This window comes from Trichomycterus rosablanca, chromosome 1 (genome assembly GCF_030014385.1).
Source record: "Trichomycterus rosablanca isolate fTriRos1 chromosome 1, fTriRos1.hap1, whole genome shotgun sequence".
NCBI lineage: Eukaryota > Metazoa > Chordata > Actinopteri > Siluriformes > Trichomycteridae > Trichomycterus > Trichomycterus rosablanca.
In genome coordinates, this window is record NC_085988.1 from 20,263,163 (window position 1) to 20,335,251 (window position 72,089).

The window sequence follows — 72,089 nt, forward strand, 5'->3', positions numbered from 1 at the left end:
GCTTTGGTGAATTCCCTCATCAGGATGTGTGCAGGTGAGGCCCGTTCATCACACATTGCTCATGTGAAGAGTTGCTCAACAAGGTCAAGAACAAGTTTAGTCAAAGCAACCACTTCCCCCTTGTGGTGTGTTGCTATGGTAAGACTTCCCTTCGGAACAGGAAGTGACATGCCGTGTAAGTAACGGGGTGTGAAGCAACATTGTAGAAGGGTGTGCTTGGTTTCTGTTAAGGCATCCTTACTCATAGGTTGAACCATGGCGAACAAAATGCAGACTCTAGCGGTGTCAGCCTGTCATCTGGTAAGAATGCTTTTCCTGTCTGTTCACATGAATGCATTGTTTAAAAACTGCTATATTTATAGTTTAAATGCTGCAGATAAGTTGAAATTAAACACTAATGTGGTTGCCAGTTTAACATTTGAGAATATTTTAAAAGATCTGGTTGGCTTGGTACATTAAGCTATTAAAAATAGAAAGCTCTGATTCTTTGAGACCTGTATTAAATAAAATGCTGCTTTGTTATGATGTTACCATTTATACAGATCATTCCAAAATTAGCTGGGGTTAGTGCTTGGACTAAAGTAGATTATTGTGTAGATAATCGCAGCTGTATTCATTATTATAATTATTGGAATAATGATTATTGTGTCGCTGTGGCTGTACTCGTTATTATAGTTATTGGAATAATAATTGTGTAGCTGCAGCTGTATTCATATCATTATTGAAATAATGATTAGGTTTGCGTACTGTAAAAATGTAATTCTTTACTTTAGAAAAGATTGTAATGTTTTGAAATGTTAATACTCAAGGTAATTTGACTAGATCCTTTTTTTATTATAAATCTTGATGTTTGTGTTATGACCACTGACAGGTAAAGTGAATAACACTGATTATCTCATCACGTAGTTAGTGATGTATCCCACCTGTTAGTGTGTGGGATATGTTAGACAGCAAGTGAACATTTTATCCTCAAAGTTGATGTGTTTGAAGCAGGAAAAATGGGTAAGCGTAAGAATTTGAGTGAGTTTGACGAGGGCCAAATTGTAGGCTCATTGATGCACGTGGGGAACGAAGGCTGGCCCGTGTGGTCCGATCCAACAGACGAGCTACTGTAGCTCAAATTGCCGAAGAAGTTCATGCTGATTCTGATAGAAAGGTGTCAGAATACACAGTGCATCACAGTTTGTTGTGTATGGGGCTGCATATCCGCAGACCATTCAGGGTGCCCATGCTGACTCCTGTCCACCGCCGAAAGCGCCAACAGTGGGCACGTGAGCATCGGAACTGGACCACAGAGCAATGGAAGAGGGTCGTCTGGTCTAAAGAATCATGTTTTCTTTTACATCACGTGGATGGCCGGGTGTGTGTGCGCGTCGCTTACCTGGGGAACACATGGCACCAGGATGCACTATGGGAAGAAGGCAAGCCGGCAGAGGCAGTGTGATGCTTTGGGCAATGTTCTGCTGGGAAACCTTGGGTCGTGCCATCCATGTGGATGTTACTTTAACACGTACCACCTACCTAAGCATTGTAGCAGACCATGTACACCCTTTCATGGAAACGGTATTCCCTGATGGCTGTGGCCTCTTTCAGCAAGATAATGCACCCTGCCACAAAGCAAAAATGGTTCAGGAATGGTTTGGGAAGCACAAGAAGAAGTTTGAGGTGTTGACTTGGCCTCCAAATTCCCCAGCTCTCAATCCAATTGAGCATCTGTGGGATGTGCTGGACAAACTAGTCCGATCCATGGAGGCCCCATCTCGCAACTTACAGGAGTTAAAGGATCTGCTGCTGACATCTTGGTGCCAGATACCACAGCACACCTTCAGGGGTTTAGTGGAGTCCATGCCTCGACAGGGCAGGGCTGTTTTGGCAGCAAAAAGCGGACCAACGCAATATTAGGAAGGTGGTCATAATGTTATGTCTTATTGGTGTGTGTACATACGGTATAATTATAATTGATATTTGAATTATTATATAATGTACCATTTACCAGTTCAGTCTTTTAGAAAGAAAATGTGTTGTTGTGATTTAAAATATGATTTAGTTGTATGTAGTGTAAATGATGATTGATGTTGGCTGTAAGATAGTTAAACTGAAACTGATTGGTGTTGACAGCGGTGTATTCTTGTGGTGCACAACAGGAAACAGACAAACCTAGTTACTCTGGCCACATTTTATGAATGTGAAAATGTAAATTGAGTCTCTAGTGACAGGAAATTGGATGGTTGTAATCAGGGGTTGTGCCTGACATTACTAGAAGTGTGAACATATTGTAAATGTGATGCCTGCAACACACTCAGAACACAGTGCAAACATGGTTTTGTCCCAGCTTTATCACCTTTCTCAATAATAAGAGACATTAATTGTTGCAGATTTGCAAGTAAAAATTGTGTCCATTCTTGCTTGTTATGAGACTTCAGCTGCTCAACAGTCTGTGGTGTCAGTTATCTGATTCTCCTCTTCATGATGCTCCATACATTTTCAATAGGAGACAGATTTGGAATGCAGAGAGCCGAGTCAGTCACACTCTGGCATGACGACATCCTGCTGAAATAATCATGAACTGGGGAAAACATAGCCATGATGGTGTCATGTCTCTTCAAAATCCCAATAAATGCCTCTGTGTCAGTAGTACCATAACGCATAAACAAGTCATCAATGCAGTGGCTACTGATTAACCCACATACAATAAAAGAAGTTGGCTTTTGCTACTTTTACTGATAACAGTCTGGATGGTCCTTTTCGTTTTTGGCACGGAGAACTCTGTACATCAATTTATCCCTGAAAATAAGCTGAAACATAGACAGACTGAAAGACAGTACAAATGGGTGCTGAGGTCAGATGAGTCCGAGTTATGCTTGGGCCCAGAAACGTAACAGCATTTCTGCAAAATGTAAGACTTTCTCTTTGTGTAATAGTTTTAGGTTGCATTTCTTGGTGCAGCGTTGAACTGTGTTAAATAACAATGATTTTCTAAAGTACTCACCAGCTCACAGGGCTATATTTATCACAGTAGCATGATGGTTTCCCATGCGATGGTTTCTGACTTTGTCCTACATGGACTGAGATTTCTTTACATTCCCAAAATCTTTTACGATATTATACCACCTCTTTGTTTGTACACTCACTGTTCATTTTATCAGCTCCACTTACCATATAGAAGCACTTTGTAGTTCTACAATTACTGACTGTAGTCCATCTGTTTCTCTGCATACTTTTTTAACCTGCTTTCATCCTGTTCTTCAATGGTCAGGACCCCCACAGAGCAGGTATTATTTAGGTGGTGGATCATCCTCCACCACCTAAAAACTCCAGCAGCGCTGCTGTGTCTGATCCACTCATACCAGCACAACACACACTAACACACCACCACCATGTCAGTGTTACTGCAGTGCTGAGAATAACCCACCACCTAAATAATACCTGCTCTGTAGTGGTCCTGTGGGGATCCTGACCATTGAAGAACAGGGTGAAAACAGGTTAAAAAAAAGTATGTAAAGTAATAGATGCACTACAGTCAGTAATTGTAGAACTACAAATTGCTTCTATATGGTAAATGGAGCTGATAAAATGGCCAGTGAGTGTAGAAACAGAGGTGGTTTTAATGTTATGGCTGATCGATGTACAGTATATGGTGGATGAAAAATGAAATACTGTGAGATGTTCTTTTTAAACTAATAGATGATTTTCTTATCACACAAAGTGGTGAACCACAACTCATCATTGCTTGCACAGATTGAGCCTTTGGTGAATCCTCCTTTAATACCCAACCATGACTCCCTCATCTGTTACCAATTTCTGACCAAAGAATCAATGTTTTGCAAGGATCATTCAAGTCCTCTGACCTAAACTCCATGAAAAAACCTGTGGGATAATCTGAAGAGTAGTCAACATACATGGATTATGAAATCTAAAGAGATTCTTTACATTTACATTTGTGGCATTTGGTAACAGTGGCAAACTGCCATTAGTGGGTCATAAACTGGCCACCTTCAGTTTTTTTTAGCTACCTCTGCAACTTGCAGGAGATAACTAATGCTTTATGGAGAAAAGATCTTAGTCTTTAGTCTCATTAAGCATTTAGTACACTCTGAAATGTAATCTTTGTAAGAGAGGCAACACAAAATACTAAATAAAGTGCCAAATTGATGCCAAATTTTTTAAATGTTCTAATAAAGGGAAGCTTTTTGTTAATATTTTTTAAATAAAATATTAACATTATTTGTTTAGGACCAGCTGTCAAACTGGCTTGTTATAGAAAGAGTACAACAGCAGGAGACCCAATTAGTCAGCATATATTGATTGACATAAGTAAAACCCAATTTAAGTGTTAACATCATCTTATCTGACAGGAATTAAACCCACTATGCTTTCTGTTGTACATCATTCTCATCCTGAGATCCTTCTCTTCTGTCTATAATTGTAAAATCTATTTGTGTTACTGTTGCTTTCCTGTCTGGCCATGCTCCTTTGACCTCTACATCAATAAGGTACTTCTGCCAGCAGACCTGCAGCTTACTATTTTTTTTCCCTTTTTTGATTTTAAGTTAACTATAAAAACTTCTATTTCAGACCTACTTCAGCCTGTCAATCTGGAACCACTGGCAAAGTCGTTTTGGATTGCAGTTGCTCCTCAAATCTGATGCTCTTGACTGTGTTTGATTTAATGCACAGTGCTGCTGCCAGTTCTGGCTGATTGGATATTTACATGAGTGAGCAGGTGTATTGACATTTCTAATAAAGCGTTTGGTCTGTACATTAATTAACTACACGTACCATACTGGTGCACTTTGTGGATTTACAATTACTGAATGTTACCCATCTGGTGTTCTACCCAATGCTGAACTTGCCCCCCCTTATTTAGTTGAGCTTATATACTCATACTGCCGTGCCTGTACACTCAGGTCCACTGATGCTGGCCTCCTTGCCATCCCTACTTTTAGACTCGTCTCGGCAGGGGGCAGATCTTTCAGTGTCCTGGCCCCTAAACTTTGGAAATCACAATCTCTCCGTTTCTGTTCATGTCAAGTTAAAACATACCCGTTTTCTAAATATTTTCATTAATTCCCTTCTGTAAACAGCTAATAATGTTCTCTTGTAAAGTGACCTTTAGTATGAAAAAGGCGCTATATAAATCTAACATTATTATAATTATTATTGTTATTATTACATTGGAGATTTGTATACAAACTCCCCCATGCCATTTATTAGTGGCAAAGAACTCCATGTAGCTTACTGCATATTTAGCTGCATGGTGGACAATTTTTTTTTTTTTAATTTTTTTTTTTTATATAAAGTAAGTCTTTATTGTTACTGGCCACTTTAGATGTTTTCAGTGGATCTATGACTGATCACTGGGTGCTGTTTTTTGGTTGGACCACTATTCTTTCATTATTGACTGACCATGTTTTTTTGCAAAGATCTTCCAAGTCCTCTGACCTAAACTCCATAAATAAACCTGTGAAATCTGAAGAGTTGAGTCTACAAGCATGGATTTTGAAATCTGAAGAGATGCTTTACATTTACATTTGTGGCATTTAGCAGATGCTTTTATCCAAAGCGTCTTAAAATTATGATTTAAAATTAAGGTCCCTGCTTACGGGCCCTACAGTGGCAATCTGATATTTGTGGGGCTGATTTAGCTGCAGTCTTTTTAAAAAAATGTTTATGCATTTTTCTCCCCATTTAACGCCTCCAAATTGTCTTCAGTTGCTGACAGACTCCAGATTTGCATCCAGGGAGAGCACGCCGCTGCCCACACCTTCTTTACACGTGTACAGCCCTCGTGCTTCCTGCATCGGCGTTTCTTCTGCCAATCAGGGTCCTTACACAGCGTATGAAGACCCACCCACCCGCATATAGGGTGTGTTCGAAAACCTAGTGCGCTCTCTACATAGACAGCATTTTATGTCATCCTATGTGTGCTCCCGAGAAGGAGGCTGTTCGAAATCCTAGATGCCTTAATAAGCTGTCTAGTTAGGCATCTTAACGAGTGAGCATCTTCAGGAACGAGTGAGCATCGGTCCTTAGTGATCAAGGCAATCCCAGCATTCAGTGCGGTAGCTCTTCTCTTACAGAAAAATAAAAAAAACATGGCGGACTGTGCGGAGAAACGAACTGAGTTATTTTCAAATGTAAATAAATAATTATTGATTTTTAATTTGTATAAACTTGTATTTATTTGCAAGTTTGGGCGTGTCAGCGAATTTAACCGTTAGTTAGTTGACATGCTAGCGTGCTGTGCCACCCCATCCCATTGGTTTGAATGGCAAGATGCTAACTGTGTTAGCTTAGTAAGCGAAACTTGATCTTATTGCTGTCTAAGTAGTGCGTTTGAATAACCTGCCTTATAAGTCAATGACTTATTAGAATCCTCTCTACTGAGGCAGCTGCCTATGTAGGCAGTAAGACAGTAAAGCAGCTTACTAGTTTTTGAACACACCCATTGTCCCACCCTGCAGATACGGTGGCCAATTAGTATCTGCTGCAGGCACTGCCAATTATGCCCGCCAGATGCTGCCCAGTCGACCGGTGGCAACACTGAGCCTCGAACCCGGGAGTTCAGAAACTCGGTGCTGGTGCTTCAGCGGAATATCCCACTGCGCCACCTAGGCGCCTTAGCTGCAGTCTTTATCCTTACTGGCCACTTTAGACGTTTTCAGTGGATCTATGTCTGTCAATGATGAGAGAATAGTGGTCCAACCAAAAAACAGCACCCAGTGATCAATGACCATGTTTGTTTTTTCTTTTTTTTTTTTTTTTTTTTTTTTTTAAACCCGGTAAAGCCTAAACCACCAAATTGAATGCTTAAACCAGTCCTATGAGTGCTAAATGGTTCATAACCCAAATAATATTTGGTGATTGGGTGTCTTGGATTAGCTTTTCTTGGATGAATAGGTGGAAAGCAGTGACAATATCCAGACAGCTGTTTGGTAAAACTTGATGAAAAGATTAATGAAGCCACGTAGATGAACAATCTTCAAGAAAATCTTCCAGTCTCCTTGTCCCTAATATAAAGAAGCATTTCTACAGCATGATCCTGCCACCGTCATGATTTACAGGGATGCTGGCTATTTTTCACCACACAGTACATTTTCCCTCTTGTTGCCTTTACATGCTTCTTGACAAACTCTAGGTTGGCTGTCTCATGCCTTTTACTCAACAATGGCTTCCGTCTTGCCACTCTGCAGTACTCCATCAATCAGCACTTTCTGACTTTATTGCAGAGATGGTTATCGAACAGCTTTTCTCATTTTTGCTCAGGGCTTTTAAAGCTTTTAGCCTTTTGGGTTCTTTTAACTTCCTGAGCGAAGCAGTTTTTGCCCGGATGCCCAATTTGACTAGGCAGCCAATTCTGGTAGGGTTTAATGTTGTTGACCTTCTTTCATTTCAAAATAATTGAGGCCACTGTGGTCCTGTGAACATTCGCAGCCTTTTATATTGTTTTATATCCTTGCCTTGATTTATGTCTTGCCACAATTAGATTGTGGGGATCCACAAACAGTTTCTTGGACATCTTGGCTTAGTTTTTGTCCTAAGAATGTAATGTAAATTGTGGGCACTTGTCTTTGCAAACTATTTAAATTCAATATTCAATATACACTGCATAACATTAAAACCACCTCCTTGTTTCTACACTCACTGTCCATTTTTATCAGCTCCACTTACCATATAGAAGCACTTTGTAGTTCTACAATTACTGACTGTAGTCCATCTGTTTCTCTGCATGCTTTGTTGTCCCCATTTCATGCTGTTCTTCAATGGTCAGGACTCTCCCAGGACCACTACAGAGTAGGTATTATTTGGGTGGTGAATCATTCTCAGCACTGCAGTGACACTGACATGGTTGTGGTGTGTTAGTGTGTGTTGTGCTGGTATGAGTGGATCAGACACAAATCAAATGATGATTTTATGCTTGAGTGAGAGAATGGTTGTAAGAAGATGTACAAATATGCAATGTTCAAGTTCACAGTCTATGAGGTGTTGGGAGGGGTGATGGAGGCCACAGCTCTTGGGAAGAAGCTGTTTCTCAGTCTGTTCGTGTGTGCACGAATTGCTCTGTACCGCTTCCCAGATGGTAACAGGGAAAAGATAGTTCCCAGGGTGTGTTGCATCCTTACTGATTCTGTCGGCCTTGTTCTGTAAACGGCTGTTGTAAACACTGTCCAAGTTGGGGAGTTCGGTCCCGATTATACGTTCCGCCGCTCTGACCACCCGACGTAGGTCCTTCCTCTCTGAGGCTGTGCAGCTGGAGTACCACACAGTCATGCAGTTGGAGAGGATGCTCTCGATGGTGCTGCGGTAGAAGTTCACCAGGAGTTTTTGAGGAAGCTGAGAAGAGCTCTTCTGTTATGCTGTGAAGAGCATAACATTGACTAATCATTAAGCCTCTATCATCCTTTCGGTGTGTGCCACATGTGCCATTGCCCATGTAGTGAGAATAAGGTGAAGAAAAACTTATTTGACCATCACCCCCTCCTAATTTTATTTATTTTTTCCAAACCAAAGTCTGTGATTTCTGCTTCACTAATTTCGATTAAATGCCTGGAGAATAGTTCTGAATTATTTCAGAAGTCTGAGTCAGCATTTTATACACTGCACAGAGCATGGTAGGATGTTTATTGCTGACTGATGCAGAAACCTGTCTTAAATCTTTCCTCTCATTTTTATAAGTTTACTTATCTCTGCAATATAGTGTTTGTAAAATAATTAAGCTAAATAATGAGAATTCTTACACTGCACCAGTCAGCTGGCCTTTAAATCAACTCCTAATTGCTGCAGTATCAAAATACACCGATCAGCCATAACATTAAAACCACCTCTTTGTTTCTACATTCACTGTCCATTTTATCAGCTCCACTTACCACATAGAAGCACTTTGTAGTTCTAAAATTACTGACTGTAGTCCATCTGTTTCTCTGCATGCTTTGTTAGCCCCCTTTCATGCTGTTCTTCAATGGTCAGGACCCTCCCAGCACCACCACAGAGCAGGTATTATTTGGGTGGTGGATCATTCTCAGCACTGCAGTGACACTGACATGGTTGTGGTGTGTTAGTGTGTGTTGTGCTGGTATGAGTGGATCAGACACGGCAGCGGTCTAGAAGATGACCAACTCAAACAGCAACAATAGATGAGCGATCATCTCTGACTTTACATCTACAAGGTGGACCAACTATGTAGGAGTGTAATGGAGTGGACAGTGAGTGGACACAGTATTTAAAACCCCCAGCAGTGCTGCTGTGTCTGATCCAGCATACCAGCACAACACACACTAACACACCACCACCATGTCATTGTCACTGCAGGGCTGAAAATGATCCACCACCCGAATAATACCTGCTCTGTGGTGGTCATGTGGGGGTCCTGACCATTTGAAGAACAGGGTGATAGCAGGTTAAAAAAAAATATGTAGAGAAACAGATGGACTACATTCAGTAATTGTAGAACTACAAAGTGCTTCTATATGGTGTTATAAGTGGAGCTGATAAAACTGAAATGCTTGAAATGTTATGATGTCTGACAGGAGATTAAATTAATCGTAACTAAACAGCAAATATTATTTATGCTGAATAGAAGCAAGAATACAGTTGGATTAATGAACACAGACATGAGAATACATCAGTCAGACAAGAACTGAAAGCAAAAATGATACTTTTCTCTATTGGCGTCTTTCTTTTTTTCACCTCACCATAGATCTACCCAGTAAATCATATTTTAATCATGGTAACAGTGCCTGTCTACCTAAATTTCTTATTTATTTAAGTAATTGTTTATTGATTAGTGATATTTATGCAGTCAATAAAATCATTGTTTTAATGGTCTCAGACTGCATCATGTGCAATAGCTATAATTAGTCTATTTATTAAGCATGTTTTTACTGTAAAATGATCTGAATTGCTTACAAAAAAAGAACATTTCAATGCACTAAAAATGTTTCCATAAAATCGCAGAAGTTTAAGTGGCAACCATTCTGACATAGTGTTTTCCATAATTATTGGTATAATTCTTGGTAATAATGGGCTTAAAAATAAGTAAAGACAATACCTGGTACCTTGTAGCTCGACGTCCCCTTAACTCGAAATCTTTAAAATGACACCTTCGTGGAGAAATTTGTCCCCTTAAACTCGATGTTTCTTTAAAGAAAAAAAAAAGTATTTACTTAATTTCAAATTAACAATGAACAGTCGCTTTGTTCAGTGCTCAGCTTGCGGGAATACGTCATTCAAGTGCGTATATGAGACTAATCTGCATTATATCTGGGGGTTCTGACAAATTGTGAGAATCACGTTTTCCGAGTTTAAGACGCTTGCCATTAAAAAAAAATAAAAATAATAATAAATAAATAAAGCGTAACGTGGATTAATGTACTAAACGAACGACACAGAAACACTAAACTTCTCTTAATTATTACTGCTCCTAAGTTCTCTTCACTAATGAAATTCCTCCCTCGTTGTTTTAGTACAAGAAGTCTATTTAAAAACACTGAAATACACATGAAAAATCAGTATAAAAGTACAATAAAACCTGCACTTTACTTTTACTTCTTTATTGTTTCCTTATGCTTCTTAATCGTGGAGATGCTTGATCTTGGAATACTGTATTCCATTTAGTAAACGCGAATTCACAAACGGTGAAAACAGCAGAAAAGCTCAAAAGCTATTTTGTCACTACTCATGTGAATGCGCCTTTACTGAACGGAGTGCGGTATTCAAGATCAAGCATTTCTGTCTTTTAATTGTATTTTTTTTTTTTTGTATTGTATTTGTGTTGTTTTTAGTGTTGAAGTGTCAAACAACCCCATTATTTTACATTAGCCTAAAGTACATGTAGTTCCACAGGACCATAGAATGCATTAACAGGTTTCCCATACATCTTTATGGTAAATAAAACCTTGAAACTCGATGCTTTTAAACCCAGAACCAATTGACGTCAAGTTTTGGGTTGCCACTGTAATCCATTAGCATAATCGAAAATATAGTTGCAGTAACTAAAACCTTCAACCTTAAAAGTTACCCGGACAGTACGAACACCGCTTAACGTGAAAAATAAAGCATAACATGGCTTGTTGTACTAAAACAATGACTGATGAATTTGGCAGCACAGAGCACTTCTAATCAGTACAGAGCACTTATAACCAGTAATAACGAAGAGAAGTTGAGTGTTTCTGTGTCGTACTTTTAGTACATTAAGCCACGTTACGCTTTATTTAGGTGAAGCTTTTTGCGGATTCAGAACCCTGAGCTGCAAAACCACCACACGTGAAGTTAATACAGCTAAACACAGATACATGTGGAGCTTTTAGACTGGATTTGATGGTTATTTCACACAGATGGATGTTCGTGTCGTGGAACTTCAGTGATGTTTTATGCCTTAAGCCGAGCGCTGAGCAAATCAGCTATTTACACCAAGAGTCGCGGTGAGAGCAAAGCACAAAACACTTCTCAACTGTGACAAACACGTCTGTCTTCTTATCACCAATAGTTGAGCGATGCTTTTTGTATAAAAACGAACATCTGTAACAACAGCACAAATGCTCGCAGGTAATCTACATGAACCGCCATCATGTTACTACTCTTTACTTTCGTTGTGTAACGCCTACCGTTGATGACGCAGGCTTGGTTCCCAAAAATTGGTGTAAACGCGGGTCAGTTCTCTACAAACATCAAGGTTCGAAGAGACCCGAACAGAGTTCTTTTAGTGGAAAAGTGCTATAAGTGTATATTGTGATCATTTTTAACCACATATTGCAGAATAAGAAGATTGGAATAATGCTTTTTTGCCCCACAGACAATACAAAAGTTATTCCTGGCCAAAAATGTACCACTCAAGTCACAAAAATACACTGTATTTTCAATGGGGTATGAACTTAAAAAAAAAAAAATAGTATATACTAAAAGCAAAACTCGCTAACAGCACTGTTTTGTTTGCTATTGAGAGTTGTATGTTACAGCAAGAGAGGGAGATCAGATGTGTCACTTGTGAGAAGTAAGTCGAAAAAACACTCATTTCCTGTTTGACAGCTGCCACTCCACTGAGAACTCCAGTGCACAAAGTGGAATTCAAAAACAAAACTGTTCAGCTGTGTAAAAAGTTCTATCCTGTACTCATCTTTGCCCTTTCACTTCCTCGATTCAAACACTCCTTCGTACAATTTTTTTTTTCACTGGCTGTATTCTCGTTTTTTGCAGACTCAGGCGGTTTCGGATGGGGGTAAGTACATTTCAAGTGTACTGCTGTTATTTTGTTTTCCCTGATGATTGATGTATTTAATCTTTCACGTCTGGTAGATTTGAAAGTGGAAATTAGACATTGCTGGACACATGATGGATTTAGGTTAAGCTTGAATAAGACAATTGGCAAGATTAAACCCCACAATTTTGCAAATGTATTAAAAAAAGAGAATGTGATAGATGGTTTAAATAATAAGTATAACTTATCACAGCAGCAAATTGGGGATGGCAACATTGGTAAGGATAAATGTAAAAAGTTTTGAACCAATGTTTTGGTGTTTCTTAATCTTGCACTACAATTTAAGTGAGTCTCACTTACTTACTCACTCACTTTCTTAACCGCTTGTCCAATTAGGGATGGGGGGGGTTGCTTGGTGCTGGAGCTTATCACAGCTTTTCAATGGGCACAAGGCACACAGTAACACCCTGGACTGGGCGCCAGTCCATTGCAGGGCAGACACACACACACATCCACACACCCATTCACCTATAGGGCAATTCAGTGTCTCCAATTCACCTGACTGCATGTTTTTGGACTGTGGGAGGAAACCGGAGCTGCCGGAGGAAACCCGGGACAACATGCAAACTCCGCACAAAACAAAAACAGTGCTACCCACTGAGCCACCGTGCCACCCGGAAATACAATTGGAGATAAAAAAAAATGTGTTTATTTAAGGGCCACCAAGCCTCTAAATGTACAATTGAACACCACCTCAACGGTTCAATTGTTTGAAAAGGCATGCTAGAATAAAGGTAGTTTGAAACAATCAGGGTGTGAACTGAGTAAATATACAGATGGTGAAAAATTATCAAATACCCAAACAACCCAATATCCTTTACCTTTGGTACAGGTTTTATCGTTTAGGCTTTTTTTCTTGTTGGGATAAAGTTATTCTTGTTAGGATGTATACCATAAAGTACAAGAATAAAAGGTTGGTTGCTGCTGCTTTATGTATGCATGTATTTATTTATTAATTTATTATTAATTCATTCATTTATTATAAAGGTTGGCGGCACGGTGGCTAAGTGGGTAGCACTGTTGCCTCACAGCAAGAAGGTCCTGGGTTCGATCCCCAGGTGGGGCGGTCCAGGTCCATTCTGTGTGGAGTTTGCATGTTCTCCCCTGTCTGTGTGGGTTTCCTCTGGATGCTCTGGTTTTCTCCCACAGTCCAAAGACATGCAAGTGAGATGAATTGGAGATACTAAATTGTCCATGACTGTTTGATATAACCTTGTGAACTGATTAATCTTGTGTAACGAGTAACTACTAACTAGTGTTCTAGAGCACTCGAGTGTGTGTCTACATCATGCCAAGAAGAAAGGTCATTAGTTATTACCTCAGCTACTCGTCAGTCTGAGACAGGTTATAAGGTCATCTCTGAAATAATTATATATTCACCGTCTTAAAGCAACTGTCTTAAAAGCTTTTCATGTTCGTCAATCATAGAATTGTGGAAGAGCGCTTTATTTTCCCCTCAGAATCTAGACGTTGCCGTTTTTAGCATAAAATTAACATATGAACACATTTGTATCCCTTTACCCATCTTTAGCAAGTGTGCCAGTAATTCCCTAGCTGCATGTGATTACTGAACTTGCATGGTACCTAACCCGAATAATGTTGGCGATACATAAAACTGGGATAGTAAAGATATATTTTTACTGTAAGTTGCTGAATGTGTGTGTATATATACTGTATATATACAGTGTATCACAAAAGTGAGTACACCCCTCACATTTCTGCAGATATTTAAGTATATCTTTTCATGGGACAACACTGACAAAATGACACTTTGACACAATGAAAAGTAGTCTGTGTGCAGCTTATATAACAGTGTAAATTTATTCTTCCCTCAAAATAACTCAATATACAGCCATTAATGTCTAAACCACCGGCAACAAAAGTGAGTACACCCCTAAGAGACTACACCCCTAAATGTCCAAATTGAGCACTGCTTGTCATTTTCCCTCCAAAATGTCATGTGATTTGTTAGTGTTACTAGGTCTCAGGTGTGCATAGGGAGCAGGTGTGTTCAATTTAGTAGTACAGCTCTCACACTCTCTCATACTGGTCACTGAAAGTTCCAACATGGCACCTCATGGCAAAGAACTCTCTGAGGATCCTAAAAGACGAATTGTTGCGCTACATGAAGATGGCCAAGGCTACAAGAAGATTGCCAACACCCTGAAACTGGGCTGCAGCACAGTGGCCAAGATCATCCAGCGTTTTAAAAGAGCAGGGTCCACTCAGAACAGACCTCGCGTTGGTCGTCCAAAGAAGCTGAGTGCACGTGCTCAGCGTCACATCCAACTGCTGTCTTTGAAAGATAGGCGCAGGAGTGCTGTCAGCATTGCTGCAGAGATTGAAAAGGTGGGGGGTCAGCCTGTCAGTGCTCAGACCATACGCCGCACACTACATCAAATTGGTCTGCATGACTGTCACCTCAGAAGGAAGCCTCTTCTGAAGTCTCTACACAAGAAAGCCTGCAAACAGTTTGCTGAAGACATGTCAACAAAGGACATGGATTACTGGAACCATGTCCTATGGTCTGATGAGACCAAGATTAATTTGTTTGGTTCAGATGGTCTCAAGCATGTGTGGTGGCAATCAGGTGAGGAGTACAAAGATAAGTGTGTCATGCCTACAGTCAAGCATGGTGGTGGGAATGCCATGGTCTGGGGCTGCATGAGTGCACCAGGTGTTGGGGAGTTACATTTCATTGAGGGACACATGAACTCCAATATGTACTGTGAAATACTGAAGCAGAGCATGATCCCCTCCCTCCGGAAACTGGGTCGCAGGGCAGTGTTCCAGCATGATAATGACCCCAAACACACCTCTAAGACGACCACTGCTTTATTGAAGAGGCTGAGGGTAAAGGTGATGGACTGGCCAAGCATGTCTCCAGACCTAAACCCAATAGAACATCTTTGGGGCATCCTCAAGCGGAAGGTGGAGGAGCGCAAAGTCTCGAATATCCGCCAGCTCCGTGATGTCGTCATGGAGGAGTGGAAAAGCATTCCAGTGGCAACCTGTGAAGCTCTGGTAAACTCCATGCCCAGGAGAGTTAAGGCAGTTCTGGGAAATAATGATGGCCACACAAAATATTGACACTTCAGGAACTTTCACTAAGGGGTGTACTCACTTTTGTTGCCGGTGGTTTAGACATTAATGGCTGTATATTGAGTTATTTTGAGGGAATAATAAATTTACACTGTTATATAAGCTGCACACAGACTACTTTTCATTGTGTCAAAGTGTCATTTTGTCAGTGTTGTCCCATGAAAAGATATACTTAAATATCTGCAGAAATGTGAGGGGTGTACTCACTTTTGTGATACACTGTATATATACAGTATATAGATATATATAGATATATATAGATATACAGGTCCTTCTCAAAAAATTAGCATATTGTGATAAAGTTCATTATTTTCCATAATGTAATGATAAAAATTAAACTTTCATATATTTTAGATTCATTGCACACCAACTGAAATATTTCAGGTCTTTTATTGTTTTAATACTGATGATTTTGGCATACAGCTCATGAAAACCCAAAATTCCTATCTCAAAAAATTAGCATATCATGAAAAGGTTCTCTAAACGAGCTATTAACCTAATCATCTGAATCAATGAATTAACTCCAAAAACCTGCAAAAGATTCCTGAGGCTTTTAAAAACTCCCAGCCTGGTTCATTACTCAAAACTGCAATCATGGGTAAGACTGCCGACCTGACTGCTGTCCAGAAGGCCATCATTGACACCCTCAAGCAAGAGGGTAAGACACAGAAAGAAATTTCTGAACGAATAGGCTGTTCCCAGAGTGCTGTATCAAGGCACCTCAGTGGGAAGTCTGTGGGAAGGAAAAAGTGTGGCAGAAAACGCTGCACAACGAGAAGAGGTGACCGGACCCTGAGGAAGATTGTGGAGAAGGGCCGATTCCAGACCTTGGGGGACCTGCGGAAGCAGTGGACTGAGTCTGGAGTAGAAACATCCAGAGCCACCGTGCACAGGCGTGTGCAGGAAATGGGCTACAGGTGCCGCATTCCCCAGGTCAAGCCACTTTTGAACCAGAAACAGCGGCAGAAGCGCCTGACCTGGGCTACAGAGAAGCAGCACTGGACTGTTGCTCAGTGGTCCAAAGTACTGTTTTCGGAAATCAAGGTGCCAGAGTCTGGAGGAAGACTGGGGAGAAGGAAATGCCAAAATGCCTGAAGTCCAGTGTCAAGTACCCACAGTCAGTGATGGTCTGGGGTGCCATGTCAGCTGCTGGTGTTGGTCCACTGTGTTTTATCAAGGGCAGGGTCAATGCAGCTAGCTATCAGGAGATTTTGGAGCACTTCATGCTTCCATCTGCTGAAAAGCTTTATGGAGATAAAGATTTCATTTTTCAGCACGACCTGGCACCTGCTCACAGTGAATGGTTTACTGACCATGGTATTACTGTGCTCAATTGGCCTGCCAACTCTCCTGACCTGAACCCCATAGAGAATCTGTGGGATATTGTGAAGAGAAAGTTGAGACACAAGACCCAACACTCTGGATGAGCTTAAGGCCGCTATCGAAGCATCCTGGGCCTCCATAACACCTCAGCAGTGCCACAGGCTGATTGCCTCCATGCCACACCGCATTGAAGCAGTCATTTCTGCAAAAGGATTCCCGACCAAGTATTGAGTGCATAACTGAACATAATTATTTGAAGGTTGACTTTTTTTGTATTAAAAACACTTTTCTTTTATTGATCGGATGAAATATGCTAATTTTTTGAGATTTTTTGGGTTTTCATGAGCTGTATGCCAAAATCATCAGTATTAAAACAATAAAAGACCTGAAATATTTCAGTTGGTGTGCAATGAATCTAAAATATATGAAAGTTTAATTTTTATCATTACATTATGGAAAATAATGAACTATCACAATATGCTAATTTTTTGAGAAGGACCTGTATATAGATATATATGAAGGTGTAAATGTATTTTACAGTCCCCCACCTTTCCGATTTCTCTAAACAGAGCTGAACATGTCAAGGTCGTCGGGTACGGGTAGCAGTCAGAGTTTGAGTAGCACTTCTACTGGAGGAGAGGCTCCTCATGGAGAAGATGGTCCAGTTAACAAGGTCGTCAGCTGGGCTGTGGGCTTCGAACACCTGCTTGCGGATCCAGTTGGAGTAAACTACTTCACGGTAAAATCTCGCACCTAAACTCTTCTGAACTTTTGACTAATTTAATCTCATTACACTTGATTCTGACTTGAGCATCTTCACTACACTTGGTCTAATACAAGCACGATTATCTCCTCTGAAATGGTGTTTGCTCACGTTTGACAATATTGTCACCTTCTACTACAGATATTTAATTGGTAACCATGTCATTGGTGGGCTAAAATTAGTCAGAATATACAGGCAGTGTGTGTGTGTGTGTTAGATACTAGCTAAAGATATGTCTTTTATATGCACCCTGATTATATGTTCCATATAATGACAATAAAACCTATCCTACCCTATGTATAAGACCAATACAACATAAGCCCAATTAAACCAAGACAGTTGTTACAGCAAGTTATTTTACCCAACAAATTTAAAAACGACCAATGCTACTATTACTTAAGCATTACTTAAATTATAAGCATACATACTGCATCTCACAAATTGCACATGCCTATCAGAGGGCATACATACAGAAAAGATAAGAATACTTTATTATTAGGTATTTTGAGTTCTTATGGCCCAGGGGGGAAAAACCTGTTCCTTAGCCTGGTGGTGTGGGCTTTTATCAACCTGAAGTGCCTACCCAAGGGCATTAGAACGAACAAATGAGCAGGATGAAAAAGATCACCTAGGATAAATGAGCACCGGCTGAGACCAAGCAAGCGGGAGATTTCCCCCAAGGAGGGCAAACGGCAGCCAACAATCTTTTGGGTAAAATTTATAAGCCCTTGTAAAGCCTTCTTGTCAGCTGCCGAACAACCTGGGTACCACACATTTATACAGAACGCTTTTATACTTTCGATAGTGGACCTACAACATCAGGAAGATGTGGCCATTTCTCTCCATGGAAGCCACTCAGATTCTTCTGCAGTCATTTGTAATCTCACGGTTGGACTACTGCAACTCCCTCCTGGCAGGAGCTCCCAAGTTCACTATTAAACCCTTGCAACTCACTCAAAATGCAGCTGCCCGTCTGGTTTTTAACCAACCTAAACACTGCCACATTACCCCACTGCTGCGTTCTCTTCACTGGCTTCCTGTAGTTGCACACATTCAGTTTAAAACACTGATGCTCACCTACAAAGCCAAATATGGACCAGCCCCAAGTTACCTTCGTGGTCTAATCAAACCCCGCTATGTACCACGCAACCTCCGAGCCACTAGTCTCGCTCGACTTGATCCTCCACCCAGAACTCGAGGAAGACAAGCATCAAGGCTCTTCTCTGTACTGGCACCCAGGTGGTGGAACGAGCTTCCTCTATCTGTCCGAACATCCGAACAAGTCTTTCACTGTCTTCAAAAGACAATTAAAAACCTTCATCACCTCTTTACTAAGCACTTAAGCTGACTTTGCTCTTATTAATTTCTTGCAAAAAAAAACTTTGGTTCTAACAGGTTTTAGCAGATTTGTATTCTTGGACTGATATTTACTATGGAAGCACTTCTGTAAGTCGCTCTGGATAAGAGCGTCTGCTAAATGCTGTAAATGTAAATGGACCTATAGAAGGTTACCAACAGCTTTTGTTCCAATATAACCACTGTTAGGCCTTCTTCACAAATTCAGTGTTAATAGACCAGGATAGCTCCTCTAAGATACAGATTCCAAGATATTTGAAAGAGGTTTCCCTTTCCACAACATCCCATTCTAAACTTCCTTACATCTATAATAATTTCCTTGTACATTTAATTATAATGTAAATTATACATTGTGTTAAACTTTGAAAGCGGCTAATTTTAAATGAATAAATTAATATTTAAATTAATATTAAATTTAAACATGATGGCCTCTCTGGTGGCGCAGCGGTAAAACACACTAGCGCACCAGCGCTGGGTTTTCGAATACATCGTATTGAATCTCCGCTCTGCCATCTGAACAACGATTGGCTGCTGTTCAGGGATGGGAAAGCCAGACCGGGGTTCCTCATAACTGGTGCAATTACGACCTCTGCTGGCTGATTGATGGTGCCTGCACTGAGTTGGGAAATAACCCTGATCATAAGGCTGATCCACATATGAACTCGCCTCGTGCAGGTGAAAAGAGGCAGTCGGTACTGATCGTGTGTCGGAAGGGGCGTGTCCATTGTTAAGCTCCTCAGTCAGCAGTGGAGGGTTGTATCGGTAGAGGTGAAGCATAACACAATCAGGGTAATTGGATACAACTAGATTAGGGGAGAAAATTGGGGGAAAGAATTGGAGAAAAAGAGGAAAAAAAATTAAATATGATTCTAATATTAGTTTAACGTTAATGGTTTTTTAGCTTGAATTTATTAGTTTTAAACTTTTTAAAATAAGTAAATGTGAACAGAAACAGAACAGTTAGAAGGTGACGGTTAAAATAATGTTGCTATGAATGAGATTAATGTGTTTTTAACTAAATACTCAAAATCTACTTAGGAGTTTATCATATTGTGTAACTTCTTTAAACAAAGTTGTTTAAAAGATATAAAATGTGGCGTCCAATGTCTTTTTGAAGAAATGCTCTTATTCACTCACTAATGCTGCTCTGCCTGATACATGGTAGTGTGCCTAGATCTGCTGCAACTGCCATTGTCTAGTGTGCTGAGGAAAAAAAAACCTCTGACTTGTGTAGTTCAGTTCAGTTTCCATCTGCTTTTCCTGGTGAGCATCGCGGTTGAATCAGGCTGAGAAGGTCAGCTCAGACTTCTCTTCCCCTGGGGTAATACCCAGACGTTCCCAAGTCAACTGTGAGAGAATCCTTCCACTGGGTCCTGAATCCCTGGAGTCTCCGTCCAGTGGGACGTGTCGGGAACAGCTCTAGTGGACATCAACCAGGGGGCATTCTTCTAAGAGCAATGTTTTGTATACTTCAGATGTTTATATTTACAACTTTCAACAGACTTTTATCCACAGCGTATTACAATTATGACTGAATACAATTTGTGCAATTAAGTCTTAAGGGAACAGTGGGAACTTGGTGGCAGTGGGCTTGAACCGGCAACCTTCTGATTACTGTTCCAGTATGTTAATCGCTGAACTACCACTTGCTCAATATTCATTTTCATGGGGGGGGGCTGGATGGAAGATTTCCATCTAATGACTCAATGCAGAACATGTTTGTGCAACCAGCATTGCTCACAGAACAGAGCACCACCACCAAACCTGCTAAACCTTAATGCAACTGCTTATCTTTCATTAGGAAAGGAAGGGGGTTTGCTTTGCCTTTGTGACTGACACACAAGTCATTCTGTCTGGGAGTGTTCTTGGTTTTCCTGATATTACCTCAACTCTCTTAGTTTCCATTATTGCTGTCTGCAAGCTGATGTGTCAAAACATTTAAAATCTGTCTTAATATGAATCATCACATTAGGTTTCACATCTCATTAGCTCATTAGCATCAGGTAATTTCATACAATCTGGAGTTTTCAACAGCTTATTCATTCTAATGACAATTCCTGGCCTGCCATGTTTAAGGCCTAGTAAGTCAAGTTCATAGCGACTGAAATGTTGTCCAGACTTCTGCAACTGAATTATTTTGTAGTTTGGTTACATTAAATAATCAATGAATTACTTTATAAGATACACCGATGAGGCATAACATCATGACCACCTTTCTAATATTGTGTTGGTCCCCCTTTTGATGCCAAAACAGCCCTGACCCGTCAAGGCATGGACTCTACTAGTGCCATGTGTTCCCCAGGTATGTGACGCGCACACACACCCGGCCAGCCACGTGATGTAAAAGAAAACGTGATTCCTCAGACCAGGCCACCTTCTCCAATGCTCCGTGGTCCAGTTCCGATTCTCACTTTATCACTGTTGGTGCTGTCAGTGGTTGATAGGGGTCAGCATGGGCACCCTGACTGGTCTGTGGCTATGCAGCCCCATACGCAACAAACTGTGATGCACTGTGTATTCTGACACCTTTCTATCAGAACCAGCATTAACTTCCTCAGCAATCTGAGCTACAGTAGCTCGTCTGTTGGATCGGACCACACGGGCCAGCCTTCGTTCCCCACGTGCATCAATGAGCCTTGACTGTCGCCAGTTTATTACCGTTCCTTCCTTGGACCACTTTTGATAGATACTGACCACTGCAAACCGGGAACACCCCACAAGAGCTGCAGTTTTGGAGATGCTCTGACCCAGTCGTCTAGCCATCACAATTTGGCCCTTGTCGAACTCGTTCAAATCCTTAGATTTGACAGAAGAGATAATCAGTGTTATTCACTTCACCCGTCAGTGGTCATAATGTTATACCTGGTCGGTGTATATTGCAAAATAAATTATGAGTGTATGTATAAAGCAAACTGTGCATAAATATGCAAAATGTACTTAATGTACCAGATGATGGTCTACGAGATATGACGATCTATTGCACTATAGTTAAAAAATGAGCGAAGTTTAAATATAAAGAAACATTTTTTTATTAATTTTTAAATTAATAAAAAAACATTCTGTAATGGTTTATCTTTACTTCTAATAATAAGCATAATGTGGAATTTGGCCAGGAACTCATGTTGTTGCGTATGGGGCTGCATAGCCGCAGACCAGTCAGGGTGCCCATGTTGACCCCTGCCCACTGCCAAAAGCACCAACCATGGGCACCTGAGCATCGGAACTGGACCACGGAGCAATGGAAGAAGGTGGCCTGGTCTGATGAATCACATTTTCTTTTACATCACGTGGATGGCCGGGTGCGTGTGCGTCGCTTACTTGAAGAACACATGGCACCAGGATGCACTATGGGAAGAAGGCAAGCCGGCGGAGGCAGTGTGATGCTTTGGGCAATGTTCTGCTGGGAAACCTTGAGTCCTGCCATCCATGTGGATGTTACTTTGACACGTACCACCTACCTAAGCATTGTTGCAGACCATGTACACCCTTTCATGGAAACTGTATTCCCTGATGGCTGTGGCCTCTTTCATCAGGATAATGCGCCCTGCCACAAAGCAAAAATGGTTCAGGAATGGTTTGAGAAGCACAACAACGAGTTTGAGGTGTTGACTTGGCCTCTAAATTTCCCAGATCTCAATCCAATCAAGCATCTGTGGGATGTGCTGGACAAACAAGAGGAGAGTAATGTAGCTTTACAGATGTACTGTTTATTATTGTTTAAATATATTGTATAATGTAATTTTTCATAAAATAAATTTATTGATTATTTAATTTAACCAAACTAGAAAATAATTAAATTGCAGAAGTCTTATACATGGCAGGCCAGGAATTGTCAGGTTGTGTAGGATTGTTATCTCATTTGTTACACTTAATGTGATCCCCAGGCTTTTCTCCAATCAGAGGTGAGTGCAGAAAACATCCTCTTCTGGCAAGCATGTGAGAAGTTTCAAAAGATCCCACCTACTAATCTGGATGAGGTATGACATATTTTATCTTCTAAATGCAACATTACCTTGACACATACACAGGCATAAAACACATAAAAAATGGTTTTATTCTTTTCATTTTTAACAAAGTAAATGCGAGTAAAAAATAACCCTTGTGGATTACATATTTTTAAACATGATTATTGCATTCTTCTTTGGGTGCCTAATTACTGCATGAAGCACTATAAACCGACTTCCAAAATTAAAACAAATCTTAAATGGCACTATTAAAAAATACAAAGGATTTGAGAGTATGATTACTGGTGATACCAGTGATAGCTCAGTGGTTAAGGTACTGGACTAGTAAACAGAAGGTTGCCAGTTCAAGCCCCGCCATCACCAAGTTGCCACTGTTGGGTCCCTGAGCAAGGCCCTTAACCCTCAATTGCTCATGCTTTGGATAAAAGCGTCTGCTAAATGCTGAAAATGTAAATGATTATACCAAGTCCAGTAACACCATTTCTCAATCCTTGTTTTTTAAAAATGTTTTCAGTTGTCAGATCAGGATTACTTCTGCATGCTGTGTTGGAAGTTCTTTATGGTATAAACTGTGAGTCAAGTTAATGCAATGCACAGTTTTGCCATCGTCTGGTTTGGAGTGATTCACATACTTCTTGAAGTTTTTCACAGAACGGCCAACGTTTCATGGCAGAATGGTAACTCTTTCTAAACGGCACACTTGCCACTTATTTAAAGTGTGTCAACATCTCAAAACATGGCCAAACATCCTGATAAAAAAGGAGGATGATAGCCTAGCTCTTATCCATCTTGTACAACACCTCACATCCACTGCATGAGTTTGTAGGGGTTCTAACAAGCTTGTTTAGCACCAGACTCCTCTACCTCCTGTTTAATAAGGAGCGCTATAGCAGGTCCTTCATTCCAGCAGCTATCAGGGCTTACAATAAACAATCTGACCCTATAACCAATGACCATTCATCGCACTGTATGTTCTTAATAACAGTTTCTAATGTACAGTGGACCCTTGACTTACAAATTTAATTGGTTCCGAAGGGCTGTTCTTAAGTCAAAATGTTCATTAGTTAAACCTATTTTTCCCATAAAAAATAATGTAAATAGAATTAATCTGTGCCAGACCTCCCAAACCTCCCCCTTACCTAACCTCTCTAATGTCTTAACCATACCATACCGTACCATACACCATAATACATTGTATCTACCAGAAACAACAATGACTCATATTTCTCTTTTATTTCCTTCTTTATTTCAATAGCGTTGTATTTTGTAGGTGTAAATTCACGAAAGAATAACTTCCTTCTTCTCAAACTCAAAACTTATCTATTACTCAATGTCCATGATACACAGTGACAGCTACTGGCAGGAGTAATTATACAACAACAAAAAACTGCACTTTCTCTGCATCTTCTACGGGGACATTTTAATACATAATGTTTGTATGGTAAACCGTTTGTAACTCGAGGATCTACTGTATATATAAGTGCACTACAAAGGCTCAATAACAATTGTATTACAATATGTAATATTTGAATCATATTTACATTTATATATTATATTAATAATAAAATATAAGAAAGTACATTTACTTGTTTTACAAGGGAACTATTTAGTGTAAATAACTACATTGTGTTCCAAATTATTATGCAAGTGAAATATTTATATGATTTTGTTATATTTTTCATCTTTTTAGATGTCTGGTATCAATCTCAGACAGGTTTGTTAATTAGATTGCTGGATGATCATGGTTAAAGGGAAAGTTACTTAAAGAGACTTCCACATTTATTAAGCAAGTCACAGTTCTCATGCAATAAAGGTGATCTGATAAAGGCAAGTAAGGAAAGTTTTTGTCAGACAAATAATCTTATTAAAAGGGCATTTGTAAAAAAATCCACTTATGAGCAGCAAACATGTATTTGAAGCTGCTGGTGCCTTATTCACCGATGATTGCCATACTATACTGGAAGGTCCTGATGGATAGAGTTCTGGATGACTGGTGAACGGCCACCCTGTTCCTACAAGACTGTGACGTCAGCAAGGAGGTGGAAGAGTGATGATTTGGGCCGAATATTGGGAAGTGAAATCGTAGGTTCCTTTAGGGTCCCTGAGGTTGTTAAAATGACCTGAACGAAACACCATTGACTCTTTAGTTGCTATGAGCATGAAAGAAGATCATGGTTTGGCCACCATCATCTCCTGACCTCAATCCTATTGAGAACCTGTGGAGCATCTTTAAAAGGAATCAGTATACCTCAAAACGGCAGCTCTGGGAGGCAGTACTGGCATCCTCAAATGGAATACAAGCTGTACATGGACTTACAAGTTTATAGGATAAGAGAGTTGTTAAAATCAACTCAAGGAAAGGCTCTCACATACACTATATTGCCAAAAGTATTCGCTCGTCTGCCTTCACACACACACATATGAACTTGAGTGACTCCCATTCTTAATCCATAGAGTTTAATATGTCGGCCCACCCTTTGCAGCTATAACAGCTGGGAAGGCTTTCCACAAGGTTTAGGAGTGTGTTTATGGGAATTTTTGACCATTCTTCCAGAAGCGCATTTGTGAGGCTGATGTTGGATGAGAAGGCCTGGCTCACAGTCTCTTTAATTCATCCCAAAGATGTTCTGTCAGGTTAAGGTCAGGACTCAGTGCAGGCTAGTCAAGTTCTTCCACACCAAACTCGCTCATCCATGTCTTTATGGACCTTGCTTTGTGCACTGGTGTGCAGTCATGTTGGAACAGGAAGGGGCCATCCCCAAACTGTTCCCACAAAGTTGGGAGCATGAAATTGTCCAAAATCTCTTGGTATGCTGAAGCATTAAGAGTTCCTTTCACTGGAACTAAGGGGCCGAGCCCAACTCCTGAAAAACACCTTCACACCATAATCCCCCCTCCACCAAACTTTACACTTGGCACATTGCAGTCAGACAAGTACCGTTCTCTTGGCAACCGCCAAACCCAGACTCGTCCATCAGATTGCCAGACGGAGAAGCGTGATTCGACTTTCCAAAGAACACGTCTCCACTGCTCTAGAGTCCAGTGGCTTTACACCACTGCATCCGACGCTTTGCATTGCACTTGGTGATGTAAGACTTGGATGCAGCTGCTCTGCCATGGAAACCCATTCCTTGAAGCTCTCTTCACACTGTTCTTGAGCTAATCTGAAGGCCACATGAAGTTTGGAGGTCTGTAGCGATTGACTCTGCAGAAAGTTGGCGACCTCGGCGCACTATGCACCTCAGACAAGTACCGTTTTCCTGGCAACTGCCAAGCTCACATATACACTATATTGCCAAAAGTATTCGCCTTCACACGCATATGAACTTGAGTGACGTCCCATACTTAATCCATAGGGTTTAATATGATGTCGGCCACCCTTTGCAGCTATAACAGCTTTAACTCTTCTGGTGAGGGAATACTTTTGGCAATATAGTGTATGTAACTTGGTATGGAAATATAAACTTTTTAATTTAAGTTTATTTTTTGTAAAATGATCTGGGCATGCAGCAAATAACAGTTCTTTTGAAAATAATATGACTCATTATGAGCCATTGAATGGTTTCAAAAAATGAATTCTGCATAATAATTTGGAACTACATATTTTGTGTTCTTTTCAAAAAAAAAAAAAAAAAAATCCATTGACATTGTAATAATAAATTGCAAGACATTGTAACATGGTGTACACATTGTATGCAGTTTGTCTGGCATCACTAAGGGGATCAATAAATCTTATATTATCTAAACAAAGTAGTTTGAATGATTTAAAATGATTTTTATATTAAAAAAAAACATACTCAACAACTGATCCGGTTTGAAAACAGATGCAAGTTAACAAGCAGACAGATTTAATTGATATTTCGGAGCAAGACCATAATCTGTGTTTATCTGTAAAACGTATTAAAAAACGTGTTTAGTCTAATTGAAGCTAATTATCATTAATTAATGGGGACAGACTGTTGCCTCCTATGCTCTGACCTCTGCTTACCTCTCCCTCTGCTTGCATCTAGCTAAAGAAAGAGGCGCATGCCATCTATGAGCTCTATCTGTCTGATAATTCCTTCCACGCTATAAATATAGATGACACTGCTCGCACTAATGAGAGTGACCTGGACAAACCTACACCTGATATGTTCAGCAAAGCCCAGCAACAGGTACACAACACAATGTTGCATTAACTAGGTATAGGTAACAGATTAAGATTTATCCCTCCCTTGTTCACACACTTTTTCATGTGTTGTTTCTTTGTCTCTGAGCAGATCTTTAAGCTCATGAAGTTTGATAGCTATGCAAGGTTTGTGCGTTCTCCACTTTATCGTAGCTGCACGCTTGCCAGTGTTGAGGGACACCCGCTCCCCATGCTTGACTCCCAAAAGTGCCTCACTCCTACCAATGACCGAAAGGTAAACTGCTTTGTTTTATTTATTTATTTATTTATTCACGTTTTTATACTCTTCAAATAATTAAAGTGACCATTTAGGCATAACTTTTCAATTTTTTATATAGGTCAGTCTCATAGTGTCAAACTTCAAAACAGTTATATTAGAGATTTGTTAAAGAGCTTATATGGATTCTAGATTGGTAGTTTTATGCTAACCTTTCCATGTTGGCTTGTATTCTTGTATAAATTAAGCCATATTTTACACTGATCAGCCATAACATTAAAACCACCTCCTTGTTTCTACACTTACCATATAGAAGCACTTTGTAGTTCTACAATTACTGACTGTAGTCCATCTGTTTCTCTGCATGCTTTGTTAGCCTCCTGTCATGCTGTTCTTCAATGGTCAGGACTCTCCCAGGACCACTAAAGAGCAGGTATTATTTAGGTGGTGGATCATTCTCAGCACTGCAGTGACACTGACATGGTGGTGGTGTGTTAGTGTGTTAGTGTGTGTTGTGCTGGTATGAGTGGATAAGACACTGCAATGCTGATGTAGTTTTTAAACACCTCACTGTCCCTGCTGGACTAAGAATAGTCCACCAACCAAAAATATCCAGCCCACAGCTCCCTGTAGGCAGTGTCCTGTGACCACTGATGAAGGTCTAGATGACGTCCAACTCAAACAGCAGCAATAGATGACCGTCTCTGACTTTACATCTACAAAGTGGATCAACTAGTTAGGAGTGTCTAATAGAGTGGACAGTGAGTGGACATGGTATTTAAAAACGCCAGCAGTGCTGCTGTGTCTGATCCACTTATACCAGCACAACACACACTAACACACCAGCACCATGTCAGTGTCACTGCAGTGCTGAGAATTATCCACCGCCTAAATAATACCTGCTCTGTGGTGGTCCTGTGGGGTCCCTGACCATTGAAGAACAGTGTGAAAGCAGGCTAAAAAGTATGTAGAGAAACAGATGGAGTACAGTCAGTAATTGTAGAACTTCAGAGTGCTTCTATATGGTAAGTGGAGCTGATAAAATGGACAGTGAGTGTAGAAACAAGGAGGTGGTTTTAATGTGGCTGATTAGTGTATAAGGGCAGATGTGGTTTCAGGTTTTTATACCAACAAGATAAAAGCTGTACTTGATACAGTGGATCATTGGTTTGAAAACCAAGATAACACCAAAGTAACACCTGAGTAAACATTTAGAATTAGGTGCATCTCCTGCTAGATTAGTATCAAAACCTGCAACCTCAATCGCAAATCGTAAACAAGATTAGAGTCAGGGGAACATTTTTTAAACCTTATTTGGTTTAATAGAGCATCCCAGTTTAGTGTCATTTTTGTCTTTCCAATTCATTCCTACCATCTTAAAAAGTTATTTATAATCTCTTAACATGCTTGTTGTTAATTAATTTTCCTGTATTACAGTTTTTTATGCAATTTAAATATTTATATTATCATTTATTTCTCAAACTAAGCAATTTTCAATTTTCCCAAGTATATTATCCAAAGACAATCATGCTAATACAATACTAATGGTAATTAAATGATTTTATGTAGGTAAACATTCATACATATCTCTGCATCGTCCCTGGGAGTCATAAAAGCCCAATTATATTTTAATGTGATGCAGGTGCAACACACTCAACTGTTCTACAAAATGTTTCACTCCTACTTTGCCCAATCATGATTTTTTTTTTTTTTTGTTAAGCTGTTTTAAAACATTAAGATTGGTAAATTGGTTACAAGTGAGGGTGTAATGATTGACCTTTTGGTGGATCTTCATTTTAAGCCTTTGCCACACAGGCTGGGTCATGGCTCACCACCTGTTGCCACACTTCAGAAGAGATCTGTCACTTGGTGTAGTTCAAAAAGAGCAATTAGGACGCCCGGGTGGCGCAGCGGGATATTCCGCTAGCACACCAGCGCCGAGATTCTAAGAGGGCATAATTGTCAGTGCCTGCACAGACACGTTTCTGCTAAGGCGGGATGACCGGATTATGTGGGTGGGGTCTTCAAATGCTGTGTCAGGACCCTGATTAGCAGATAGAGAGGCACCTGAGCTGAATGCACGGGTGAAAACGGGCTGTGTGTGGGTCGGAGGAGGTGTGAGCAGCACCATACCCACCTCAACTGAAATCGGGGATCCCCCGCAGTGGAAGACAAATTGACTACGCTAAATTGGGGAAAAGTGGGAGAAAATGCATAAATGAAAATAAAAAAGATCAATTAGTAACACAGGATTGCAAATATTTTAGGGATTTCACCATATATTTGAATGGATTTAGGAATCTGAAAAAATCTAAGTCCATGGGGGGTTAGGCCAGAAATCACTGTTAAATGTGCATGACCTTCAAGCCCTTAGAAGGGACTGAGAAATGCTCAGAATATTATGATTAAATATAGGCACATTGGATTGGGAGCATTTCAGAACATCATTGTAATATAAATACAGCTAGAAGCATCATACAAGTTATGAAAAAACAATTCAACTCCACACCCTCATAGATACACAAACACTAACCACTATACACACACACACACACACACACACACACACACACACACATAAAAAAGCAAATCGACCACTACCTTGACATTTAAAGACTGAACCTATTATCCAGCCATGATAATAGCCATAGTAGCTGACATGGTGTTAAGAGTAAAACAAAGAGAGAGCCATTCATCAGTTACTCGTGCAAAAACACCACCAGGTTAAGATTGAAAGACTACACACATCTGTCTTGGTATGGGGTGCACCAATGCCCAAAGCATGGGCTACCTGCCAAAGCAGCATGGCTTTGTGGACACAGTGTGTGTGCTTGACTGCCTGTAGTTTAGGTCAGCATGAGGAGAATTAGACTATGGCAACGACATATGGACATGGCCTGTTGAGCATCTAAAGTCTTGAATCAAGCGAGAATGGGCAAATTGCTAAACTGCTGTTGGTATCTTCAGTTCCCTAAATGATTAAAAACTGTAATTAATAGAAAAGGTGATGTAACAGTGGTAAACATTCCTCTGTCCTAAACTTTTTTTTTAAGTGTGTTGCCAGCATGAAAGTCTGAACTTAATATTTACAAAATATAATTAGTTTGGTCAGCGAAAACACGGCAATTTTTTTACTTTTGTTATTTATAGAAAAGTTCAATTAAATACACTGATCAGCCAAAACATTAAAACCACCACCTTGTTTCTACACTCACTGTCTATTTTATCAGCTTACCATATAGAAGCACTTTGTAGTTCTACAATTACTGACTGTAGTCCATCTGTTTCTCTACATACTTTTTTAGCCTGCTTTCACCCTGTTCTCCAATGGTCAGGACCCCTACATGACCACCACAGAGCAGGTATTATTTAAGTGATGGGTCATTCTCAGCACTGCAGTGACACTGACTTGGTGGTGGTGTGTTAGTGTGTGTTGTGCTGGTATGAGTGAATCAGACACAGCAGCGCTGCTGGAGTTTTTAAATACCGTGTCCACTCACTGTCCACTGTATTAGACACTCCTACGTAGTTGGTCCACCTTGTAGATGTGAAGTCAGAGACGATCTCTCATCTATTGCTGCTGTTTGAGTTGGTCAACTTCTAGACCTTCATCAGTGGTCAGAGGATGCTGCCCACAGGGCGCTGTTGGCTGGATGTTTTTGGTTGGTGGACAATTCTCAGTCCAGCAGTGACCGTGAGGTGTTTAAAAACTATCCAGTCATGCCAGCACAACACACACTAACAAACCACCACCATGTCAGTGTCACTGCAGTGCTGAGAATGATCCACCACCCAAATAATACCTACTCTGTGGGGGTCCTGACAATTGAAGAACAGCATGAAAGGGGGCTAACAAAGCATTCAGAGAAACAGATAAACTACAGTCAGTAATTGTAGAACTACAAAGTGCTTTTATATGGTAAGTGGAGCTGATGAAATGGACAGTGAGTGTAGAAACAAGGAGGTGGTTTAATGTTATGGTTAATTACATTTTTGTTTTATTGCATTTTACAAAATGTATCAGCTTTTCTGGAAATGGGCTTTTTGTAGATACAAGACTGTAAAGAGAGAAAACAATAACTCATCTTAAATGTTCATAACATAGATATAAATGCAATTAAATGCATAAATTAAATGCAAAGGCATGTGCTTTTTTCCTTTTTTGCTGTTTAAACAGAGCACAGACATCAAGGGTCTAGCATCAGACAGTAAAACCAATAGGAAGAAGAAGCTAGAGAAGAGAGGATCATGGGGAGGTACTGCAGGACTAAATATGAATACCAGTTAAGCGAAAACCCCACAGTAGTCAGTGTGGTCTGACTACTGGGCTAAATATCAGTGATTCACGTATTTGTGTATGTGTGGTTTAGCAGATGGGACGTATCGGAAGTCCACAGGAGCTAGACCTGAGTCTCTAATGTCTGTAAAATCCAATAGCAGTTTGGAGCTGGGATCAACATTTGGCAGATCAGAGGTGTATAGGCAATGAACCTACAATACTATAACATTTTAATACAGTCAAATGGCTTTAAATAAAATGTAAATAATTATAATATTTATTATTTACTGGTATTGTTCTGTGCTTTTCTCATTCTCTTTTAGAATAGCAGTTCCAGTCCAACAGGGTCAGAGCCAGACTCATCTGTTCGAGCGGATAAGTACTGCTGTGTATACCTGCCCGATGGAACTGCTAGCCTGGCACCGGCTCGGCCCGGCCTCCCTCTGCATGACATGCTCAGTGGTCTGTGTGAAAAAAGAGGCTTCCCAATGAAAGACATCATCATCTACTTTCATGGCAAGGACAAGGTCACTCAGACACGGCCTTGTTTGCTCTTCTTGTGCTATAATTTATAGATTAATGGACATTAAACTCCTGCAGCAGCTGAATTGTCTGTGTTGTCTTGTCTTGTGTAGAATGTGTGTCCCCGGCAGCAGCCTCTCTCCTTGGACCAGGACAGTTCTATCCTTCAGGACCAGCAGGTCTCCCTTGAACTTAGAGTAACGTTTATGTAAGTTCACCTTTTTAACAGTGATAAGGTGCCAGTGCTGTTTTAAAAAATGTCATCATCTAAATAAGCCATGTCTTAATTAAATATGCTTTGCTTTCAGCTATAAAATGATGAGTAAATAGCCAGACAGATAGGTGAACGTGAGTGGTGGGTGGATGGATGGATAAATAGGGTCTGTCAGAAAACCTAGTGAGCTCTACATAGACAGCATTTTACGTCATCCTGTGCACGCCCCCAAGAAGAAGGCTGTTCGAATTCTTAGATGCCTTAAAATGCTGCCTACTAGAATGCCTTTGTCATATACACATACACCGATCAGCCATAACATTAAAACCACCTCCTTGTTTCCATGCTCACTGTCCATGTTATCAGCTCCTCTTACCATATAGAAGCACTTTGTAGTTCTACAATTACTGACTGTAGTCCATCTGTTTCTCTGCATGCTTTGTTAGCCCCCTTTCATGCTGTTCTTCAATGGTCAGGACCCCCACAGGACCACTACAGAGTAGGTATTATTTAGGCGGTGGATGATTCTCAGCACTGCAGTGACACTGACATGGTGGTGGTGTTAGTGTGTGTTGTGCTGGTATAAGTGGATCAGACAGCAGCGCTGCTGGAGTTTTTAAACACCTCATTGTCACTGCTGTACTGTCAATAGTCCACCAACCAAAAATATATCCAGCCAACAGCGCCCCATGGGCAGCGTCCTGTGACCACTGATGAAGGTCTAGAAGATGACCAACTCAAACAGCAGCAATAGATGAGCGATCGTCTCTGACTTTACATCTACATGGTGAACTAGGTAGGAGTGTCTGATAGAGTGGCCAGTGAGTGGACATGGTATTTAAAAACTCCAGCAGCGCTGCTGTGTCTGAACTATGTCACCATGTCAGTGTCACTGCAGTGCTGAGAATGATAGACCACCCAAATAATACATACTCTGTGGTGGTCTTGTGGGGGGTCCTGACCATTAAAGAACAGGGTGAAAGCAGGCTAAAAAAGCATGCAGAGAAACAGATAAACTACAGTCAGTAATTGCAGAACTACAAAGTGCTTCTATATGGTAAGTGGAGCTGATAAAATGGAGGTGGTTTTAATGTTATGGCTGATCAGTGTATACCGGTGTACAGTACAATCAAATTCTTTCTTCGCATATACCATTTGTTTTTGGAAGCTGGGGTCAGAGTGCCATTGTACGGCGCCCCTGGAGCAGAGAGGGTTAAGGGCCTTGCTCAAGGGCCCAACAGTGGGCAGAGTTGGGATGGCAGAGTTGGGATTTGAACTCTTAACATTTCAGTTGACAACCCACTAGGCTACCGCTGTACCAAGGCACCTTATTTCAAAGCGACAATCTGACTGAATGACGAGAGAGCATCTTATGCTTCCCTAATGGTGAAGGCAATTCCAGCATTCAGTGCTGCACAACCTCTCTCACAAAAAAAGACAAATATGGCAGATGAATGCGAAGCAACAAACAGTTCTTTTTAAATGTAAATAAATCTCACTGATTTTTAGATTGTATAAAGGTGTACAAGTGTCATTTATTTGTAAATTCGGGCTCATCAGTGACAGTTTAACCGTTTTCGGTACACAGAGGGTTGTGCCGCCTCAGCCCATTAGTTTGAATGGCCTGAGGCTAACTGTGCTAGCTTAGACAGTCAAGGCAGTTTTCGCTTTCTAAGTAGTGTGTCTTATAAGTGGATGTCTTATTAGAATCCTCTCTACTAGCAGGCAGCAAGGCAGCTCACTAGATTTTCGAACAGACCCATAGAATTGGTAGACAGATACAACGGCTAGTTGGGTTTGTTTGATAAATGGGTGGATGGATTAGTAAATAGATGGACACCTGACAGTGGATAGATGCATAAATGGGTGCATACATAGTTTGGAATTTTTGGATGGGTATATTTTTGGTGAATGTGTATGTGGAGACATAGGTGGAAATTTTATATGGATGGGTTGGTAGATGAAAAGGTGCATATATAAAAGTGTCTGCTATATGTCATAAAAGTCTGAATGCAATAAAAGAAATTGGTGCACTTCACATACACCGAACAGCCATAACATTAAAACCACCTTTTTGTTTCTACACACATCGTCCATTTTATCGGCTTTTCTTGCCATATAGGGCAGTGATAGCTCAGTGGTTAAGGTACTGGACTAGTAGACAGAGGGTTGCCGGTTCGGGCCCTGCCGCCACCAGGTTGCCACTGTTGGGTCCCTGAGCAAGGCCCTTAACCCTCAATTGCTCATTGTGTTCAGCTCATTGTGTAAGTCGCTTTAGATAAAAGCGTCTGCTAAATGCTGAAAATGTAAATGTAAACATAGGAGCACTTTGTAGTTCTATAATTACTGAGTGTAGTCCATCTGTTTCTCTGCATGCTTTGTTATCCCCCTTTCACCCTGTTCTTTAATGGTCAGGACTCTCCCAGGACCACTGCAAAACGGGTATTATTTAGGTGGTGGATGATTCTCAGCACTGCAGTGACACTGACATGATGGTGATTGTGTGTTAGTGTGTATTGTGCTGGTATGAGTGGATCAGACACAGCAGCGCTGCTGAAGTTTTTAAATATCGTGTCCACTCACTGTCCACTCTATTAGACACTTCTACCTAGTTGGTCCACCTTGTAGATATAAAGTCAGAGACGATCACTCATCTATTGCTGCTGTTTGAGTTGGTTATCTTCTAGACCTTCATCAGTGGTCACAGGATGCTGCACACGGGGTGCTGTTGGCTGGATATTTTTGGTTTGTGGACTATTCTTAGTCCAGGTGAGGTGTTTAAAAACTCCATCAGCATTGCAGTGTCTGATCCACTCATACCAGCACAACACACACTAACACACCACCACCATGTCATTGTCACTGCAATGCTGAGAATGATCCACCACCTAAATAATACCTACTCTGTAGTGGTCCCGTGGTGGTCCTGACCATTGAAGAACAGCATGAAAGGGGGCTAACAAAGCATGCAGAGAAACAGAAGGACTACAGTCAGTAATTGTAGAGCTACAAAGTGCTTCTGTATGGTAAGTGGAGCTGATAAAAAACAAGCACTGGCATCAGCATTGTATCAAACAAAAAATCAACACTTCCTTTTTGTGCGTTTGTGCATGTCAAGGTTGGAGATTGTGTTTACTGAGAAGACGGTAGCAATTGTTGCAAAATCCAGCAAGACTCTGGGTGACGCGCTGTCTTCAGTGCTACAGAAACAGCAGCTCCGACCACAGGATGTTCATGTCACAATGGCAAGTTTACGTGATCTATATCTGAAGATTGTAACTGCTTAGTTTCTTTTCTGAGACTGTTCAAAATTACAGGAACTTTTAATGCAATAAATGATTATGAATCTGTTCCATTTCTCAATTAGAGTGAATCAAAAGAGCCTATAAACATGAACACCAGCGTGTTTGCTCTAGCCAACAAGACTGTCTGTCTGGACAAAGTCAAATGTGAGTCAAACATACATTTACTATTAGGTTTTTTCCCTTTACTCATTTCCTTCCTTTTTTATGTAATGCACATGTTATACTGCTGTCAGATTCCAGTCCCTGTCCATAGATAAAACACAAAAACTGTTTAGACTTAATGACCAGGTTTCAGAGAAAATCTGTCCGTTACTCATGCGGCAGAACACATTCAATCAGTTGTCAGGAGAAGCAGCCATAGACGGGCTTGAACAAAAGGATTCATGTATAAAGGATTCAGGTGAAATGACATTGAGTGACAGAGCATCAGTTGAAATGGCTTGGACAAAAAACACTGGGTAAAATAGAATTGGGCTAAATAGTCTCAGGTAAAATGCACCTAAACATAGTCAGTTACAGTGGTGTTCAAAAAAAAATAGCAGTCCAGCACCATTAACCTGATAAATCACTGTTTTTAGTAGAAATGCTGTTTCTACATAGCAAAATATTGACTTGAAAGTGTAGTAGAGTATTGAAAACAAAACAAACCCAACAATTAGGACATGCATGCCGTTCATTCTGAGTAATCGAAGCATTGATTGAAAGGGGGTTGTTCAAAATAATAGCAGTGAGGAGTTCAATTGGTGGTCATTCATTCTGCAGAGGAACGGGTGTCAGATTTTGTCCCTTATTTAAGGTAGGAGGGTGGCAAATGTTGCACAGGTTGGTCATAGCGCATTTCCTTCTGAAATACTGGGTAAAATGGGTTGTTCCAGACATTGTTCTGATGAACAGCATACTTTGATTAAAAAGTTGATTGTAGAGGGAAAAACATACAGAGAAGTACAGCAAATGATAGGCTGCTCAGCTAAAATGATCTCAGATGCTTTGAAGTAAAAACCAAAACCTGAAAGATGCAGAAGGAAGCGTGGAACTACTGTTCGAAAGGATCGAAGAAAAGCCAAAATGGCAATGATCACCTCCAGAAAGATCAAGGAACATCTGAAGTTACCAGTGAGTACAGAAGATGATTAAGTGAAGCCAATTTACCAGCAGGAACTCCTTGCAAAGTCCCGTTGTTAAGAAAAAGACAAGTCCTGAATGGGTTACAATTTGCCAAAGAACACATTGACTGTTCCAAAGAGAAATGGCTCAACATTTTGTGGACTGGTGAAAGCAAAATTGTTCTTTTTGGGTCTAGTGGCCGTAGACAGTATGACAGACAACCCCCAAGCACTGAATTCAAGCCAAAGTTCACTGTGAAGACAGTAAAGCGCATGGTGGTACAAAATGATGATATGAGGATGTTTTTCATACCGTGGTGTTACACCTATTTATCACATACGAGGGATCATGGATCAGTTTAAATATATCAGAATACTTGAGGAGATCATGTTGCCCTATCTCGAAGAAGAAATGTCCTTAAAATGGGTGTTTCAACATGACAATGACCCAAAAGATCTTGGTTACAGACAAACAAGATTGAGGTAATATTGGCCAGCACAATCCCCTGACTTCAGTCTCATAGAGAACTTGTGGGCTGATAGCTGAAACTTGTTTTTTTGAGGCAAAACCAAAATTGCAGAAGAACTGTGGAATGTAGTGTAATCATCCTGGACTGGAATACCTGGACTGGAATACCTGGTCAGATGTGCCAGAAGTTGGTTGACTCCATGCAACACAGATCTCAGAAACAATTGTTCTGCCACTAAATATAAGTTCAGTAATTTAAAGTAAAGTGGAACCTAAAACATTTTTTTCAGTTTATAGATACATTTTTTAAGTTTTTAAAGAAAAATGCTGCACTGCTATTTTTTTGAACAGCCTAATATTCATTTTTCTTAACTTTCTGTAAAGGATTAACACAAACTGGCTAAATTTTGTTAATGTTTTGATTTAGAATTGAAAGTGTAGTATTTTCAGTGCATTTGCATTCATGGAAATAAAAGTTATTATAATGATTTTGTGCTTTATTCGCTTTTTTTTAAATCACTGCTATTTTTTTGAACACTACTGTAGGTATGAAGCCAGTCAAGCAATCAGGCAGTCATAGCATGATACAAAAATGCAGTATCCCACTTCTGACTCTTACCACCAAGTTTTAAAAAGGGATTTTTTTTATGTATTTATTTTTAGCTACTGTTTCCTTCTGATTAGCATTGCAGTGGGTATGAAATCCATTCCCGAAAACAGGTGTGAGTACGCCACAGACAGTGCATTCCGACCCATCGAAAAGCACCACATAGCATAAAAGGAATTTAGTATTAACACTTTACTTCTTAAGGCATTACGCCATGTGTAATGTTAATGTGTAATGTAAAATGATTTTCAGTACTGACAATAAGAGAATCTTTTTTTATTAAGCAGTTACAAATGTACTGTCTTGCAATAACATGTGCATAATGAGATGAGCCAAACTACTCAAACGACCACAAAGGATTTTTGGATTTTGTTCATGTAAATGAAACTGTGATGTGTATAGTGGCCATCCAGGTTCATGCTGCAGGGTTTCATTATTATTATTTTTATTTTTTATTATTTTTTGTTTCTGTAGTTAACACCTGGTTTCCAGTTGTACATTATCTTAGATATCATATTCTTATGGATAAGAGATACTGAATGCCAGACCAGGGGCATGTCTTCAACTGATTTTTTCATTTAGTGCCCTCCAACTCAATTATTTCTTTCTTCAGGGCTTTCAAAAGAGAAATAAGTTATAGCATTTCATTTATTAATAAACATCCATTCTTGCATTTTAGGCCTGCAACACATTCCAAAAAAAAAGTTGGGACAGTAAAGCATTTACCACTTTGTAAGGTTGCCATTCCTTTTCACCACACTTAAGACATTTTGGCACAGAGGATACAAAGCGATTTAGTGTTTCAGATTTTATTTTGTTCCATTCTTCCTACAAATATGTCTTAAGATGTGCAACAGTACGGGGTCGTCGAGTGGCCGTTCTTGATGCAGTGCCGTCTGAGGGATCAAAGATCACAGGCGTTCAGCTTAAGCTTGCGCCCTTGGTCTTTACGCACTGAAATTCCTCCAAATTCCTTGAATCGTTTAATGATATTATGCACTGTAGAGGGAGAAATATGCAAATCCCTTCCAATCTTTCTTTCAGCTACATTGTTTATAAACATTTCAATCATTTTCTCACATATTTGTTGACAAACTGGAGATCCTCTGATCATCTTTGCTCATTAAAGACTCAGCTTTTCCTGGATGCTGCTTTTGTACCAAACCATGATTACAATCACCTGTTAACATCACCTGTTTGGAATCACATCATTATTTAGTTTTTTCACCTCATTACTAGCCCTAAATTGCCCCGGTCTCAACTTTTTTTGGAATGTGTTGGCCTGAAATGCAGGAATGGAGGTATATTAACAAATGAAATAAAGTTGAGCAGACAAAACATGAAATATATTGGGTTCAAACTGTCTGCAATCAAATAAGTCAAAGTAAATGTAAGGAACACTGCATTTTTATTTTATTTGCGTTTTCCATACTGTCCCAGCTTTTTCTGATTTGGGGTTGTAGATTAATGTCGTTGTCCCTATAACAACAGGTCTCAATACAGGGGTCGTAATCTAAGACTTTAGTAGTTTAAATCAGCAGTCCCCAACCTTTTTTGCACCACAGACCAGTTTTATATAAGATATAATTTCACAGACTGGCAGGGGGATTTAAAATAGAATAACTAAGTGTTTTTACTTCAATGAGACGCTGCACCCACCTAGTGGTGATTGGGGACAATAACACCTGAAGAGTATCGGAAATTTAATTGCTCTTGTAGTGATCTCTAATTATTTATTATTTCTGTGCAGCCTGTTAATAAATGACTCATTAACCTGTACCGGTCTAGAAAAGACTGCTAGCTGTGTTAATAGCTGCCAAATACAATATGATTTTTCCAACATGTAACAGTGGAGAAGTGGCTTGTAGATATTTTGATATATAGCCAACATTTAGGCCATGAACTTGTCTGTAACACCTTAGTGCAATAAATATTTGACACATTTAGTGAGCGGAATTATGGGATGCTGTCTGGGATGTTGCATGCAAGTTTTCTTTGCATATAAAAAAGGTGTTTGTTGTTGTGCAGGTCCAAGTGGTGGCGAGTTGAAGAACACTCCAGCAGGAGATCGAGGCAGAATGAGCAACAAAACAAAAAGAACAAATGAAATGGATGGTATGTACCACAAGCAAGCGGATTACTGCTCATCTTCCTACGCCAGCCATTGTGTACAGAGACTCCAGTAGCCATAATTATGTGTTAGAAGCAGGAAAAATGGCAAGTGTCGAGTCAGAGCATCTCTAAAACTGCAGCTCTTGTGGGCTGTTCCCGGTCTGCAGTGGTCAGTATCTATCAAAAGTGGTCCAAGGAAGGAACAGTGGTAAACCAGCGACAGGGTCATGGCCAAGACTCATTGATGCACGTGGGGAGCGAAGGCTGGCCTGTGTGGTCCGATCCAACAGACGAGCTACTGTAGCTCAAATTGCTAAAGTTAATGCGTAGTTTGTTGTGTATAGGGTTGCAAAAAACAAACAAACCTGTTTTTGTGTCTCAGGTCTGGTGGAGATGCTGACCCGTGTCCAGTGCAGCAGGGCTGATGACCAGCGTGGCTTACTGACCAAAGAACAATTACAGCTGCCCCAGTTTCTCCAGCTTCCCACACAGAGTGAAAGTGGTGAAGCTAAAGCTAATAATGTACAGGACAGCTGCTCTAATCTTCGTCTACCCGCTGGTGCTGCTGGAGTAAACGAGGGGGGAAATTGTCTTGGCCTTAACGGAGATCATAAAGACTCGAATAAAGAGAGGAATCCAAAGAGAACATGAGGCACTGTGTTCGCTCTGCTAGAAGAACTCCAGTGTGCGTGTGTGTGTGTGTGTGTGTGTGCGTGTGTGTGTGCGTGCGTGTGTGTTTATGCCCCATACAGCAGTTTTGTAAGTTGATTTTGTGGGTGATACGTTTAGAATGGTATATTCAGCATATTACCACACTTATCGAAAAAGATGTGTGAAGTGTAATGGTAAAAAATAGATGCAAAGAAAATGAGCAGAGATGTTTGCTGTTGAGTTGTATACTTATTTATTCTGTATTGAATTTGTTTTATATTTGATTGAGTGCTTGTACTATATTTATTTAGATCATTTGCTGCACATGCTTGATGTGATTGTATTTACTTATGAATTTTTGCTCACTAGGGTGAATCTGATGTACTTAAAAGCATTACTGTGAATAATGTCTTACTTCTAATGTGTAATTCTGTTCTCTGCACTTTTGCCTTTGCTGTTCAGGCCTAATACAATTAAATACTGGAAGATACACTGGACATTCTGCTTCCTTCATGGTGTTTAGCTGGAATGTTTAAACAAGTTTTATCCATGTGGTTGCATGCATTAAAACCAACAGGTCATGGTTTACATTTATGACATTTAATAAACACTGCTTTTGAGGGTTAAAGGCCTTGCTTAGTGGCCCAACAGTAGCAACTTGGTGGTGGTGGGGCTTTAACCAGCAACATTCTAATCCATAGTCCAGTACCTAAACTGCTTAGCTGAACAAGTGTAGACTGTACCTATCTTCCTGTTCAATATGTGTATTTTTGGTCTTTAAATAATGAATCACTTGTATTTGGGTTGCTTCTGCTTGTATGGAATAAAAACATCATTAACCACATTAACCCTTTGTGGACAAGATTCTACACCTATGGTGCACAGTGATATTTAAAAACTACATATAAATAATATATTAAACTTTAAAAGGTGTAAATTCTGCCCACTAGCCGTTTGTATACAAGGGAATAATAGTGGGTAGCACTGTCGCCTGACAACAAGAAGGTCCTGGGTTTGTTCCCCAGGTGGAGTGGTCTGTGTCCTTTGTGTGTGGAGTTTGCATGCTCTCCCTGTGTCTGCGTGGGTTTCCTCCAGGAGCTTCGGTTTCCTCCCACATTCCAAAGGCATTCAAGTGAGGTGAATTTGGAGATACAAAATTGTCAATGACTGTGTTTAACATTAAAAACTTGAACTGATGAATCTTGTGTAACCACTGATTTCCCGTCCTGTCATGAATGTAATCAAAGTCTCGGGTGCCGAGGTGGCACAGCAGGATATTCTGCTAGCACACCAACGCCAAGATTCTGAACTCCTCAGTTCGAAACTCGGCGTTGCCACCGGTCGGCTGGGCGCCATCTGACGGGCACAACTGGCAGTGCCTGCAGCAGATACTAATTGACAACCGTATCTGCAGGGTGGCGGCCGGACTATGTGTGGTGTGGAATCTTCATACACTGTGTAAGGACACTGATTGGCGGAAGAGACACCTGTGTAGAATGCATCAGCGAGAGGAGGAGGGTTGTGCACGTGTCGGAAGAGGCGTGTACAGTGACGTGTTCTCCTCATATGGCATCCCTCAGCAGTGGAAGACAAATTGAGTGTGCTAAATCAGGAGGAAAAATTTATGTAATCAAAGTCTGTAAAACATGATGTTAAAATCTTAGTAAATACATAAAATGTTAATGGGGGGTGTATAAATAATATATTTCACTTTTAAAAGTGTAAACTTTGCCCACTAGCCATTTGTATAGAATGGTCACTATACTGTTTATGTTGGAATAATACCACAATAATATACAATGATTTTTTTTTGCAATTTTAATTGACCAGCAAATTAGTCTATTATTGTAGTTTGTCATATTAAAGAATTTTATCTTCTTCTATGCTAAACATTTATATCCAGATTCTGACTCTGGATACCTGAGGTCCTTGCAGTAATGTGATCACAATTTGGAAGTCAATGATTGATAAGTTGTTGTATGGAATTAAATACTGTATTAGGACCACTTGTCTAATTGACTGTTGAAACTCTGAAGGAGTCCTGTGGTATCTGGAACCCAGACATTACCAACAGGTCAAGGTGAATCATCCTGGTATTCTCTTCTGTGGATAAATGATGCCTACATGACTGAGAAAACAGTCTACTTCCTGTTGTGCCCATGTCCAGTTTCATACCTGTGTCCATTGTAGGTGTATAAGCCAGTGGGCTGGGCCTAGTTGGATAAAACGTCCGGTTTGCACTTGACGTTCCGATCCAGACAAATATGTTTAGCAGGGTTGAGATCAGGGCTCTGTGCAGGCCAGTGGGGCTTTTTTACAGACTTGTCAAACCATATACTTATAGACCTTGTCCCGACAGACATGTTGGTAATTGTGTGGCTTTGAACACTGGGGTTTTGAGTTTTAAAAATTACTGTGCATTTTATGGACCCCTTTATTAAGTAAGGAAAAGTCAAGTTCAGAAAGAATTGCAAAGTTTATCACCTTGATATAATCTGTATAATAATCTATAATCTGATTGGCATGAATGAGAAGCATACAAAATAAAAGGCTGTTGGACAGTCAATATCAATACGAGATGGATATGAACTGCAAGCTGGCCAGTTAAACACAAGCACTCTGTATATGAACCCCCCCCACCCCCCACCCATCCCCTTATAGCGTATTCACTATCAGACCTGGCATACAGTTAAGTTGATCAGTCCATTGTAGGTGCATAAGCCAGTGGGCAGTATCTAGTTGGGTAAAACGTCCTGGTTTGCACTTGACGTTCCAATCAACCCAAAGGTGTTTAGCAGGGTTGAGGTCAGGGCTCTGTGCAGGCCACTGGAACTTCTTCACAACAGACTTGTCAGACCATTTCTTTATGGACCTTGTCACGCTTGAACAGAGACTGGCTGTCTTAAGTATTTTAAGTACAGTGTTAATTGTGTTGAATATGAGTAAAGAATCTATACTGTATTAGCTTCTTTTTTCAATCATACATGTTAGTAAAGGTTTTGGTTTTTAAAAATCACTGTTCTTTTTACTTGAAAACCATTTATTGAGTATTGAGTATGTAATAGTCAAGATCCCTTTAGAAAGAATGACAGAGACTACCATTTTTCTGGTTGGCATGAATAAGAAGCATACATGAAACAAGGCTGTTAAAACATTCAGTATTAATATGAAACAGATCTGGACTGCAAGCAGGCCAGTTAAGCACATGCACTCTGTATATGTCCTTTCCCTTTGTTGTAGCGTATTCATCAGGCCTGGCATACAGTTAAATTGGTCAGTGAAAGCATCAGGCCAAGACCTTCTGATGAAGTGGCATCCTGTACTGGGTGTGTTACTGCATTGCAACCAGTCATTCTGGGGAAACAGACCCCACCACGACTGACCAGGATAAAGCGGTGATAAAACATATAAATGAAATGAAATCACTGTCTATTGTTTAATGTTGTGTACAGGGCGGCACGGTGGCTTGTTGGGTAGCACTGTTACCTCACAGCAAGAAGGTCCTGGGTTCAATCCCCAGATGGAGCGACTGGGTCCTTTCTGTCTGGAGTTTGCATGTTCTCCCCGTGTCTGTGTGGCTTTCCTCCCACAGTCCAAAGACATGCCAGTGAGATGAATTGAAGATACACAATTGTCTGTGACTGTGTTTGTGACTGTATAAGTCTATCATGTAGCAGTAAAAACTAAGACTATATTTATAAATGACTCTACCTTACCATATACAATATGTATTGTTAAATAAGCAGTGAACCTAAAACCTTGTGCAGCTTACAGTAGGTCCTAAAACCAGAAAATTTTAATTTCCAGCCTATCATGAGAAATATTCTGATCTTGTGATCATCTGTTTCAAAAGTAGTGTGTTGGGTGCTCGGCTTGTGCCAGTGTAACAGTCTTATACACTAGCCCACCTGTACAGAGACTGCTCAGCAGTCACGACTGGCCATATTAGACAGATATTCTTCTCATTGCTGTTCCTGCTGTCTTCCTGAGGTGGTAGTACGTGTATTTCAGGTACACACGTGGCATGACCATATATAATTAATAAGGCTTTGTGTAAGAATCCACTGCTGGCTGGTTTAAAAATGCAGCTGGCAACTTCACATTTTGTATTGGGAGGGGGGGTGATTCGCAGCCGCAGCCCTTCACAGCCAGTGTGGGGGTGGTAAATGTGACAGTGGAATCCTAATAGAGAATGGGAAATGACTGTCTCTGGAGAAAAGATGAAAATGCTAAATGTGTCAACACTTGAGCCTGGAGACAATACTGAATGTTCCTATTTAGAAAGAGCAGTTCTTATGTAATTGGATTGCAGACAAGACAATGTTTGACTGTTTAAAATAAATATTGTATCATCAGTAGTGTGAAATGAGATTAACCATTTCTTAAAAGGAATTTCTGTCATTTTATTTATGCAGTGTTCACGCACTCGCAGTATTAGCAGCCGTCTGAATCTCTGCATGTCTGGTCTGGTGGGTGTGTGCTCTCCTCATGTCTGAAATTATGAATGGATGGAGAATGGTATGGTGTATGAGAGAGAGAAAGAAAAGGAAAGGGAGGGATGGGCGAGGAAAGGCATTTCAGCAGAAACATCCTCTCTATCGCAGGTGCAGTAAAAAAACACGGTAAGAATTCTATTTTTTCATCATCTCACTGTTTCTTTGCACTGCTTATGAAAACTGCAGTTCTCTTTCTAGAACTTAGGTTTACATCACTATTGCATGAATAAAGAGAATATTGTGATATGCTGCAGAGGGCGTATGAAATAACTGCCTCATTCCTATAAACTAGCATGTCCTGAGGTAAATAATGATCTTAGCTTAAATAAAAAAGGGTCACAAGCATTTATGTGAGTATTTGTATGAACCATTAGTTCAAGATCAGTGAAGGGCAAGCAGGCTGGCAAAATGTGTGAAGTGGAGTAAGTGTGTGGGTGTGTAGCACAGGAGGCATTTCATGCTTTATTGAGTCACTGTATAGACAGATGCTATTGTCCCTTGATTTAATGAATTGAATGAATGTCTGTTTATCAGCAGTAGAAAATCATGTATATAGTTATTTTACAATATAAAACGTTGCAAGGAAGCTTTATAGAGGTCTTGGTCCAGATTACCAGGTGATTCAAGGCAGTGTTGGGTCTTTTACTGCATATGTCACATTAATGATTTATTAAACAAATTATTAAACAGAACATACACTGATCAGTTATAACACTAAAACCACCTCCTTGTTTTTACACTCACTGTCCATTTTATCAGCTCCACTTACCATACAGAAGCACTTTGTAGCTCTACAATTACTGACTGTAGTCCATCTGTTTCTCTGCATGCTTTGTTAGCCCCCTTTCATGCTGTTCTTCAATGGTCAGGACCCCCACAGGACCACTACAGAGTAGGAATTATTTGGGTGGTGAATGATTCTCAGCACTGCAGTGACACTGACATGGTGGTGGTGTGTTAGTGTGTGTTGTGCTGGTATGAGTGGATCAGACTCAACAATGCTGCTGGAGTTTTTAAACACCTCACCTGGACTGAGAATAGTCCACAAACCAAAAATATATCCAGCCAACAGCGCCCTGTGGACAGCGTCCTGTGACCACCGATGAAGGTCTAGAAGATGACCAGCTCAAACAACAGCAATAGAGTGGACAGTGAGTGGACACGGTATTTAAAAACTCCAGCAGTGCTGCTGTTACTTATCCACTCATACCAGCACAACACACACTAACACACCACCACCATGTCAGTGTCACTGCAGTGCTGAGAATGATCCACCACCTAAATAATACCTGCTCTGTGGTGGTCCTGTGGGGGTCCTGACCATTGAAGAACAGGGTGAAAGCAGGTTAAAAAAGTTTGCAGAGAAATAGATGGACCACAGTCAGTAATTGTAGAACTACAAAGTGCTTCTATATGGTAAGTGGAGCTGATAAAATGGACAGTGAGTGTAGAAACAAGGAGGTGGTTTTAATGTTATGGCTGATCAGTGTAAGTGTGTTGCCCTGCTTTGGATTGTTGCCCCATCATAGGTTTCTACTAAATATTCTTTGTTTAAAATTATGTTCATGAAGTCTTTTATTTATTCAGTTAATACATAAGTTAATAACATAATTTGCAATGTCACATAATAAACAATGTCAAAATGGCATCTTTAAGTCTGCAGAAACACTTGTTTGGATACACCTATTAAACTGAGCCTAAACATTGCATTGGGAAAGAAATGTCACCTGGAACCTTTTTAAGCAACTTCAAAGTAAAAGATCATCTGTACAAACATGTTTCTTACAAATGTATTTCAACTTCTGATTCAAACTGTTAAGCTGTCATTAGTGGTAATAGCACAGACATGAAAGGATGTAAATACATAAAGAGCAAATGACCCCTAGTGGTGTGGGATGGTATGTACCTGCACCTAAACTCCTTTATACTTGATATACTTGATTATTCAAAGTGTGTTACTGTGCTGTTTTTTTCCAGACTCAAAGCCTGACCAAGTGTTTTTGCCCACTCCTGCACCCCATTGTATTACCAATATGGAAGAGAAGGTAAGCAAATAAGTAGGCAAATGTAGTATTAATAATAATAGTAATAATGATAATACAAATAATAATAATATAGCTTGAGAGTGTGAGTTCCTGGGTGGTCAGGGGGTGCTATTACCTGTCTTACGTCCATACGACGGCGGTCAAATACTTTCTGCATTTAAATTTACATTCCTGTGTTCGGTGGCAACACGTTTTTCCAGATATTATGCCTGGAGCATAGAACTTGAAGAAGGGTATGTAATGCCTAGTTCACACTACACGATTTTTGCCCTGATTTTCGTTTGCCGACTGGTCGGCACTAGATGTGGCAGCTTGGAAGCAACTCGGCTCTCAATCCCTATGTGTGAACTGTTCAACGACTAGATCTGAGCGGCTCTCCAATCGCTTAACCGGCCTAGCAGTTAAGGTACTGGACTAGTAATCCAGGCTTAACCCTCAATTGCTTAGATATGTGCTTACTGTCACAGTAAAAGCGTCTGCTAAATGCTGAAAATGTAAATATCTGGACCAGTCAGCGACTCATAATCCTGTTGTGTGAAAGGTGTTGTGAGCAGGCTGCGAGTGACAGCGAGTGCTATGTCGAACTACAGCCAATGAGGAGGCAGGATACGGGGTGAGGGGAAACCTGGGGGAGGAGAGTAAATGTGTGGGACAGGGGCATAATATAGTTTCTATCAGAATACATCGGCACACACAAGCTTTACAGTATTTGTGACATTTTTATAACATCCAACTCACTACAGAACAGACGATCCCTGCTGGTCGTGTAGGCAAATCCACTCAGATAATTTTTTTTCCCTACTTGCTTTAACGCTGCACATCAGCGCACAAACTTTGATCGCTCGATTATTGCTGACGTGCATTTTTGGATGTGGTGTCATTAAACCCCTCGTCACTTCTCGCGAGTGTTTTCATGACAAAATGTAGTTTGGGAGACCAGACAGACTCATCTGTGATTCCTCTTGATGGTAGATCGTGTAGTGTGTAACCACCTATCGCCGATCAGTCGTGTAGTGTGAAATACACAACAACTTAAAAGACTCCTGATTACAAGAGATCCAGTTGTGTAGTGGGAACTGTACAGCGACCTGACAGCTCTGAAAGTTGTGTAGTGTGAACTTGGTGTAACAGATGCACTATGCCAAATTTCAATCAGACAATCTTTGTATGTGTAACATTATCTTGCATTTTATAGCGCCACCTAGCACTACAGTTATACCGTATTTTTGCCTTGGTATGTGCCTTTGAAGTTTTGTGATGACCTGTGAAATGCTTTATTAGTTTGAAATCTTTTGGAATTGTGTTTATAATTATACAAATTGATATATTAAAATAATATATAAAATCTATGTTTTATTTAATTGGCCCAACTAACAACTGTTCAGTCCTCACCAACTTAAAAAACAAACAAATGACAAACCCACAAATTTCCCCAAAAGTAAAAAGTATTTAAAAATTAATAAAAATTAATTAGCAGCCAATGGTTACAACTGCACCGATAAGTTAATCATTAAGAAGTGTTGATATCTCTATTAGCAGAAGTATTAATACCTCTATTAGCAGAACTGTTGGTAGTTTGCTGTTCTGATGTGCATTTAAATTATGCCAAGAAAAATAGACAGAAGCCATGACCTTGAAGAAACAATTGTTGCTAATCATCTATCTAGGAAGGGCTATTATTTAATCAGGAAACAATTTGAAATTAGGCTTTCTACAATGATGAAACAGTTTACAAATTAAGAGCCTTCAACAAACGTTTGCCAGTCTTTCCAGGAAAGCAAATTCAGTCCAAGGTCCATTAAAATCTCTGAGATACAAAGAAAAACCTAAGAGCTACGTCATGTGACCCAGAAAAATGTCTCTCTTTTCCAAAAGCAATATGACAGCATGACTTACTTCTAGGACTCAATTTAGGACAATTTAGTTTGTCAGTTTGTGGTCTGGAATGTAGGCTGACGTTTATTTAAGCTCTGCATTCAGGTGACAAAGGCATGTTTTTTAATTTTTTTATTTTTAACTCACGGCTGCTAAGGTGGCGCAGCGGTAAAACACACTAGCACACCAGAGCTGACATTTCAAACTCATCGGTTCGAAACTCAGCTCTGCCACCCGGCTGGGCTGGGCATCTATATGAACAATGATTGGCTTGTTGTTCATCATAGTAAGATAAGCCGGATAGGGACTCCTCATAACTGAGCGAATTACGACCTCTGCTGGCTGATTGATGGCGTCTGCACAGAGTTGAGGGATAATGCGATCAGGGTGTGGCTCTCCGTACACAAAGCTGATCCACATATGAACTTGCCTTGTGCAGGTGAAAAGATGCAGTCGGCTACTGCACACGTGTCTGAGGGGGCGTGTGACAGCCTCGCTCTCCTCAATCAGGGCGGGGGTCAGCTCCAGTGGAGAGGAAGCATGATGCAATTGGGTAAAAATTAGATGTGCAAAAAATCGGGAGAAAATGCATTAAAAAAATTAACTTACTAACTTTGGTTATGATCTAATAATAATAATACTTTATTTCTAAATTAACTAATGTAACATAGACGTCCACTATCTACCCATGTGACAACATTCCGTCATGGTGTAGCTAGTTAAACATTCTTTAATATGGTTTGTGATGTAATAGTGTCCGTAAAATACTACAAAACTAAGGGTTGGGCTGAATGCATCTGGCTGTAATGTAACATGTTCTTAACCACATCTCAGGTAAGAAACTAGCAAGCGACTTTTTCAATATTTTTGCTCTTTAGATCAGTGGTCCCCAACCACCGGTACCAGTCCGTGGGCCATTTATTACCAAGCCGCACAGAAAGAATAAATAATTAGAGATATCTACAAAATCAATAAAAACACTGCTTCTATTTCCAACATCTTATTTTCGTAAAGCGGGATTTTTTGCAGTGGCGGCAACCAAAACAAAGTTACAGAGTAGACTGGATATAAGGAACACACTTCAGGTGTTATTGTCTCCTATCTCCTATGACCACCAGCTAATATCCAAAGTAATCGCCATGTGCAGCACCATGTGAATCCCACAGCTGCATGAGGGTGTGTGGAAGATGATCCATAGAGCAAACATGACAGTTTGGGGAATTAGGGGACCAGGGTAGTACTTGGAAGTCTTGGTCATGCTCTTCCAACCAATGCCGGACATTTCTAGCCATGTGGCATGTCGCATTGTCTTGCTGGAAGATCCCATCTGCCCCTGGGAAACAATTTTACCCATGACAGCAACAAGGGGTATATGTGCATACAGCCTTTTACACACCTTATATACCCACCAAGCCAGCTCATAAAAGTAGGAAGTGGTCATAATAATGTGATCGACTGTGTAGTTTTATTAGGTCTACCTGGTTCAAGCCCCGCCACTGCCAGGTTGCTGCTATAGGGCCCTTGAGCAAAGCCGTTAACCCTCAATTGCTCAGACTGTATACTGCCATAGTAGTGTAAATCACTTTAGATAAAGGCATCTGATAAATGCCAAAAATGTAAACACTATGCAGTGGATTCATACAGAGCGTCAGGTCCTGTTTAGAGGACCAAGCTTCCCTTTCCATGTTTCTTTGCCACTAATGTCGCCACCTCAACCAGACAAAACACGTTACTAGACTGCTGCATCACCCGAGCACCCATTACATGCTATTTTAATTTTTTTTTTACATTTAAAATGACTAAACCTATTGTATTTGAGATCTGAAGTTTAAAACTCCTGCAGTGCAAGTTGAGCAGTTGAGCTGCCACATAAAAATGCACACGGAACAAAAGCATGTTTTCTTAGAATTATTAACATGCAATTTCCATTCTCTCCAGAAGACGTCACCTCAAAGACATATGTTGAAAAGCAGGTCTAAGTCCACAGATGAAACCCAGCAGGCCAAGAAGGTGAGTGCTAAATTTAGATTCATGAATTAGGCAGATGCTTTTATCTAAAGTGAATACATTTAAAGACAACTTACAATATAAGCAACTAAGAATTAGGTACCTTGCTTAATGGTCTAACTTCTAACACTGAGAGCTGCCTTGTTCCAACCTGTCATATTGTGACAACCAGTTCTCAGTTCTGCACTATCCCTGTTCTATACTTTTTCTCTATTGCAGGCTGCAGATGTTATTGTGTCTTTTATTTGTTATTTTGTTTCTGTAATTTTGTCCACCTTATTTATTTGTGCTTATCCCCTTTTTTGTTAGTGGGTTTTGGCCACAGTATTGTGCCACCATCTTGTTTAAAAGTTGGGTTCTATTTCCATTCTTGAAGGCATGTGGATTCTCCTCACAACTCAGTAGCAAGACACATCCAGCCCTGCATCAAATGCAGAGATTAAGAAACAAATCTTAATAAAAATATCTTATAGTTAAATAAATCTTAGTTGAAGAAAATAAACACTACTTAAACCACATAAAGCATCTCACTTATATGGTTTTATTACTCCGATCAGCCATAACATTAAAACCACCTTGTTTCTACACTCACTGTCCATTTTATCAGCTCCACTTACCATATAGAAGCACTTTGTAGTTCTACAATTACTGACTGTAGTCCATCTGTTTCTCTGCATGCTTTGTTAGCCCCCTTTCATGCAGTTCATGGTCAGGACCCCCACAGGACCACCACAGAGTAGGTATTATTTGATCATACTCAGCACTGCAGTGACACTAACATGGTGGTGGTGTGTTAGTGTGTGTTTTGCTGGTATGAGTGGATAAGACACAGCAATGCTGATGGAGTTTTTAAACACCTCACTGTCACTGCTGGACTGAGAATAGTCCACCAACCAAAAATATCCAGCCAACAGCGCCCCGTAGGCAGTGTCCTGTGACCACTGATGAAGGTCTAGAAGATGACCAACTCAAACAGCAGCAATAGATGAGTGATCGTCTCTGACTTTACATCTACAAGGTGGACCAACCAGGTAGGAGAGTCTAATAAAGTGGACAGTGAGTGGACACAGTATTTAAAAACTCCAGCAGCGCTGCTGTGTTTGATCCTTTCATACCAGCACAACACACACTAACACACCACCACCATGTCAGTGTCACTGCAGTGCTGAGAATGATCCACCACCTAAATACTACCTGCTCTGTGGTGGTCCTGTGGGGGTCGTGACCATTAAAAAACAGCATGAAAGGGGGCTAACAAAGCATGCAGAGAAACAGATGGACTACAGTCAGTAATTGTAGAACTACAAAGTGCTTCTATATGGTAAGTGGAGCTGAGAAAGAAGGAGGGGGTTTTAATGTTATGGCTGATTGGTGTATATGACAAAAAGGCCTTTTTCTTTTGGCAGTTGTAGCCTAGCAGGACTTCTTAATGTTAAGATGTTATGTCACATCTTATCACCCACACTTTGATTAGTGTCTATGAGTACTGTAAAATAAAAAGTGTATCAGACTGGGCACCTTCATTTCTCATGAGATGACATTTGTTCCTTCAGACATCCAGACCATTTTAAATAATAATAGGCATTTTAACATGACATTTGGGCTATTCGGTCTGACATCAAGATGACAATTACTGTGAAACATCAAATTTAAATGCAAATGAATATGGACCGAAGTGTAGCATGCTTGTAAATTGAATGGCAAGTGTCGTGTAATGTATAAATAGAGATGAAAAGGGTTGAAAGATCAGACTTTACTCAGTGAAGGTCAGACCTGACTAGTTTACAATTCAGTGTTGATACAGTGCCTTGAATAACATTTTTTCAATATAACAGTGGTGACACTGGTAGCCCAGTGGTTAGGGCTTTGGGCTGTCAACCCTGTCAAGTATTGAGAGTTTGAATCCCAGCTCTGCCATGCAGCCACTGTTGGGCCCTTGAGCAAGTCCCTTCAATCAGCCATAACATTAAAACCACCTCCTTGTTTCTACACACACTGACCATTTTGTCAGCTCCACTTACCATATAGGAGCACTTTGTAGTTCTACAATAACTGACTGTAGTCCATCTGTTTCTCTACATACAACCTGCTTTCGCCCTGTTCTTCAATGGTCAGGACTCTCCCAGGACCATTATAGAGTAGGTATTATTTGGGTGGTGGATCATTCTCAGCACTGTAGTAACAATGACATGGTGGTGGTGTGTCAGTGTGTGTTGTGCTGGTATGAGTGGATCAGACACAGCAGCGCTGCTGGAGTTTTTAAACACCTCACTGTCACTGCTGGACTGAGAATAGTCCACCAACCAAAAATATCCAGCCAACAGCACCCCGTGGGCAGCATCCTGTGACTACCACCCAAATAATACCTGCTCTGTAGTGGTCCTGTGGGGGTCCTGACCATTGAAGAACAAGGTGAAAGCAGGTTAAAAGGTATGTAGAGAAACAGATGGACTACAGTCAGTAATTGTGGAACTACAAAGTGCTTCTATATGGTAAGTGGAGCTGATAAAATGGACAGTGAGTGTAGAAACAAGGAGGTGGTTTTAATGGTGTGGCTGATCAGTGTATAGCAATGCCTCCCAGAATTTGTAGATCATGCATATACATACGGCAGCAAGCTAGCTATCTGTCAAGCAATTTTTGATGCCTTTAATTTTATGTGACAAGTAATACCCAATGGATTCAAATCCACACATATCCACTTTTGTTTTATTCTGTTTGGCATCATTGCATTTCTTTTGTAGCTTTTTTTTTTATGCGTCAATAAAGTCTGAAGTCAATTAGCATAGGAGTCTGCTGTGTTTGGGTTTGTAAGCAGTAAAGATCGATTAAAGGGTTTATAAAAATTACAGACAGAGAATGTAAATGATTCAACCTAGTTTAATGTTTAGTCAGGTGCTTTATTTTATGTAATATAGCTGTTTATACCTAAACATGGTCTATATTCTAGGAATAATTGTCCACTCAATGCTAAACATTCTTTTACATTTACTCTATTTGTAAAAATACAAATGCTTGAATTGTATTTCTATGCTGTACAGGCCTTCCACATACCACAGAAGTCACTTCCTGGTGGATCAGATTTGGACAAAGTGAAGGTACAATTATCATTAATTCAAATAATAAACTGTTAGAAAAGCCTGTCTTTCAGGCTACTGAGTAAGTCAATAATTGCTGTGAGATGAAGTTACTGTATTACTAGAGTAAATTAACCGCACAGGACAAGTCCGGAATATAAGTTAAAGACATTTCTATCTCATAAGCATGACTTCAGGTCTCAAGATTATCTGTACAAACAACTATAAGTACAAAGTACATAAAGCAGTGGACTCTTTGCCTAGATCAGAAAGAAAACCAAACAAATTAAATATGTCTATAGGATTAATTTTTATATGGTATTATATGTTGTATCAGTTTTGGTTAGCATATGTATTTAATTTATATATGCTGTTTTATTAAAATAACATATAAAAAGGCTGTATGTCAACACACACATATATACTGTATATATACAGTGTATCACAAAAGTGAGTACACCCCTCACATTTCTGCAAATATTTTATTATATCTTTTCATGGGACAACACTATAGAAATAAAACTTGGATATAACTTAGAGTAGTCAGTGTACAACTTGTATAGCAGTGTAGATTTACTGTCTTCTGAAAATAACTCAACACACAGCCATTAATGTCTAAATAGCTGGCAACATAAGTGAGTACACCCCACAGTGAACATGTCCAAATTGTGCCCAAAGTGTCAATATTTTGTGTGACCACCATTATTATCCAGCACTGCCTTAACCCTCCTGGGCATGGAATTCACCAGAGCTGCACAGGTTGCTACTGGAATCCTCTTCCACTCCTCCATGATGACATCACGGAGCTGGTGGATGTTAGACACCTTGAACTCCTCCACCTTCCACTTGAGGATGCGCCACAGGTGCTCAATTGGGTTTAGTCCATCACCTTTCATCCATCACCTGTCATCTTGGAGGTTGTGTTTGGGGTCGTTATCCTGTTGGAAAACTGCCATGAGGCCCAGTTTTCGAAGGGAGGGGATCATGCTCTGTTTCAGAATGTCACAGTACATGTTGGAATTCATGTTTCCCTCAATGAACTGCAGCTCCCCAGTGCCAGCAACACTCATGCAGCCCAAGACCATGATGCTACCACCACCATGCTTGACTGTAGGCAAGATACAGTTGTCTTGGTACTTCTCACCAGGGCGCCGCCACACATGCTGGACACCATCTGAGCCAAACAAGTTTATCTTGGTCTCGTCAGACCACAGGGCATTCCAGTAATCCATGTTCTTGGACTGCTTGTTTTCAGCAAACTGTTTGCTGCCTTTCTTGTGCGTCAGCTTCCTTCTGGGATGATGACCATGCAGACCGAGTTGATGCAGTGTGCGGCGTATGGTCTGAGCACTGACAGGCTGACCTCCCACGTCTTCAACCTCAGCAATGCTGGCAGCACTCATGTGTCTATTTTTTAAAGCCAACCTCTGGATATGACGCCGAACACGTGGACTCAACTTCTTTGGTCGACCCTGGCGAAGCCTGTTCCGAGTGGAACCTGTCCTGGAAAACCGCTGTATGACCTTGGCCACCATGCTGTAGCTCAGTTTCAGGGTGTTAGCAATCTTCTTATAGCCCAGGCCATCTTTGTGGAGAGCAACAATTCTATTTCTCACATCCTCAGAGAGTTCTTTGCCATGAGGTGCCATGTTGAATATCCAGTGGCCAGTATGAGAGAATTGTACCCAAAACACCAAATTTAACAGCCCTGCTCCCCATTTACACCTGGGACCTTGACACATGACACCAGGGAGGGACAACGACACATTTGGGCACAATTTGGACATGTTCACTGTGGGGTGTACTCACTTATGTTGCCAGCTATTTAGACATTAATGGCTGTGTGTTGAGTTATTTTCAGAAGACAGTAAATCTACACTGCTATACAAGCTGTACACTGACTACTCTTAGTTATATCCAAGTTTCATGTCTATAGTGTTGTCCCATGAAAAGATATAATGAAATATTTGCAGAAATGTGAGGGGTGTACTCACTTTTGTGATACACTGTATATATATATATATATATATATATATATATATATATATATATATATATACAGGGGTTGGACAAAATAACTGAAACACCTGTCATTTTAGTGTGGGAGGTTTCATGGCTAAATTGGACCAGTCTGGTGGCCAATCTTCATTAATTGCACATTGCACCAGTAAGAGCAGAGTGTGAAGGTTCAATTAGCAGGGTAAGAGCACAGTTTTGCTCAAAATATTGCAATGCACACAACATTATGGGTGACATACCAGAGTTCAAAAGAGGACAAATTGTTGGTGCACGTCTTGCTGGCGCATCTGTGACCAAGACAGCAAGTCTTTGTGATGTATCAAGAGCCACGGTATCCAGGGTAATGTCAGCATACCACCAAGAAGGACAAACCACATCCAACAGGATTAACTGTGGACGCAAGAGGAAGCTGTCTGAAAGGGATGTTCGGGTGCTAACCTGGATTGTATCCAAAAAACATAAAACCACGGCTGCCCAAATCACGGCAGAATTAAATGTGCACCTCAACTCTCCTGTTTCCACCAGAACTGTCCGTCGGGAGCTCCACAGGGTCAATATACACGGCCGGGCTGCTATAGCCAAACACAAAGCTATAGCTTTGGTCACTCGTGCCGATGCCAAACGACGGTTTCAATGGTGCAAGGAGCGCAAATCTTGGGCTGTGGACAATGTGAAACATGTATTGTTCTCTGATGAGTCCACCTTTACTGTTTTCCCCACATCCGGGAGAGTTACGGTGTGGAGAAGCCCCAAAGAAGCGTACCACCCAGACTGTTGCATGCCCAGAGTGAAGCATGGGGGTGGATCAGTGATGGTTTGGGCTGCCATATCATGGCATTCCCTTGGCCCAATACTTGTGCTAGATGGGCGCGTCACTGCCAAGGACTACCGAACCATTCTGGAGGACCATGTGCATCCAATGGCGGTGTCGTGTATCAGGATGACAATGCACCAATACACACAGCAAGACTGGTGAAAGATTGGTTTGATGAACATGAAAGTGAAGTTGAACATCTCCCATGGCCTGCACAGTCACCAGATCTAAATATTATTGAGCCACTTTGGGGTGTTTTGGAGAAGCGAGTCAGGAAACGTTTTCCTCCACCAGCATCACGTAGTGACCTGGCCACTATCCTGCAAGAAGAATGGCTTAAAATCCCTCTGACCACTGTGCAGGACTTGTATATGTCATTTCCAAGACGAATTGACGCTGTATTGGCCGCAAAAGGAGGCCCTACACCATACTAATAAATTATTGTGGTCTAAAACCAGGTGTTTCAGTTGTTTTGTCCAACCCCTGTATATATATATATATATACAGTGTATCACAAAAGTGAGTACACCCCTCACATTTCTGCAAATATTTTATTATATCTTTTCATGGGACAACACTATAGACATGAAACTTGGATATAACTTAGAGTAGTCAGTGTACAGCTTGTATAGCAGTGTAGATTTACTGTCTTCTGAAAATAACTCAACACACAGCCATTAATGTCTAAATAGCTGCAACATAAGTGAGTACACCCCACAGTGAACATGTCCAAATTGTGCCCAAATGTGTCGTTGTCCCTCCCTGGTGTCATGTGTCAAGGTCCCAGGTGTAAATGGGGAGCAGGGCTGTTAAATTTGGTGTTTTGGGTACAATTCTCTCATACTGGCCACTGGATATTCAACATGGCACCTCATGGCAAAAAACTCTCTGAGGATGTGAGAAATAGAATTGTTGCTCTCCACAAAGATGGCCTGGGCTATAAGAAGATTGCTAACACCCTGAAACTGAGCTACAGCATGGTGGCCAAGGTCATACAGCGGTTTTTTCAGGACGGGTTCCACTCGGAACAGGCTTCGCCAGGGTCGACCAAAGAAGTTGAGTCCACGTGTTCGGCGTCATATCCAGAGGTTGGCTTTAAAAAATAGACACATGAGTGCTGCCAGCATTGCTGCAGAGGTTGAAGACGTGGGAGGTCAGCCTGTCAGTGCTCAGACCATACGCCGCACACTGCATCAAATCGGTCTGCATGGTCGTCATCCCAGAAGGAAGCTGACGCACAAGAAAGCCAGCAAACAGTTTGCTGAAGACAAGCAGTCCAAGAACATGGATTACTGGAATGCCCTGTGGTCTGACGAGACCAAGATAAACTTGTTTGGCTCAGATGGTGTCCAGCATGTGTGGCTGCGCCCCGGTGAGAAGTACCAAGACAACTGTATCTTGCCTACAGTCAAGCATGGTGGTGGTAGCATCATGGTCTTGGGCTGCATGAGTGTTGCTGGCACTGGGGAGCTGCAGTTCATTGAGGGAAACATGAATTCCAACATGTACTGTGACATTCTAAAACAGAGCATGATCCCCTCCCTTCGAAAACTGGGCCTCATGGCAGTTTTCCAACAGGATAACGACCCCAAACACAACCTCCAAGATGACAACTGCCTTGCTGAGGAAGCTGAAGGTAAAGGTGATGGACTAAACCCAATTAGGCACCTGTGGCGCATCCTCAAGTGGAAGGTGGAGGAGTTCAAGGTGTCTAACATCCACCAGCTCCGTGATGTCATCATGGAGGAGTGGAAGAGGATTCCAGTAGCAACCTGTGCAGCTCTGGTAAATTCCATGCCTAGGAGGGTTAAGGCAGTGCTGGATAATAATGGTGGTCACACAAAATATTGACACTTTGGGCACAATTTGGACATGTTCACTGTGGGGTGTACTAACTTATGTTGCCAGCTATTTAGACATTAATGGCTGTGTGTTGAGTTATTTTCAGAAGACAGTAAATCTACACTGCTATACAAGTTGTACACTGACTACTCTAAGTTATATCCAAGTAACCCCACAGTGAACATGTCCAAATTGTGCCCAAAGTGTCAATATTTTGTGTGACCACCATTATTATCCAGCACTGCCTTAACCCTCCTGGGCATGGAATTCACCAGAGCTGCACAGGTTGCTACTGGAATCCTCTTCCACTCCTCCATGATGACATCACGGAGCTGGTGGATGTTAGACACCTTGAACTCCTCCACCTTCCACTTGAGGATGCGCCACAGGTGCTCAATTGGGTTTAGTCCATCACCTTTACCTTCAGCTTCCTCAGCAAGGCAGTTGTCATCTTGGAGGTTGTGTTTGGGGTCGTTATCCTGTTGGAAAACTGCCATGAGGCCCAGTTTTCGAAGGGAGGGGATCATGCTCTGTTTCAGAATGTCACAGTACATGTTGGAATTCATGTTTCCCTCAATGAACTGCAGCTCCCCAGTGCCAGCAACACTCATGCAGCCCAAGACCATGATGCTACCACCACCATGCTTGACTGTAGGCAAGATACAGTTGTCTTGGTACTTCTCACCAGGGTGCCGCCACACATGCTGGACTCCATCTGAGCCAAACAAGTTTATCTTGGTCTCGTCAGACCACAGGGCATTCCAGTAATCCATGTTCTTGGACTGCTTGTCTTCAGCAAACTGTTTGCGGGCTTTCTTGTGCGTCAGCTTCCTTCTGGGATGACGACCATGCAGACCGAGTTGATGCAGTGCGCGGCGTATGGTCTGAGCACTGACAGGCTGACCTCCCACGTCTTCAACCTCTGCAGCAATGCTGGCAGCACTCATGTGTCTATTTTTTAAAGCCAACCTCTGGATATGACGCCGAACACGTGGACTCAACTTCTATGGTCGACCCTGGCGAAGCCTGTTCCGAGTGGAACCTGTCCCGGAAAACCGCTGTATGACCTTGGCCACCATGCTGTAGCTCAGTTTCAGGGTGTTAGCAATCTTCTTATAGCCCAGGCCATCTTTGTGGAGAGCAACAATTCTATTTCTCACATCCTCAGAGAGTTCTTTGCCATGAGGTGCCATGTTGAATATCCAGTGGCCAGTATGAGAGAATTGTACCCAAAACACCAAATTTAACAGCCCTGCTCCCCATTTACACCTGGGACCTTGACACATGACACCAGGGAGGGACAACGACACATTTGGGCACAATTTGGACATGTTCACTGTGGGGTGTACTCACTTATGTTGCCAGCTATTTAGACATTAATGGCTGTGTGTTGAGTTATTTTCAGAAGACAGTAAATCTACACTGCTATACAAGCTGTACACTGACTACTCTAAGTTATATCCAAGTTTCATGTCTATAGTGTTGTCCCATGAAAAGATATAATGAAATATTTGCAGAAATGTGAGGGGTGTACTCACTTTTGTGATACACTGTATATACAGTGGGGCCAAAAAGTATTTAGTCAGCCACTGATTGTGCAAGTTCTCCTACTTAGAAAGATGAGAGAGGTCTGTAATAAAAAAATCCAGGAAATCACATTGTAGGATTTTTAAAGAATTTATTTGTAAATTATGGTGGAAAATAAGTATTTGGTCACACACAATCAAGCAAGATTTCTGGCTCTCACAGACCTGTAACTTCTTCTTTAAGAAGCTCTTCTGTCCTCCACTCATTACCTGTATTAATGGCACCTGTTTGACCTCGTTATCTGTATAAAAGACACCTGTCCACAGCCTCAAACAGTCAGACTCCAAACTCAACCATGGCCAAGACCAAAGAGCTGTCAAAGGACACCAGGAAGAAAATTGTAGACCTGCACCAGGCTGGGAAGAGTGAATCTACAATAGGCAAGCAGGTTGGAGTGAATAAATCAACTGTGGGAGCAATTGTAAGAAAATGGAAGACATACAAGACCATTGATAATCTCCCTTGGGCTCAAGATCTCATCCCGTGGGGTCAAAATGATCATGAGAACGGTGAGAAAAAATCCCAGAACTACACGGAGGGACCTGATGAATGACCTGCAGAGAGTTGGGACCAAAGTAACAAAGGCTACCATCAGTAAACACACTACGCCGAGAGGGACTCAAATCCTGCAGTGCCAGGCGTGTCCCCCTGCTTAAGCCAGTACATGTCCAGGCCCGTCTGAAGTTTGCCAGAGAGCATATGGATGATCCAGAAGAGGATTGGGAGAATATCATGTGGTCAGATGAAACCAAAATTGAACTTTTTGGTAAAAACTCAACTCGTCGTGTTTGGAGGCTGAGTTGCATCCCAAGAACACCATACCTACTGTGAAGCATGGGGGTGGAAACATCATGCTTTGGGGCTGTTTTTCTGCAAAGGGGACAGGACGACTGATCCGTGTTAAGGGAAGAATGAACGGGGCCATGTATCGTGAGATTTTAAACCAAAACCTCCTTCCATCAGTGAGAGCATTGAAGATGGAACGTGGCTGGGTCTTCCAGCATGACAATGATCCCAAACACACCGCTCGGGCAACGAAGGAGTGGCTCCGTAAAAAGCATTTCAAGGTCCTGAAGTGGCCTAGCCAGTCTCCAGACCTCAACCCCATAGAAAATTTGTGGAGGGAGTTGAAAGTCCGTGTTGCCCAGCAACAGCCCCAAAACATCACTGCTCTAGAGGAGATCTGCATGGAGGAATGGGCCAAAATACCAGCTACAGTGTGTGCAAACCTGGTGAAGACTTACAGGAAACGTTTGACCTCTGTCATTGCCAACAAAGGTTATGTTACAAAGTATTGAGTTAAACTTTTGTTATTGACCAAATACTTATTTTCCACCATAATTTACAAATAAATTCTTTAAAAATCTTACAATGTGATTTCCTGGATTTTTTTTTCTCATTTTGTCTCTCATAGTTGAAGTGTACCTATGATGAAAATTACAGACCTCTCTCATCTTTCTAAGTAGGAGAACTTGCACAATCAGTGGCTGACTAAATACTTTTTGGCCCCACTGTATATATGTAGGTATATATATATATATACAGGTCCTTCTCAAAAAATTAGCATATTGTGATAAAGTTCATTATTTTCCATAATGTAATGATAAAAATTAAACTTTCATATATTTTAGATTCATTGCACACCAACTGAAATATTTCAGGTCTTTTATTGTTTTAATACTGATGATTTTGGCATACAGCTCATGAAAACCCAAAATTCCTATCTCAAAAAATTAGCATATTTCATCCGACCAATAAAAGAAAAGTGTTTTTAATACAAAAAAAGTCAACCTTCAAATAATTATGTTCAGTTATGCACTCAATACTTGGTCGGGAATCCTTTTGCAGAAATGACTGCTTCAATGCGGCGTGGCATGGAGGCAATCAGCCTGTGGCACTGCTGAGGTGTTATGGAGGCCCAGGATGCTTCGATAGCGGCCTTAAGCTCATCCAGAGTGTTGGGTCTTGTGTCTCTCAACTTTCTCTTCACAATATCCCACAGATTCTCTATGGGGTTCAGGTCAGGAGAGTTGGCAGGCCAATTGAGCACAGTAATACCATGGTCAGTAAACCATTCACCAGTGGTTTTGGCACTGTAAGCAGGTGCCAGGTCGTGCTGAAAAATGAAATCTTCATCTCCATAAAGCTTTTCAGCAGATGGAAGCATGAAGTGCTCCAAAATCTCCTGATAGCTAGCTGCATTGACCCTGCCCTTGATAAAACACAGCAAACCAACACCAGCAGCTGACATGGCACCCCAGACCATCACTGACTGTGGGTACTTGACACTGGACTTCAGGCATTTTGGCATTTCCTTCTCCCCAGTCTTCCTCCAGACTCTGGCACCTTGATTTCCGAAAACAGTACTTTGGACCACTGAGCAACAGTCCAGTGCTGCTTCTCTGTAGCCCAGGTCAGGCGCTTCTGCCGCTGTTTCTGGTTCAAAAGTGGCTTGACCTGGGGAATGCGGCACCTGTAGCCCATTTCCTGCACACGCCTGTGCACGGTGGCTCTGGATGTTTCTACTCCACACTCAGTCCACTGCTTCCGCAGGTCCCCCAAGGTCTGGAATCGGCCCTTCTCCACAATCTTCCTCAGGGTCCGGTCACCTCTTCTCGTTGTGCAGCGTTTTCTGCCACACTTTTTCCTTCCCACAGACTTCCCACTGAGGTGCCTTGATACAGCACTCTGGGAACAGCCTATTCGTTCAGAAATTTCTTTCTGTGTCTTACCCTCTTGCTTGAGGGTGTCAATGATGGCCTTCTGGACAGCAGTCAGGTCGGCAGTCTTACCCATGATTGCAGTTTTGAGTAATGAACCAGGCTGGGAGTTTTTAAAAGCCTCAGGAATCTTTTGCAGGTGTTTAGAGTTAATTCGTTGATTCAGATGATTAGGTTAATAGCTCGTTTAGAGAACCTTTTCATGATATGCTAATTTTTTGAGATAGGAATTTTGGGTTTTCATGAGCTGTATGCCAAAATCATCAGTATTAAAACAATAAAAGACCTGAAATATTTCAGTTGGTGTGCAATGAATCTAAAATATATGAAAGTTTAATTTTTATCATTACATTATGGAAAATAATGAACTTTATCACAATATGCTAATTTTTTGAGAAGGACCTGTATATATACCGACCACTGACAGATGTAGTGAATAACACTGATTATTACAAACTGCGATGCACTGTGTTTTCTGACACCTTTCTATCTGAACCAGCATTAACTTCTTCAGCAATCAGAGCTACAGTAGCTCGTCTGTTGGATCAGATCACACGGGCCAGCTTTTGCTCCCAACGTGCATTAATGAGCCTTTGCTGCCCATGACCCTGTCGCCGGTTTACCACTGTTTCTTCCCTGGGCCACTTTTGATAGATACTGACCACTGCAGACCAGGAACACCCCACAAGAGCTGCAGTTTTGGAGATGCTTTGACCCAGTCGTCTAGCCATCACAATTTGGCCCTTGTCACACTCGCTCAAGTCCTTACGCTTGTTCATTTTTCCTGCTTCTAACACATTAACTATGAGGATAAAATGTTCACTTGCTGCCTAATATATTCCACCCACTAACAGGTGCCGTGATGAAGAGATAATCAGTGTTATTCACTTCACCTGTGAGTGGTCATAATGTTATGGCTGATCAATGTGTGTATATACTATATATATATATATATATATATATATATATATATATATATATATATATATATATATATATATATATATATATATACATACGTATATATATATGTATATATGAGCAAGGCTATGAAATAATATTGTACATTCCTCTTTTTTCAGGAGACCAATGAAGAGTCTGAAACCCTCACATCTACTTCAGAGGAATTGAAGTAGCACATGAAATGCACAATTTCACAACCACTTCCCCCCTCTGTGATGTACTAACACATCATTCATACACCATTATGCCTAGAGACCATCAACCACAAAATTTGACAAATACTGATGGTACAATTTACACAGACTCCTCCATGCTGTGGTATTGGAAACTATAAGGAAATAAAAGCAGGAATTAAAGCAGTTAGTGATTTTTAACAAATAAGAACTATGTGTTTAAACTTCATGGCTAGATTTATATTGATACCCCTCTTATTAATATTTAACATAGGCACAGACACAGTGCAAACTCTTGTGGAAAGCCTTTCCAGAAAAGAGGAGGCTGTTATAGGTGCACATGGGAAAAGGGGCGACTCCAAATACTAGTGTTTTTGAAATGTGATGACCAACAAGCTTGTGTCTGGGTGTTTACCTGTGAGCTTTGCAGCCTCTTAAGAAGCTGCAAATACTGGTTTTATTCAATTTTGCTTTGTTTTTTTAAGGAAACAGTACAACCAAAAGTATTTTTTAACATTATTGGCCAGGACATGTTTAGTGTCTGAAATATATGGATTGTTTACTACTATACTGTTATGTATAAAATTAGTAAGGTCTTTTCACTTTGACTATAAATATGATCATAAAAATATTGATTTATAACTATGAAAAAGATGTTTAAAATATATATTGAAAGGGTAAAAAGTATTTAGAAAAATTTAATAAGTAATAAGCAATTTGTTGCAAAGCAGTTGTTGTCATTTTAGCTTTAAGATGGATAAGTCTGGATTAAAAAATATTTCTCAAGATTATGGGCCTCTCTGATGAACTTATGGACATAAATGTTTAAAACCCAATTTACTTATTACTACCCTTTACATACTGTATGTATTGTGACAATAATATTCAATATTCGCTGGTGCAAACCATACATCAAGGGTCTAATAAATATTTATTAAGCAAAATTTGACTCAGTTTCAACTTCTAACATTTTCTTCAGATGCTATGCACTTCATGGACCTGTCTTGTAACTTGCTTACTCATGATTACCAATTGTAAGTTGGGTGCAATGTATTAGGCATATCACAGATTCGGGTGAGGTACTTACAAATGAGCCTCCCTCACTTTTAACCCCTCTTATTTCCCAGAAAGGTGGAGGCTGTTATAGGTGCCAATGGTTTTGAAATGTGATGTCCAACAAGCTTGTGTTTGGATATTTACTTGCTTTTGTAGCTTTGCAGCCTCTCAGTAAGCTGTTAATGTGTTCCAGCAAGTGAATGTTTTTCACACGCTACAGCAAAACAGTGCAGCCAAAAATATTTTAAAACATTGTTAGCCAGGACATGTTTGGTGTCTGAATTCTACAGATTGTTTTACTACTATACTGTTATGTATAAAATAAGCAAGGTCTTTTCACTTTTCACTATAAATATGATCACTATAAAAAGATGTTTAAAATATATATTGGGTATATATAAGGGTGAAACTTGGGAAATAGGAATAATATAGTATAGGTCTATTAGGTCTATCTAGCGGTTCTCAACCTTTTTTATCTTAGACCCCCCTGTGTTAAAAAAAAAAAAAATTCTGGGACCCCCTTGACACAGGTTATGATATTATTTTTATGCGTTTAGCAAGGATGACATAAGGTATTGTGTTCTTGCTCAAGTGTAACCGGGTGAATTCATGATAACGATAAATATCTTGGTATTTTCTGATTTTGGTTGATGTAGTGGGTTTACTTCTGGTGAGCTGGTGGTGGGAGCTTCCTCACCTGGGTCTAATTACATTAGATCTGCATCAACAACTGAATCTAAATCTTTTGTAGGCACGTTTGCGGTGGGCAAATCAAATATGTGTCCGTTCTCAAAGGTATATATGGCATTACAAGAAATCTCCCTCTGTCAATAGCCTATTGATTTTCCTTCCTTTTTTACTTTTCTCAATTAACTGCCCCTTTAGGCCCACTGAAGTTCCCTAGGTTAAGAACCACTGGTCTATCCAACCTCAGAGGTGTATATGCCTGCAAGGCTTCTACACAGATAGGATTGCAATATTGATGGTTTGGGATTAGTACCTGTCCAGCATAGCCTTGCCTTGGGCCCAGTGGTTCCTGGTGGAACTAGTGCCGTCATGACTCTGACCATAGAAAAAGCAGTCAGTAATAAGAATAACATTAGTAATTAGTAATTAATTATGTGCTGGAGAAAGATGCTAGTTTGAGTCTCACTGGTGCCACTGTCCTGACCAGGCACTTAACAGACAAACTCATGTATAAGATAGAAAAGACTGGATGGGGAATCACCTCTGCAAATGTTAATGCACAGTTACTTTCAATTACCTTTAAAAATAAATAAATATACACACGCGAGACAGATCAGACCTAAACCCAATAGAACATCTTTGGGGCATCCTCAAGCGGAAGGTGGAGGAGCGCAAAGTCTCGAATATCCGCCAGCTCCGTGATGTCGTCATGAGGAGTGGAAAAGCATTCCAGTGGCAACCTGTGAAGCTCTGGTAAACTCCATGCCCAGGAGAGTTAAGGCAGTTCTGGGAAATAATGGTGGTCACACAAAATATTGACACTTCAGGAACTTTCACTTAGGGGTGTACTCACTTTTGTTGCCGGTGGTTTAGACATTAATGGCTGTATATTGAGTTATTTTGAGGGAAGAATAAATTTACACTGTTATATAAGCTGCACACAGACTACTTTTCATTGTGTCAAAGTGTCATTTTGTCAGTGTTGTCCCATGAAAAGATATACTTAAATATCTGCAGAAATGTGAGGGGTGTACTCACTTTTGTGATACACTGTATTTTATAATAAATGCATTTTACAGGTGTATACAGAAAACTCATTCATATGCCTAAAAATACACTGCCTGGCCAAAAAAAAGGTCACCACCTGGATTTAACTAAGCAAATAGGTAAGAGCCTCCCATTGGATAATTACTGCATGGGTGATTGTATTTCAGCTGGCAACAAGTTATTTATCCCTAACTGATGCAGTGAGTAGCTTCTCATTTGTTAAACAACCATGTTGAAAGACACATCCTGTGGTCGTGGAAAAGATGTTAATCTGTTTCAGAAGGGTCAAATTATTGGCATGCATCAAGCAGAGAAAACATCTAAGGAGAAGCTGAAACTGCTAAAATCGGGTTAAGAACTGTCCAAGGCATTATTAAAAAGTGGAAGGACAGTGGGGAAACATCATCTTCCAGGAAGAAATGTGGTCGGAAAAAAATCTTGAATGATCGTGATCGACGATCACTTAAACGTTTGGTGAAATCAAATGGTAGAAAAACTCCAGTAGAACTCAGGGAGATGTTTAATAGTGAAAGTAAGAGCACAATGCAAAGGGAACTCAAGAGATTGGGACTAAACAGCTGTGTAGCCTTAAGAAAACCACTTGTCAGTGAGGCTAACTGGCAAAAATGGCTTCAATTTGATAGGGAGCATAAAGATTGGACTTTGGAGCAATGGAAGAAGGTCATGTGGTCTGATGAGTCCAGATTTACCCTGTTCCAGAGTGATGGGCGCATCAGGGTAAGAAGAGAGGCGGCTAAAGTGATGCACCCATCATGCCTAGTGCCTACCGTACAAGCCTGTGGGGGCAGTGCTATGATCTGGGGTTGCTGCAGTTGGTCAGGTCTACGTTCAGCAACGTTATGTGCCCAAAGAATGAGGTCAGCTGACTACCTGAATATACTGAACGACCAGGTTATTCCATCAATGGATTTTTTCTTCCCTGATGGCACGGGCATATTCCAAGATGACAATGCCAGGATTCATTGGTCTCAAATTGTGAAAGAGTGGTTCAGGGAGCATGAGACATCATTTCCACACATGGATTGGCCACCACAGAGTCCAGACCTGAACCCCATTGAGAATCTTTGGGATGTGCAGGAGAAGACCCATTGCAACCCTGATTAGAAGAAAGCTGTTATTGAATAAAAATGAGTGATTGAATGAAAATTTTTTTTTTGGTCTCTCATCAAATCTCATTGCTATTGCCTGGACAGGTGTCTACACAAACATGATTGGCTATGTCTGGGGAGTTGGCTTAAACCCTGCACCTGGAAACGTGCCATATCCAGGGTATTACTGCCTAGAGCCCAGTGTTTTCTTGGCCGGATCTGCTACAAATCTGACCAAGATGAAGAGGTTGGGCACAGCAGTTCGTACTTGCTACTTACTGTCTCCTCTAGCAAAATAGTGGAAATTCCCTGTTTGCATCCCAAACCCCTAATGTTATTGGACTATCAGTGGGCAGCACTGTCGCCTCACAACAAGAAGGTCCTGGGTTCAGTTCCCAGGTGGAGCAGTCCGGGTCTTTTCTGTATGAAGTTTGTATGTTCTCCCCTTGTCTACGCTGGTTTCCTCAGGGTGCTTCGGTTTTCTTCCACAGTCCAAAGACATGAGTGAGGTGAATTGGAGATACAAAATTGTCTGTGATACAGTGGGGTCAAAAAGTATTTAGTCAGCCACTGATTGTGCAAGTTCTTCTACTTAGAAAGATGAGAGAGGTCTGTAATTTTCAGCATAGGTACACTTCAACTATGAGAGACAAAATGAGGAAAAAAAATCCAGAAAATCACACTGTAGGATGTTTAAAGAATTTTTTTGTAAATTATGGTGGAAAATAAGTATTTGGTCAATAACAAAAGTTTAACTCAATACTTTGTAACATAACCTTTGTTGGCAATGACAGAGGTCAAACGTTTCCTGTAAGTCTTCACCAGGTTTGCACACACTGTAGCTGGTATTTTGGCCCATTCCTCCATGCAGATCTCCTCTAGAGCAGTGATGTCGCTGGGCAACACGGACTCCACAAATTTTCTATGGGATTGAGGTCTGGAGACTGGCTAGGCCACTCCAGGACCTTGAAATGCTTTTTACGGAGCCACTCCTTCGTTGCCCGAGCGGTGTGTTTGGGATCATTGTCATGCTGGAAGACCCAGCCACGTTCCATCTTCAATGCTCTCACTGATAGAAGGAGGTTTTGGCTTAAAATCTCACGATACATGGCCCTGTTCATTCTTCCCTTAACACGGATCAGTCGTCCTGTCCCCTTTGCAGAAAAACAGCCCCAAAGCATGATGTTTCCACCCCCATGCTTCACAGTAGGTATGGTGTTCTTGGGTTCTTCTTCTTCCTCCAAACACGACAAGTTGAGTTTTTACCAAAAAGTTTCATTTTGGTTTCATCTGACCACATGATATTCTCCCAATCCTCTTCTGCATCATCCATATGCTCTCAGGCAAACTTCAGACGGGCCTGGACATGTACTGGCTTAAGCAGGGGGACACGCCCGGCACTGCAGGATTTCAGTCCCTCTCGGCGTAGTGTGTTACTGATGGTAGCCTTTGTTACTTTGGTCCCAGCTCTCTGCAGGTCATTCATCAGGTCCCTCCGTGTAGTTCTGGGATTTTTGCTCACCGTTCTCATGATCATTTTGACCCCACGGGATGAGATCTTGACCCCAAGGGAGATTATCAATGGCCTTGTATGTCTTCCATTTTCTTACAATTGCTCCCACAGTTGATTTATTCACACCAACCTGCTTGCCTATTGTAGATTTACTTTTCCCAGCCTGGTGCAGGTCTACAATTTTCTTCCTGGTGTCCTTCGACAGCTCTTTGGTCTTGGCCATGGTTGAGTTTGGAGTCTGACTGTTTGAGGCTGTGGACAGGTGTCTTTTATACAGATAACGAGGTCAAACAGGTGCCATTAATACAGGTAACGAGTGGAGGACAGAAGAGCTTCTTAAAGAAGAAGTTACAGGTCTGTGAGAGCCAGAAATCTTGCTTGTTTGTTATTGACCAAATACTTATTTTCCACCATAATTTACAAATAAATTCTTTAAAAATCCTACGATGTGATTTCCTGGGTTTTTTTCTTCTCATTTTGTCTCTCATAGTTGAAGTGTAGCTATGATGAAAATGACAGACCTCTCTCACCTTTCTAAATAGGAGAACCTGCACAATCAGTGGCTGACTAAATACTTTTTGACCCCACTGTAGTTTGATGGATCATGTGTAACCTGTAACTACCTGTCCTGTCATGAATGTAACCAAAAAACATAATGTTAAAATCCTAATAAACAGTTTTTCTGTAGATTCCATGTGGTACTTCAGGAATGTGAACTAAAAAGACCCTTCATTATATGTTTGATTAAAATGCAACAACTACAGCTTTTAATCCTTTTACCAGAGTTTGCATAAGTAGTTTTAGGAAACAGGTGCCTCAGGGCTTGAAAACCCTCGGATCAGAAGTGTGAAAACACTCAGCGCTTTTTAAATCTGCAGAACACCTTCAAAAGTCTAAATAAATCCTGCTGATAATCTGTAAGGACTCTTCACGCTGTGCCCAAAAACTTCTTTGAAGGCATGCCCATTTTAAAGCTGTGTTTTAGCAATGTGTTATTCATGCACCTGCAAGTCTGATATGTGTTATTCATGCAAGTCTGATTGCCAGATTTTTCCTTGTGTAAACACATTTATCTTACTGCATGATTCATCATGGCAGCTCTGCCAGCTCCTGTTTGGGAAAGCAGAGCACTGTACGGGGTGTAAAGAATGTAAGCTTATACATTATCTGGAGGCGACTGCCTTCATAGCTGATTCCTATGAATCGACAGGACTTAGAATTTTAAAACCCTTTATCAATTATTGATGGGATTTCAGAAGTGTCAGGAAGTAAGTAGCAACAGATCCCTTAACTCCTGTAAGTTGTGAGATGGAGCCTCCATGGATTAAACTTGTTTGTCCAGCACATCCCACAGATGCTTGATTGAATTGAGATTCGGAGGCCAAGTCAACACCTCAAACTCATTGTTGTGCTCCTCAAACCATTCCTGAACCATTTTTTTTCTGCTGAAAGAGGCCACAGCCATCAGGGTATACAATTTCCATGAAAGGGTGTACATGGTCTGCACAATGCTTAGGTAGGTGGTGCGTGTCACATGGATGGCAGGAACTAAAGTTTCCCAGCAGAACATTGCCCAAAGCATCACACTGCCTCCGCTGGTCTGCCTTCTTCCCATAGTGCATCCTGGTGCCATGTGTTCCCCAGGTAAGCGACGCACACGCACCCGGCCATCCACGTGATGTAAAAGAAAACATAATTCATCAGACCAGGCCACCTTCTTCCATTGCTCCGTGGTCCAGTTCCGATGCTCACATGTCCATTGTTGTGCTTTCGGCGGTGGACAGGGGTCAGCATGGGCACCCTGACTGGTCTGCGGCTATGCAGCCCCATACGCAACAAACTGAGATGTACTGTGTATTCTGACACCTTTCTATCAGAACCAGCATTAACTTCCTCAGCAATTTGAGCTACAGTAGCTCGTCTGTTGGATCGGACCACACGGGTCAGCCTTCGCTCACCACGTGCATCAATGAGCCTTGGCCGCCCATGACCCTGTCGCCGGTTTACCACTGTTCCTTCCTTGGACCATTTTTGATAATACTGACGCTTGCGAACCAGGAACACCCCACAAGAGCTGCAGTTTTGGAGATGCTCTGACCCAGTCGTCTAGCCATCACAATTTGGCCCTTGTCAAACCCATTTTTCCTGCTTTTAACACATCAACTTTGAGAATAAAATGTTCACTTGCTGCTTAATATATCCCACCCACTAACAGGTGTCGTGATGAAGAGATAATCAGTGTTATTCACTTCACCTGTGAGTGGTCATAATGTTATGCATCGTCAGTGTATAGATAGACAGATAGGTAGGTAGATGTTTTTTATTTTTGGCATTTTTCCCAATTTCCTCCCAATCTAGTAATATTAATTTACCCCATTTGTTCTATCACCTCCACTGATGCAGACTTCCACTCCTGATCTAGGAGAGCCCGCTCCGACACGTGCGGAACCGACTGCTTCTTTTCACTTGCACCAGTCGAGTCCATATTGGGCTCAGTTTCGCATACAGAGAGTCACACATTAAACTCTGTTATCCCTTGTCTCTGTGCAGGTGCCATCAATCAGCCAGCAGAGGTCATAACTGCAGCAATTATGAGAAACCCTCTTCGGCAATCACTACCGTGAATGATCCAATCACTGTCCATAGGTGC

The 72,089-nt window shown here is 40.9% G+C and overlaps 1 protein-coding gene across 1 annotated transcript; it reads left to right on the top strand.

Moving 5' to 3' along the window:
- The first annotated feature begins 7,944 nt into the window (after window positions 1–7,944).
- On the top strand, window positions 7,945–41,244 carry rgs14a (regulator of G protein signaling 14a). Its single transcript, XM_062994457.1, has 13 exons — window positions 7,945–8,080; window positions 17,248–17,417; window positions 22,682–22,774; window positions 26,773–26,916; window positions 27,022–27,165; window positions 31,325–31,403; window positions 31,518–31,621; window positions 31,750–31,953; window positions 32,062–32,156; window positions 35,281–35,407; window positions 35,530–35,611; window positions 39,675–39,761; window positions 40,141–41,244. The coding sequence occupies exons 1-13, from the start codon at window positions 7,945–7,947 to the stop codon at window positions 40,407–40,409; spliced, it is 1,734 nt and encodes a 577-aa protein (XP_062850527.1). The 3' UTR covers window positions 40,410–41,244.
- The last annotated feature ends 30,845 nt before the right edge of the window (window positions 41,245–72,089 follow it).

Excerpts from the sequence above, each read along its gene's own strand:
- rgs14a (XM_062994457.1), top strand. The coding sequence starts at position 7,945 with ATGTACAAATATGCAATGTTCAAGTTCACAGTCTATGAGGTGTTGGGA. Across the intron at positions 31,404-31,517 it reads GAAGAGAGGATCATGGGGAG|CAGATGGGACGTATCGGAAG; the intron begins GTACTGCAGGAC and ends TGTGTGGTTTAG. Across the intron at positions 31,622-31,749 it reads CAACATTTGGCAGATCAGAG|AATAGCAGTTCCAGTCCAAC; the intron begins GTGTATAGGCAA and ends ATTCTCTTTTAG.